The sequence below is a fragment of the Dendrobium catenatum genome, unplaced genomic scaffold (assembly GCF_001605985.2).
Source record: "Dendrobium catenatum unplaced genomic scaffold, ASM160598v2 fragScaff_scaffold_9, whole genome shotgun sequence".
NCBI lineage: Eukaryota > Viridiplantae > Streptophyta > Magnoliopsida > Asparagales > Orchidaceae > Dendrobium > Dendrobium catenatum.
This window is the reverse complement of record NW_021318471.1, coordinates 2841257-2913345: the sequence shown is the minus strand read 5'-3', so window position 1 is coordinate 2913345 and position 72089 is coordinate 2841257. Positions and strand designations below refer to the sequence as shown.

Genomic DNA, 72089 nt, shown 5'->3' with positions numbered 1-72089 from the left:
CTTTCTCCTCCTACCTATTCGTTCTCCCTCTAACATCCCCATCTCTCTTGACGACGTTCCTTCTTGTTAGATCGGAAGCACCGACTGGATTTCAATTGTTGCGAAGGTAGCTTTCTGCCTGCTGCGTGCCTCGTCAGCTTCTTCATTGTCGGTCGACTTTGCTCCTTTGACGGTGCCCCTTACTTGTGGGATCGAAAGTCATTACATTTTGATCGGAAGAAACGACGGGAGCCCGCACATTGTGAAGGTAACTTTCAGCCTTCCGCGAGCTTCTTCGGTTGAATCCCGTAAAGTCACTGAACCTCTTCACTACCCTAAGCCCTACAAGCTCCTTCAACGACGTTCCACTGCTGTTGGATCGAAAGTTACTACATTTTGATTTGAAGTAGGGGCGTGAGCTTACTGATTATGAAGGTAACTCTCTCCCTCACGCACTCTTCTTTAGCCAAATCCCTAAACCCGCCGAATCGAGGGATTAATAATTATTTTATTTTAATTATAATTAATCATTATTAATTAGTTATAATTAATTAAATTTAATTAATATTAATTAGTTATAATTAATCAAAAATCATAATTAATTATGTAAATTAAATATAAATTATTATAAATAATTATTTTAATTAATTTTAATTAATAATTAATAAACTATAACCAATTAGAGATGATTATAATTAATTAATTAACATTAATTATAATTAATAAAGAAAAAATGCTTGCCCTCCTTTGCCTCGATCAGTGTGCAGAGATTGCTGTCCTTGCTCCGACACAGTCGCTGATGACTACGCAAGGTATAAAGTTTCAAATCATGCCCTCGACGTTCTTGACGTGCCGGTGAACCCCCTATACGTGCTCTTGTAGCACGGTGGGGGGAAATCCGGTGCGATAGGTGCGACAAGATGGCTAAGCCCTATACACGCTCTTATAGCATGGTGGGGATAATCCTCGACCTCGATATCAGCACCGCCGACACTACTACGCAAGGTATGATGTTTTAAATCCCATTTTCAACGTTTGTGACGGACCGAAGAACCATCTATACGCGCTCTCGTAGCACGGTAGGAGGGAGCCCGGTGCGACTCATACGGCGAGGTAGGTAAGTCCTATGCACGCTCTTGTAGCGTGGTGGAGAGAGCCAATGATGTTCTTGTACGGGTACCGTTGAAGGCCCCATACACGCTCTTGTAGCGTGGTGGGATGAAAAGATGTACGGCCGCGGTGTCTAAGGACATATAACATACACGCTCAAGTAGCGTGGTGGGAAGGCCTAGCTCCCCTACATTTCCCCCAAACGGGGGATATGTCAGAATGCTACCCAAATTTTCACTGAAGTACACAAGATTTAAACAATATGAAGATATCATTTGAGCAGTAATACAAAGGATAACAGGGGATTTCTAGACTTGAACTGAATTCAGATAACTTGAACTTGGTTGAACCAAAATTAAAAGGGTTGCTTGGACTTGAACTCAATAAAATTGCAAGACCTTGAACTTAATCGAACAAGGCTATAGAGGACATGAACTCGAACCGAATTGAACACAAGGAACTTGCAAAATTCAAACTTGAACGTGCAGATCAACTGGACATAAACTCAACAAGACTTAATGAACTTAAACTTGAATCAAATGATGAAGACTTGCAAGCTTAAACATGACAAAAAACATTACATGGGATTCAAATTTGACCTGAATCTGAACTTGAACTTGAACTGAATTTTAAGCAAGTGTGACTTGAGCCTTTCGGACTCGAGCTCGAATGAATAAGGGACCCATACATGTGTTGGTTACAAACTTTGGCATGGATTAACTTGTAACGATCATCTCAATTGGGATACAGATGAATGAAGATGTTAAGCTTAGTATACACGAGGAATGATATGCGACATTTACGTTAATGCTTGCAAATGAATGTGACTAAGATGCGACAAATACAAACACCCACTAGCTCTTGTAGGAATGATATTGCAACATCTTCGTACCCAACATCGAGGTACAAGCAGGCACACTACAAGGCCTCAATGCATACAAACAAAGAATATAATGGACTCTTACAACAGTCTCTACGAGACCAGGTGCATCGTACCTACAAGAATAACAAATGGTTGCAGAATGCATATGTGTGTCCTATATGCGTTATTGAGATCTCCAACACAAGCAACAATGCCTATAGATTGAAATGGCAACACTGTTGATGGTAGAAGATCCGTCCATACAAACAAGTGCAATTATCAAAACCACCTGTGATTGGTGAAAGGTGGATATGATGCAGAAACAATAGCTCTTCTCCGTACACTTCCAGGAGGTCGTAGTGAATACAACGGGTCCCTGTAAATAAACACGAGCCACTTGTGGATAACAACAGTGGGTATATCGTAGGCACAACGAATCACTGTGGACACAAGTACAGATATCACCTACAACAATGGTGATTGAAATCTGTGAGTATGTTGGGTATGAAGATAACCCGATGTACGAAAAAGGACACCTCTAGGCAGAATGAAAGAGATGTTTAAGTAAATTTTAACTAAACTTCCGGGTATTCCAAAATTTATTCTTGGTCATATACTTGGGAAGAAAACAGTTCTAACAACCATGAACACTGAAGATGACAAGAGCACTCATATACATTCACTTATCTCAGAGATGGAATGAATCTCAGTTTAACCAGGTTTAGAACATTGAGTTGGATAAGATTATTGAGGCTTGCAAGTCCCTTGATGAACACTAGTCGTGTATCAAACATATGTTTTACATATAAATATGACAGTACTTCAACAAGTGCAAGCTCCTATGACCCAAAGCAGGAGATTAGTTAGTGCACTACAATCTACCTGAATAAATCATGCAAGTAGTGCTCGACAGTTTACCTGTATAAATCAACGAACAAGTCAATTCAAAGGCTGCTACGCCCCACCACCGGATCCGCAACATCTATGCAAGTGGACAGAAGGCGTTTACAAATATTTAAAAAATACCCCTACAAATGCGCCGTAGTTTGTATACATATAGATACACAAAAAGGGTAAGTGCAATCACAAAACCCGCATGGGCCCTGACGAGCGTGTTACTGGTACACACCTGATGTTTAGGGATGCTGCACGGGTCAATAAGTGAATTCAAGTTCGAACCCAAACCATATATATGTATCAATAGTAGTCGACAGGGTTCGAACCATCAAATAAATATACGATTATGACGTCCGATATATTTATTTTAATACATTCATATTAGACATTCAAAGCCTATAATCAAGATAATTCACGAATAAAGGCACCCAATCCTCTGTCAATAACTTGATGGAGTCGACAAGGTTCATCAATAAAATAAAAATATTTTGAAATAGAATGATTCCGGACACGCTGTTGATGACCGTGTTGAATGCTGATCTCAACCGAAGGGGTTCACAAATATTTTCAAATGTCACTCAAATACCCACAAATTTCAAATCCCAAAGATCCCAATATCCTAAAAATATTTAAAATTGAAATAATCCATCCAACCACTTAAAGACAAAACTCATCCACCCTTCGCAATAGTTTGCCGAGGTGAATAAATTTGAAAATAACTTTAGCTCATATGGATCTAATGCATAGTCGAACATATCACTAGGATCTACTCTAAAAAAATCTCCTGCTAGTTAGGGCGTGGTACGTGTCCTTTAACCGGCAGTTTTGTCGCCAAATGTCACCGCAATATAAACGGTTATGACCTGGGTCCCTCTAAACAGAGTGATTTTGCCGCCAAATATCGGTTATGGCCAGAGTCATTACATTCCTTAATGTCATCAAATTCTTGAGATATGAATCAATATGATATGATCGATAGGGCATAAAGCCCTATGTTAGCTAAGGTAGATTCAAATTTGTTTCCTTAGACAAACATTCATCTCAGGTCTACAAGATCCCCTTGGACGAAACAAACCATGACTGCCGACAAGGATCCTTCAATCAGGTTAGGTCGACTACCTCCTCTAACTAAGTAGAACAAGGACCAAGATGACCCTGGATGACAGAACCAGGGGATCTTGATCGGGTCCATCTTCCATTCCCCTACCTTCTGCTTTAAGTGCAAGATGGTGAAATTTGTTTCCTTAGACAAACATTCACCGAGCATGTACCACTCAGTACCGAGCATGTACCGCTCAGTACCAAGCGGTACTGGTTCGATACCGAGCATGTACCTAGCAGTACCGAGCATGTACAGTTCAGTACCGAGCATGTACTGAGCGGTACCGAGTATGTACTGAGCGGACGAATGAAAGAAAGTCGAATCAGGAGTTATTCAAGCTTTCGTTACTACACGTCAAAGTCAAGGCCACAACACCGCCTACCTGCTCTTCTGACCTAACCGATGCCTAAACATTTCCTTCACTCACAACTTTGGCTTCGTTTCTTTCCCTGCGTCATCTCCTTCCGACTTCGTCTCCTACACTCACGGCTTCGTCTCCTTCCCTCACAGCTTCGTCTCTTTCCCTCACGGCTTCGCCTCTAGTTCGCCTTTTAATTCTCACAGGAAGCCCTAATCCTATACGCGAATACACGAACACGAATCAGCTGCGTCGTATTTACAATGGTTGATTTTAAGTAGGTGGGACCATTTGGATGAGGCGTACGCCTCACCCATAATTGCGCAATTGCGCAATTGAGGCGCGCCTCACATAGGGTGAGGCGTACGCCTCAATCAGTGTCCAAATTGCGTGCGCCTCGAGGCGCTTTTGGACAGAATTGCGCAAAGGCGCGCCTCAAGACGCGCCTCTTATTGCCCAATTTTAAACAGAGGTATGAACTATTTGCACAAAAGTACCGAGCAAATCAAACGTTGGTGGAAGTAGTATCGATCTTAGTAGTGAGAATATAAGTCGTATGAATTGATAAGCATCGCTCGGTACTGATATGTATCGCTCGGTATAAACTCATTCTACATTTGTACCGAGCAAATACAAGATATTACTTCCTAGTACCGATCATTCAACCTGCTTGGTATCGCTCGGTACTGATATGTATCGCTCGGTATAAACTCATTATACAATTGTACAGAGCAAATACAACATAGTACTCCCTAGTACCGATCATTCAATCTGCTCGGTATAAGCTCGGTATCGATATGTAGCTATAATGCTAAACTGGATGTATGAATCTTTTTTTCACAGGGTGTTTACAACTCTGAAAAGGAAGCATATGAAAAATATTTCCATTACGCGCATTCACATAGATTTAGTGTTCGGAAAGAGCATCACCATTTCTGGCCAAATTCAAGGAAAATAAAATCAAAGGATTTTGTGTGTTCCAAACAGGATTCAAGAAGTAGACTGAGAAGAGTACAAATGTTAAATATCAAAAATCTTGCACAAAAACCGGATGTCCAGCCATGGTTAGATTTTCGGTGAGTGAAGATGGGATTTGGTTGGTGAATAAAGCTATATAGAGTCACAATCATGAAAGTTCGCCATTGGATAAAAAATGTTGGATAATAAGTAAAGGACGAATTCTTTCACTAGATCATCAATTGGAGTTGAATTATCCATCTTCTCAATGTCATGACGAATGTCATTAGATGTTTTGCCACTTGATCTAGCATTGCCAACGTCAAATATAATACCTCTATTCGGCATGCCTATGATTAAAGCAACTTCATCAGATGTGAAATATATCCTATGTCCATTAATAATAAAACTCTCAGAATTTAAATCCCACTTCGATAACAGCATATATATAAGTGGAACATTCTAGGGGATCGAAGGAATGTTCAGGAACTGATTAATTTGTAGCTGTCGCAGTCTTTCAACAAATTGATCACCAAATTTTCGAACAAGTTGATTACAAACTTCTCTAAAAGTCGAAGTTCGTCATCTAAAGTGAATCTTTGGAGTAAATCTCTGCACATACTCTAATTAAAAAATAAATTCCAAATCAGATACCGAGTATTAAAGACAATCGCTACCGAACATTAAATAATACATATAAAAGGCAATCGGTACCGATTATAAAAGAGGTAATAAGACAATCGGTACCGAGTATAAAATATGATTTGGACTATATAATTGAGCTTATACCGAGTAATTGTTCTGAATACCGAGCAGTACTGAGCTGTACCGATCAACATACCTGAACTTATACGGAGTAATGGTTCTAAATACCGAGTAGTTCCAAACAATATAACTGAGCTTATACCGATTCATATCAAACATTTTGAAATGATTTCACTCGGTACTTAATTAATAATATATTTTATAACCAACAAAATTTTTTTTTATTTTTTTTATCTAAGCTTATACCTTGTATTAACTGCCAATACCGAGCAGTACCGAGTGATTTTAACGGGCAAAACCGAGCAGTGCCGAGTGGAACCGATCGACATTGTGCAATACAAAAACATTTTTTTTTATCTAAGCTTATACCGAGTATTAATCGCCAATACCTAGCAGTACCGAGTGATTTTAACGGGCAAGACCGAGCAGTACCGAGCTGTACCGACTGGAACCGATTGGCATTGTGCAATACCATTATGTACCGAGTAGTACTGACTTCTACCGACCACGAATCTTAGATTGTTTTTTGACGAAAGATTGAAAGTTCATCAGCTACAGAAGCACTTTCTACGTAAACCCTAATCCTAAATATATAAAAAGGGAAAATTTATTTGTTTTAGAAAAAAATGAACAAACCTGAGGCATTGTTTCTCTCAAGTTATTCAAACACAAATGCTTGGAACTTGCTTTGAACTTGGAAGAAGATGAACAATTGCCGGAAATAAAGTTTCTTCTATGAAAATGATGACTGAAGTGAAAGCCGCTGCTCTTTATTTGAAAAATAACCATAATTTTCGGGTTCGCCGGGAATTTTTCGGGTCCGCTGGTTGGGCCGTCAACATTCAAATTTCGCTCGTGCTATAAACCCAAAATTTGCCGGGCCGGGTCCGCGGAAATGGTCAAGCGACGTGGCGCCTGTTTATGGCTCACCGAATGTAGAGCTACATCAGGTGTCCGGACCGAATAAAAAATTCGACAATGGGGGACACAACTATGGGCCACTCTGACAAAAGGAATACTAACTAGTAGTAGTCCAAGTACAACTAATATTTCACTTTTTATGAATGCCCAAGCTGACGTAGGGCAGACAAAAAAGATAATTATTTTACACAAGAAAGTGGAACATAATGCAACGAAATAATTTTAGATCCTTACCAATTAATAAAAAATGAATAAACGACTAGAATGATGCAGGTAACAGAGGGCATGACAAAGGATATATTCTTAATATTCTTAGTTTGGGATGCTAGGTCTTCAATTGATTCATTTTGTTTCAAAAGCAGGGTTTTATCATGTTTGTGTATAAATACAAAAGTTATTGAAGTTCAATTGTTGAAAAGGCTCATCCTTCAATGATATCAACCACTGAATCAGGAAGTTACATCAATTGAACACTCAATTCATTATAAGTAAAGCCAAACAGAAAACTAGAAATACATGAAAATAAAATCACCAAACAACAAAACTAAACTTTTGTCATCTCATTGTTTATTTTGGATGAACTCATAAAAATCTCAATTTTCATCAGAAAACCTGAAATAAAAGAAGAATATATTATAAGTATATCATCAATCATTTACTTTTATATTTCAACTAGGTTTAGTAATAATTATTTATACTATATTTAAATATAAATAAATTAAGTTAAATGTAATACCTATTACAAGTTTATAATTGCATTGCAATAGTCTCTCTAACTTTAGCCATATTGTTCACTCCTTCGACATCAAGCAACTCTACACAACAATTTGTACTTCCTAAGAGTTCAAATCCCTCTCCAACTCTAAACTCCCCTTCCTCTGCATGAACAAAATTTTCATCCGCATCACATTCCTCGAATTTTGAACCAATCTTGATTGATGTCTTCTTATGTAGTTATGTATTGCCATTGTAGCCACTACAATAAGTTGCTGTGTTTTGAAATAATAGTTTAGCATATCTCATAGAATTCTCCATTTCTTTTTCCATACACTGAATGCCTGTTCTTTTACACTTAACGACAAAATGCCTCCTATTAAATATCTCTCAGTGCCTTGCAGTAGGTCGACTTCCTCTTCAAAAATCTGATATATGATATCATGTCTCTGGATATGGCTTAAGAAAACCATATCGAAGTGGGTATCCAGCATAACTAAATAAAAGTTACATGTTAACAGATATTTAATATCTTCATAAAATATCCTTACCAAATTCAGTCTTACTTATTACGTAAGAATTACCTGATAGCGTTGTAGGAAAATTGTATATCGAACTCGTTAGAACTTGTTAAAAAGATATGAGCATCATGAGCTAAACCCTGTCATCTTGCAACCACAAATTTAAAGCACATATTAAATTCACAAAATGTCATCACATTTTTTTAGGTGAATGATGTCACTCTATATACGGAATTTGATCTTCAACGGGAATACGGGCTTCTATATGAGTTCCGTCAATAGTCCCAATGCAGTCCTTGAAATATTGCATGTACCTCGTATCATTTCTAATATGTATAGGGATGCCACGAAATTATTTATATTCTTTCACAAGATTATCCATTACTAAATTAACCAATGCTCGAACCCCTAAAGAAAAATATGTGCTTATTGTTTCTGTCGAATGCTGAAATCTTTCTGAGGTAGCTCTTACGGATTCATTGTGACTCAGAATGAACAATGTTATGTGACTCAGAATGGACAATGTTATTCCAAGAACTTCTCTACTACTTGTTCTATGTGAACCACATAAACCATAAAATGATTCTAGCTTGCAAAAAAAGTTAATAAATATAACTTGGGACATCCTAAATGTATTATGAAATCTAACGGGATGTCCACAAAGTAACTCTCGCACCTATCTCTCTCCACTTTGGCTGGATGCCATTGTTAGAGAATTTTTGTATCCTCAAACGGATTGCATATTTTATAATCGGGCACGGCATAAGAATATGATATATTACCCCGGAGGGTAAAAATATCATTTTCTTATGGGCTCAATAATAAAATTTACAATTATTTAACAGAGATTTCCCCACTCAATGTTTGGTTGAGTGGGGTTTATTTATTTCTGGGGTACAGACGTCCCATAGGGGCAAGCCCCTATGGTTAATTACATCCCAAATTTGATTTGAGAAAACTTTTGATTAAACTAGTGGTTTTCTTCATTTTGAAGTCATTTAAATGTTGGCTAAAGTTTACTTTTTTGTTTTAAAATCCATGAAAGTCTTGGTTAAAGATTTTGGCCCTTAGGAATTTCAAGGAGGAATTGATCAACTAAGGATTGGATTTTGGGAATGAAAGCCAAAGGAGGTGAAGTAGGGGCACTTGATTCTGAGATGAAATTCAGAGGTGTCCAAACTATCCTATGTTGGACTTTACATTTTTGAATCTAAATTTTGGTTTAAGTTGAACTTTTTTATTAGAATGTTGGGGCTTATATTCCTTCAATATATATTGTAGGAATTGCCCGAAGGATGAGGGCTTATAGGGTGATTTGGAATCAACCCATATCTCTGACCCTAAGACTAAGGTGAGGACTACCGATAGATAGTGCCTCGAACCTAGATTTAATGAGTGCAAAGAGGGACTTACAAGCTACACCTCACAAGAGGCATAACCCGCCCGACCTCTGGGTTTATTGTCCTGCCTGGAAGGGACTACCAGCTAAACTCCCCCTAATCGCTTTTAAAACCATGTTATTCAGTCTCAATGCAAATGTAGAGTGGTAGGGTTGTTTTTATTTAGAAGGTAGGTCTTACAACTTGACTTTGAGGCCAAGATGCCTAAGTATGTGTGGTATGCAAATGTTGACTAACAAAAAGAGAGATTTTGTTATCTAGTCCTTAAGTGGAGGCATTCTACATGTGACACATTTTGGGCTATGCATGTTTATTTTCAATTTTGAAAACTTGGCTCCTTGAAGGGAGCCATGCAATTTTTCTTACTTGAAAGACATGGAGCCTAATTTGATTTTATTTTTAGATTGCTTACATGTTAAGGGGTAGAAAACTTAGTTTTTATCCTAAGAGCCTAACGTAGTCAAGTCCAGGCCACACCCATAGAAACAAAAGAAGAAACCTAGGAAAAACATGCTTTTCTAATGCGCACCCAGTAAACACTTCAACACATGCTTATATATAAATTAAGACAGAAATGTAAATAATGTCCCAGTTATTACAAACATGTTTGGCAGCTGAGTTGCCTGCCATTATACAACCCAGTTAATATTTACAGACTCTATTTGTGGGGGTCTTCAAGCTTTAACCTTCAAGGAGGTCTTTGGGCTTCATCTCCAAAATTGTACTTTCTTCCTTGATCTTCCTTGCTTTCTGATCCAAACCCCACATGTTTTACACCCTAGATCTAATCAAATACATAGTGTAAAAAGAAAAAGACTCAAATCTATAAAACAGAGTCAGGCGGCAGTTTATATAACAGAAATATGATCATCCCAAAATTGGCCTAACACTTAGAGTGCTAAGTGTTAGGCCCCCTGCTTCTACCCTATTGGCCACTTCTTTGGGGGGTTTTAAGCAGTACCTGTCATGCAAACAGTTTATTATTATTTATGAGCGCCTCCTTTTAGATATGACCACCTGTATAGAAAAACATTTATATCTCTATACTAACCATTTAAGGGCAAGTGCCCATACGCAGACAATCCAAGGGTAATCAATCCACAATATCAATCACATGCGCACACAAAGAAAAATCCTAATCCTAGCATGCCTAAGGGGTTGTGCAACTAAGTGTGTGAGGCTCGTGTGGTATGTCTCACTAAAAGTTCTTTTAGAGTTTGGGTCTAAGAAAGGAGTGTCCAACATGTGGCTTTTGGGCCACTTGTTGAGGGAAATTCTCCTTAGCTTTTGGAGCTAAGAAGATGAGGTAAGAATCTAACATTTAGCTTTTAAGCTAAATGTTGGAGAGCTCTCTCTAGCTTTTGGAGCTAAAGAGAGGAGAAGTCTCCTACAACTTTGGAGTTGGAGGAAGATTGAGAGAAAATGCAACTTTTGGGTTGCAAATTCATGAAGGTCGTTGGACATTTTGATGTCCAAAGAGGGAATTGCCCCCTTCCAACTTGAGTTTGGAAGGGCAAAGAGAAATAGGACTTGAATCCTAAGCTTGGGGTGAATTTACTTGTTGTTTTTTTTTTGTTCAACAAGTAAGATAATTTGGGACAAAAATGGATCACTCAATATAGGTTGAGTGAAAGTGGGCTTCATACAACTTTTGAGTTGTAGGAAAAGTGAAAGAACCTATGGCTTTGAGCTAAGGTAAGGAATTCCTTAAGACTTTTGGAGTCTATAGGAGTGGAAGAGGATTTGTAACTTTAAGGTTACAAATCAAGAAGGTGGTTCCTTGAATTTTTGTATTCAAGGAGGTGGAGTTTCATTTCCTTAATTTGGGTTAAGAGAAATGAAGAGAATTTTGGTGGTTTCCTACAATCTAGATTTGTAGGAAAAGAAGTAGTCCAATGTGCAATCTAGAGATTGCAAATTGGAGGAATTCCTTTGGACATGTGGTGTCCAAAGAAAAGAAAGGTTTCATCCTCCAATTTTTGGGTTGGAGGAGAAAAGGAGATGGGATGTTCACTCACCCAATTTGAGTCAATGAAATAAGAAAAATTCCTACAATCTTTTTTTTTTAATTGTAGAAATAAGAGAAGGAAACATGCAACTTGTGAGTTGCAAATCCACAAATGTTCCTTAAACTTTTGATGTTCAAAGGAACAAATTCACTTGCCTAATTTGAGGCTAAGCAAATGAAGGGGAATTGGGAGATTTCCTACAATTTAGAATTGTAGGAAAAGAAGTAGACCGAAGTGCAACTTAGAGGTTGCGAACTAGAGTGGTTTCTTTGAACGCTTGGTGTCCAAAGATGGGATTCATCCTCCCAATTTGGGTTTGGGAGCATGAGCACGGATTTAGATTCTCTCCTACAATCTTGGCTTGTAGGAAAAGAGAGAGAAATGCAACTTAAAAATTGCAAATCATAGGGATCCTTTGAACATTTGGTGCTCAACGGAGATGAGTACATTCTCATAATTTTGAGTTTTAGGAGGATAAGATGGTTTTCCTACAACTTTTGAGTTGTAGAAAGGGGGAAATTATGTGAAACTTATAAGTTCCACATTCATAAATTCCCTTTGAACTTTTGGTGTTCAAAGAGGAAACGATCATTCTCCTAGATTTGGGCTTAGGAAAATGAGAGAACTTTCTACAACCCTTAAGTTCTAGAAAAGAGAAGCAACAAGCAAATTTTGAATTGCATGTTGAAAGGGATTCCTTGGACATTGAGTGTCTAAGGAGGAGCATTCATTTGCTAAATTAGTGGCTAAGCAAATGAGGGAGACTAGGATTTGAAACCTATGTCCAAAGGATTATTCATTGGTTTGTGTTCCAACAAATAAATTATATGAGAAGCTTCCTACAAGTTTGAGGTTGAAGGAAGAAGATGTAACTTAGAAAGTTATAAAATTCATGAATGCTCTTTGAGTACTTGATACTCAAGGGGAAGGTCATTCACTTGGTTGGAGCCAGGTGAATAGGGATAAATGCTCATTTATTAATTTCATGACTCAACAAATGAAGAGACGCCTTAGGATTTGGTCCTAAAGTCTAGATGATTCATACACTGATACATTTGGAGACTTGAGATGTCCCAAATAATCATGTATGAGAGAGGAGTATTCATTTGTCAATTTTATGATTTAACAAACGAAGGGAAAAAGAAGATTGGTTGGTTCTATGTTCCAACACAAGGATTGATAGTTTAGAGTTTGGTTCCAAACTACAAAGATTCATGTGTAGGAGCACTTAGAGCCTTGGATAGTCTCTAAATACAACACATGAGTGAATTGTTTGTTGATTAGGTGCTTCAACAAACTAGGTATGAGAACTTGAGAGTTTGGTCTCAAGTTCAAGTGGTCTATATGATGAACATTTGGAGCTTAGAGAGGCTCCAAAATACCACCTATGGAAATACAAGCATTTGTTGATTTCGTGAGTCAACAAACGAAGGAGGGAGCTTAGGATTTGGCCATAAGCTCTAAATGATTCATATAATGATATGTTTGGAGACTTGAGGGGTCCCAAGTAATCATGCATGAAAAGGATGAGTAACTTATTGTTTATTGACCTTGTCTCAACAAACAAATGAGGAAAAGAATTTAGGATTTGGTCCTAAAATCAAAGGACTCATACAACGACATATTTAAAGGCTTGAGGAGCCTTAGGACATCTTGCATGAGTAAATCTTTGTTGGTTTTGAGTCCCAACAAAGGATGTAAATGAACTTGGAATTTGGTTCCAAGTTTCAAAAGATTCATGCACTCTAATACTTAGAGCTTTGAGAATGCTCTAAGTGTCATGCATGAAGAATATGTAAGGGTGGATATTTGTTGATTTTTCTTCAACAAACAAAGCCAAGTAAACCTAGGACTTTGATCCTAGGATTACACAATTCATGAAATGATCTTATTTGGAACCTTTGAAGTTTTCAAATCATTATACATGAAGGGAAAGGACTATTCATTTGCTAGTTTTAGAGTTCCAACAAATGTGATGGAGAGTTTGGAATTTGGTCCCAAACTCAAGGGTGATATCATGTAAGAGGAGATCGTTCACTTGATAATTTTGTGTCTTAACAAATGAAAGAAGTAAACTTAGGATTTGGTCCTAAGTTTGGAGAAGTTCCTTTAAACATGTGGCGTTTAGAAGGAACAAAGAGAGGCGAACATTCTCCTAATTTTGAGTCTTAAGAGAATGGGTTGGTCTCCTACAACTTTTTGATTGGAGGACGACAACAAAGAGATGTGACCTAGAGATCGCAAGATTGGGAAATATCTCTTGAACATTTGGTGTTCAAATGGATTTCTTCACTCACTCAATTTAGTTTGAGTGAAGGGGCGTATGAACCTAGAGTTGGGTTCTAAGGTCCAAGATTTTCATGTTGCGATATTATGGAATTTTGGGAGGTTCCAACTCATTACATATGAAAAGAGTGTCCTCTATAGTTTGAATGAATGTTTGGATTCATTTGGAGGGGAAGATCGATTTCCTAGGAGGTTTGAAAGACAACCTATAACCTTATTAAACTCTACAAGAAAATGATTTTCCCTAAATCGTACCTAATATGATTTGGAAATTTGAGAGCTTGTATTTGGTCATATTATCTTGCAAATTAACGCACTCTACAAGCTCCACAAAATTCCTAAATCACACTTCTATTTCGTCATGACACTAATGTTGAATGAGTATACATTTACAAAATGAAGTTTGAATGGATATGCAATCTACACGTTCAATTTGGCTACGAAAAGTAACACAACCTAGGCTTGAATATGGGTGAAGACTATGTCATATGGTATGAGTGCAAAATCATTCAATTGAGGGGGGTTGGACACCGATCCGACACCTCTATGCGCATTAGAATCCTCTTGGGGTTCTCACATGAGAATCCATAAATGAAAATTACCAAATTTTCATCGATTTACGAAGAGGACAGCCGACGGAGGGTTTTTTGGGGACCAAAAATTAAAGTTTCTAAGGACCTAAAGCTTTGGATCGTCAACCACATTGCATTGGCTATGGAGCCTTAGGGTTTTGCCTAAGTTTTAAGGATTTTACCACACCCGGTTTGTCCAAGCGCTTCAATTTTTGTCCAAGTTGCTGTCCAAGGTCCGCTCCAAGCTCCAAAGTCGCTCCAAGCTCCGTTTCAAGCTCGAAAGTCGCTGTCCAAGCTGCTCCGGAACTCGCCGTTGCTGTCCAAAGCGATTTAAAGGCCCCAAATCGCTGTTTGGGAGATTTAGGAACCTTCGCTTGCTGTTAGGAAGTCTCCAACAGCTTTTTTTTGTCGCCTCAAAGTCGTCAGAGATGATGGCGAAGGAAGAGTAGACTTCTATGGTGACTGAGAAGCCTCCACAAGCCTTCACTATCTTCCTACTCCTCTTCCTTTGCTTGAGAGGTAGGAAAGAGCAAGTTCAAATTCCTTCCTTCAAGAAATCAGAGGGGGCCGAAGGCTTGGAGAATCGGCCGGCCTCCTCCTTGCGCTCGGGCTGGACGAACATGCAGAGCCAGTCGGCTCTGCTTCCTCTTCTCGGGACGGAAGGACGAACGCAAGCGGAGAAGAGCACCGGAACTGACCTGGATGGGGTCGGACGCACGCAAGGGGAGCGACTCCCGCCTCCCTTTCTCGTTCTCTTGCTCTCTCGCTCTGGGTCGGGACGAAAATGAAACACACAGGGGAGCCGAATGCTGCTCCCCACTCCCTCTCCCGCTCTTTTTTCGCTCTGGCTTTGGACGGACAGCCCAAGGGACCGCCCAACTGAGCCTATGAGGCTCTCTCGTTACTTGAAACGAGGAGAATGTACTTGAGTACATTGAACCCAAATTTGGGTGAGTTTTGAGAGAAAATCTCAGCCCTAGGTTCAAAATTCTGATTTGGGGAGTTGATTGAGCCCAAATCAATCAATTGGAGTTGAAATTGGCTCCGAATTGGGCTCGACCCGAATCGATTTGAGTCGATTTGGGTCCGATTTTGTTCGATTGAGTTAATTTTGCGAAATTGAACTCCGATCGATGCCGAATAGCGTCAAATTGGGTTCGACGACGCTCGACGAGGTTCGATTTAAATTTAATTAAATTGAGGCTTAATTCGGATTAATTTCACCTCGACGATGATCAATTGAGTTGATCGAGCGCGATCGAGCTTTGTCGTGCTCGATCGGGGTCGAGTTGATGCGAAAATATTCGTCAACAGTCATGCAAAGCCTTTTGTTCAAGTGAGAAGTAATCATTTTGCAAAAAAACTTGAGGCTAGCATTATCTTACTAAATTGAGTAATTGCCATTTTTTTCATTATTTTGCAATTTTCATCATTACAATCATCACTGGAGCCGCTCATTATCCTCCGACATTATGTATCTGCATTATAATATGTAATTACTTTAAATTGTTACCAAATTTTATAATGAAACATATAACAGAGTGCTGTCTCAATTAAAGGCAATAATATAACTTAAATTGTAAATACTAGGCTGTTCATGAGAGCTTTGATAAATAAATTTGTTAATGATTTGTCCAACAAATGTTTGCATTGATCAATAAAATTCGAACTAAAATAACTGAAAACATTTATTGTAATAACAAAGTGTCATATAATTTGTAAGGAAATATACTGAAATTAATTGAATGGCCTTTATCTAAATAAAAGAAGTCAGCCAGCCTTAGTATCATAGTGAATAAGACAACTCATTTTAGTCATGTAAATCTAAAGCTACACCATGGTTGTCAAGAGTGTCTTACAAACACCAAGTTTGTACTAATTAATAACAAATAAACGCAATCTAGATATTCAATATGACAATTGGAAATATCAAAATGAACAAGAAATTGGCGTTAAGGATTAAATCTTGATGTAGACCTATTCTCTGCAACATTTTTTGCTTATAAATTATAAAATTATTGTGAACTGACCCAGTTATTAAATCTTGATGCAGTCCTATTATTTGCAACATTGTTTTGTGATGAAGATCAGATAAGTTCATGCTATGAACATAGATTTACATTAAAGCAGGTACTTCTAATAACTAGCCAAACAGAGTCAGCTTGGTTTGAAATCTTCATTCATGCAGAAGTGCTAATGATGTAATGTAGAGGATTTGGTGATAAAATGTTTGATTAGATAAATTACTGAAAAAAAAATAAAGATATTCATAATTAAGGGATATTCTAGATCGTCAAATATCTCTATTCTAGATCGTCAAATATCTCTATTGCAAAAGAATTTCAGCAGATGAAGCAAGGGGGTCGGGGACGTACGGCTTGGGTTTGATCGGAGGCTACTGGTGTTGTGGGTTAAGACTTGCAAACTGAGAAAGGTAGGTCGGGTGCTCTGCAACAAGGAAGAGGGAGTTCGTTTGAGAGGAGGTATAGGACTTTGCGAGCTTGCGTGCGAAGGGAAGTCACAGGCAGAGGGAAGGTTTGTGTTCACAAAAAAGGATGGATAAAGGAAGAAAAAAGAGCATACCCAGTCATGAATAGGCGCCAGAAGGTGCAGTCGAGGAATCTCCAACTTTTTACTTAGGCGATTTCTGGGTGTGTGAATAAATGGGATGCAAAATTTACAAAAATAATTGTAGAAGTATTGCAAGATAAATTTAATTTTTTTGTGAAAAAATATTGTATGTACTACAAATTTTTTTCTATTTAAAAGGATTAGACAGCTTATATTTGCTAGAAGTTCCTCTAGTTTTGTAGTAGGTTAAATAGAAACTTCTAATCATGCAAGATTTAAGCATATATAGGAAATTTTTTGATAATAGTTTCATTTGGCATAGTGAAGGAGGGGCCCCAACAACATGGGAGATGTAGACTACATTAATCTATTATGACATTTACATTAAAGAGATAGAGTTGGAAAGTAGATAACTACTTTATTAAGGAAGGCTAGCAAAACTTAATAAATTTTTTTAACAAGTACACCGCTAGAACCCTTTGAAGGAGTGGAAGCTTTGGAAATATTTTATACGTGGTGAAACTGGAATTGGTTGCAACCCTTTGAATAAAACAATTGATGCTTTAAATGAGCAGTAAGACAAAAATTTATAGGTACATTACCATATATATATTAAGTTGCAAGATTCTATCAAACATAATGCGCTTACCAAACAACTGTTCTTCCCATATTGTAGGTTTTTCCTTATTCAAAGAAGTTTCAATATAATGGAATCATGTCTGAGCTTGAAGAAAAATTAAATATCATGTTTGGTCATGTTGTTGCTATTGGTGCTGATGTATGAGTTTCAAACTGTAATGTATTGCCTCATTAACTCTAAGATGTAAAAAAAGATATATCTTCTGAAGAAGAACATCAACAATTTGAGACAAATACATTACATACAGATGACCTTGACGATCATATTATCAGAGTTTCACAAAGATCACATAATATTCGACCAATTTCACATAAAAGAAAAAGATAAGAACAACTAAGCTAGGGGGAAGACAATTGTTCATCAAACATATTGAGGATCTTATAAGCACTGCTAAATCTATTAATTTTACAATATCAACATCAAATGTTTCACGAAAATGCTCCACAATTGCAAATACATTGGAAGAAATATCTCAAATAGCAGAGATATTTGATTATCCAAAGTTTTATGAATTAGTCGTTGAGTATATATTGGATAAGAATCATAGGGATGCATTCATGGGGCTCCCTATTGATAGGAAAGTTTTGTTTCTTAGAAGAAGATGCAATATGAGCCTCATTTATTGTAGATCACAATTTATAATTACTAAATTTCAACTTTTACAAGTGTATCTACTACTTTTGGTAGATTTTTCAAATAATTGTGTGTATTTTTATTATTGACGTAGTTGTGCCTAATCACAACTAGTAATGTTAATTAGTAAATTAATGTTTACAAAATTTTAGTTTGTTCAAGATAAAGTTGTTCCTGAGTATAACATTCAAATTATTTAAGTTGCTATTTTTTATCAGACAAAATGGTAGTATTTGACTGTACTTGTTTAGTTGCACTTTTGTTGTAAGGTATTTATATTCATACACATTGTTAACCCAGAAATAATTTTTACCATGTTTCGGCTCAACATTTTTGAATTGCTATTTTTGATAGTCCATTATCCAACTGGGGACTCTGTGGTTGTGTTTCAAATGAAGATAGATGTATTTACCTAGTAAATTATTCTTCAATATGGCTTTTTTCAATGTTTGACGTTCTTTTGTGCCATTATTTGATATTCAGTTGCCTTGTTTTCTAAACTTTTAATTAATATGATAGCAATAATTAGTTGCACAAAATAAGGGATGACAACAATGTGTTTTCCAAATTATTAGAGTTTGGTTGACATCAACTACCCCTGTAGGATTGAATGGTTCGAGTGATATGTTCTTCGATTGCCATTTCTGCTACATATTTTTGCTCTGTGTATTATTCTTAGAGCATATTAATTCATTTTTTTTGTAATAGAAGGATGAAACTTTGGATTCAGGGAAGGCAATCTTCATAAGTATATTTAATATGTAAATTGATAACATAACTTATTAAACTTTTATCCCTTCATAAGCATATACAAGAAGCTGTTGCCTGTGGACTTGGGGTTCATAGATTATATGCCATTCCTCACCTTCATTTTGTAAAAAATGCCAACTCATCTAATGTTATGTAAATTATTTTAAGCTTTAGTTTCAGATAGTTCCGACGCCCACTACTTGCATGGTTCTTAAAACTTCCTGCTCAAATATTTCTGACCCATCACAATGGTATGGATCAAATCGACTAGAGATGGGGAATGATTTTGCTTTACACTCCAGCATCTTCTTTGATAGTTACATACATTTGGTTTGCTTGTGAGAAATGCTGTGTTTTGATTAAATAAATGTAAGAATAACAAATTACCATATTTAGAAGGGTGTAAGATTATGTCAAGCATAGGTGTATACATATCAACTTAACCAATCCTTGACTTACTAATGCTTGTCTGCTACTCAAGCCAAGCACACATGCAAATCTACCATAGAACAGATGACATCCTATGCCAAAAAAAATTTGTTACTTAATGAATCAACAGGCTCAAGTAGGCTCAACAACCTCTTAATTAGGTGGGGCTCAGTGTTTTTGGAAAGAAAAAGTAATTTCTTTAATTCGGGTGATGGTTTGTTTTCTACAATTGGCTAGATTTAACCATTATTTCATCTCAAGTTTAAAAATGGCAGCAACAGCTCTCTTCCAAAAGATACTTGATAGGATTCAGCCTGAAAAGAAACCGCTCTTCTGCTCCACTTCCACCTGCAACAATGTAGCTTTCATACACATGAATTATATTCTCTGCAATTACCATATATTATTTCTTTATAAATATCCAAGATAGAGGTTCGTTCGATATACTTCTCATGATTCATCAACGTGATTGGAATGATTTTATGAAATCTGATTTCTCCTTCCGATTTTCTTCTTTAAAAACAAGAATGATGAAGCAATAAGTGAAGATATGGACGATTTATGTTGCTCTTGTTGATGTGAATGAAATTCCTGTCATTCATTTTCATATGTATGAGATCCAATGTGCAAATACAAAATCTGAGATACAAACCTTTTTAATGATTTACTTCATGCTTATTGCAATCTAAGTTATAAACCCAAAATATGAAATATAAATTTCTTTTGATGCAAATCTAATTCATAAGTTTGCTTCATGTTTCCTGTAATGAAAAAAAAGTTGCTATGCACAGTGGCATAACCAGAAATTTTTTTTAGGGAATGCCTAAATTTATTTTAACAAACTTCACCTTAAATTTTTTTCATCCGAGCTTGGACTAACATCGCTAATTTTAAAGAAAAAAAAGAACAAACAATAGCTATAATTAATTTGTCTAAATTTACAAATAATTTGTAAATAAGATAAATACTAATTATGCTATGTTATAATTAAAAAAACAAAATTATTATTCATGTTTTTATGAGATTTTGCATTTCCTTTCAACTTCTATAACATTCATTTATTTTATAAAATGTATTATACTAATAACTAGACTAATTTAATTTTGAAATTATCATAGACAGTGAAGGAAACAATTACCATCTAATAGGATATGCTACGCTTTTTTGTGTTTTTTTATAGATTGGCATGTGATGCCGTCGTTATGCTTGATGTTGTTTATTTGATTGTTGGATCTATAGGTAGGCTTCAATATAAGCATGTTTTATTGACCGGTGGCCATAATTATATAGTAGTTTTAATGCAAGCCATGAAGTCCCTACGATTGCATACCCCATATTTTCATATTATTTTTTTTTCTTCATATTAAATCACCCCCCCCCCCCCCCCAAAAAAAAAAAAAAAAAAAAAAAAAAAACCCCCCCCCCCCCAAAAAAAAAAAGAAAAAGAAAAAAAAGAAAATCCTATTTTATTTTCAAATGTTCAGCTCGCTAATATGATTGTTTTTGCTCCCTTCATTTTGACCCTGCTTCCACGTAACTAAGTAGTGAGGGACACCTAGAGTAGTTATTAATATATTAGGTAATGTGAAAAAATACCTCAAATTTTGACTGAATTAATCCTTTAATCGGATTCAATTCTTGACTTAATTATCCAGTTCAAAATTTGAGTTAGGCCATTTAGATTTAGATGGATTACTTATAAATCGACCCATTTTGATTATGAATCAACCCAATTCTCTTAATGAAGCTATTATTTTTTTGCATTATTTATTAGGATTTTGGATTTTGTCCGAAAACCCAACTCTAACTTTGATCTACCTAAGACTCAATCTCCCATCTAATCTTAACCATATTCCATCTCACTCATTTCATGTTGTGCATTATCTTTTCTTTTCTTTTCATGGATTTAGTAGGTAGAACTATACTTTGTTGATATTGATCTTGATTTTTGTACGAGTACCCTTGAGGGTCCTCGATCGATTTAATTAAATTTCATCGAGTCCAATTCGAGCTCGAATCATCTCGAATTGAGTCGAATTAGACTCGACCACATTTGATTAGGCTCGATTAGTTCGCTTATTCTCGGGTCCGATTTGATTTTAATTTATTTTGGGTTCGGATTTAACTTCATTAAGTTAGCATAGTCGAGTTACATTGAACCTGAGCCCGTTCGATTTGAGTCAAATTAAGTTCATTTTGGACTCAAATTTGACCCAAACTAGCTCAATTAGTGTTAGATTTAATCCAATTAACTTTCCAATGAAGTTTGAATTTTTTTCTAAATCCGGAAATTCGATCAAACCGACCTTTCTTCCCTAGTTCGCAAGCCGGTCCGCAGAAGCAGGGCGACCGAAGCCCACTTTCACTCCCTCCCTCTCTCTGTTCCCTCTCTGCTCTACTTCTCGAGTCGAATCCGAGCCTTAACCGAAGCCCCTTTGCCGGCTCTTCCTGCCGCAGGTGATTTCTTCCCCTATTCTCTTTCTTCTTTTCTTCTTCTTCTTCTTTCTCCTTCCGTTCCTCTCCTTATCCTCCTCCTTCCTCTCTTTCTTTCCTTCAATGCTACTTATTTTACTACTTCGTTGGAATAGATTTGAGTTGTTCAAAGCATGATTTATCTCTGTATAAATGAAGATGATATATGCATAAGGAAAATTCCATAGAACGTTTAAGGAGATTGTGAGTTTATGCACTAATAAATTCATGAAAATGTTTGTAAAGCATATGCATTGTTTTATTATGTGGAGGCCTTTTTCTTCTCTTGTTGCTAGGTGTGAGTGTAAGGCATGACTTTCACATGGATTTTCCTCTCTTTCGTGGTGTTGCACGTCAGTTGGTTGACGAAATGCCTCAATGTAATAAATGATTCTATTTGCATTCTATTTGCCCAAAAATGATATATAGTGATGTCATTCGTGTTAAGTAAAAAGATTTCTCAATCATGATTTGTTGCCGAACATACATGAAAAGTATGCATGGAGCATTATGCCAACTTTTGGTTCAACATGTTATATGGAAGGTGATACTAAATGCTTTCGCAATCGTTATATTGGTTTTGAGATGTATGTGTATTTAGTGCTTGCCAATAATTTCTGTGTGCCTATTGAGTGAGCATGTTGGCTTCTCGAGTCGAATCCCCTTTGCCGGCTCTTCCTGCCGCAGGTGATTTCTTCCCCTATTCTCTTTCTTCTTTTCTTCTTCTTCTTCTTCTTCTTCTTTTTTCTCCTTCCGTTCCTCTCCTTATCCTCCTCCTCCCTCTCTTTCTTTCCTTCAATGCTACTTATTTTACTACTTCGTTGGAATAGATTTGAGTTGTTCAAAGCATGGTTTATCTTTGCATAAATGAAGATGATATAGGCATAAGGAAAATTCCATAGAACGTTTAATGAGATTGTGAGTTTATGCACTAATAAATTCATGAAAATGTTTGTAAAGCATATGCATTTTTTTATTATGTGGAGGCCCTTTTCTTCTCTCGTTGCTAGGTGTGAGTGTAAGGCATGACTGTCACATGGATTTTCCTCTCTTTCGTGGTGTTGCATGTCACTTGGTTGAAGAAATGCCTCAATGTAATAAATGATTCTATTTGCATTCTATTTGCACAAAAATGATATATAGTGATGTCATTCGTGTTAAGTAAAAGATTTCTCAATCATGATTTGTTGCCGAACATACATGAAAAGTATGCATGGAGCATTATGCCAACTTTTGGTTCAACAAGTTATTTGGGTCTCGAATACATCTTTTGTCACTATTAGAGATGTGCGGAGTTTTGTAGTATTTTGGTTCTCATACAAGATTTCATGAGTATGTCTCTTTGAAGCCTATTGGAATGAATCGTATCTTATGATGCTAAATTGGTTGTTGGTATTTCGATAAAGTAATTTGAAGAGCCCTATGTTTAGATCTCAAAAGTAATTTTGCTATAGTTTGCTTGGTGCATGTGATGGATTGGAAAGCCTATTGCCCAAAGTGGCAGTGTGGCACCATGGGCTTATGGGTTAATTAGAAATATGCATCCATAGAGTTGTCTTTCTTCAATACTATGCTCATAAACACAGTGAGGGAAATGGATGAATATCTTCATCATGTAGAGTTGTTGGAAAGTTAATTTATGTGTATTTGAATGGTGGCATTATTGTGGTAAGTAATGCGTTGGCGGTTCTTGTTGCCTTATGTTTCATATAGAGATTTGTATGGATTTAGTGCAATGGTGATTTGAGAAATTGTTGGAAGGCTTTATGATTCACCCAATGTTGAAAAATTCTATGACTTGTTTTTTTATGTTGGAGGGTTTCACTTACTCTATATTCATATGATAAAGTATTACATGCACACTTTGCTTGGATTGAAGGATGTTTTGATTATGGAGAAGTTATGTTTTGTGTTGAAGGCTTCTTGATTCCTTTACAGGAGATTAAATTGGCATCGAGTTTCCCCTCTTGTAGTTATTATCTCTTTGGTGAAATGGGGAGTTTCAAACTTCTATTAGATGAGTTTGTGGTTTGGAAGGAAAAGTGTGATATCTTTCTTTAAATATGTGAGATTTCATTTGATGGCTATGTGGAGAATGGAGAGATGGATTTAGTTTCTTTCAAGTGCATCCTTTTCTTTATTTCTTTTGTTATTTGATGGTTATGATTCTTGGAGGTAATAATTTGAGTTATCTTATATTATATGTTTGTATTGGAAAGAAGAATGTTTTAAATTTTCTCTTTGCATGAATGAAATAGAATAGTGGCTTGAAATGCTTCTTGTTAGTTTTGGAGGAATGAGATGAGTTGGAAAGTAGGTTTGTTTGGATGACTATTGGAAAGTGTCTTAAAGCAAATGCGTATGATACCTTTCTTCTTCTCTCTACCCCTCTTTCTCTTTCTACTACTTTTACTACTTGTGTTTTTGAAATGAAATATGGTGAAATGCTTGTAAAATGAAAAGTTTCAAAAGGCACGTGGCTCATTCGGTATACATGCCAAAAAAAAAAGGTACGTCCTTCTTTAATTACATTTCATTTTAATTATTTGTTTTTTAAATATTAAATGTGCTCTAATACAACCTTTCTTCTTTTTTCTGTGTTTTGCGAGGTACTTTCGGGAGAGGAAAAAGAAGGGATCTTTTGGAATTGTTGTGAGGAAGGAGTCTACATAAATAAATCAGTCGCCTCCATTCATTCTAGTGGGGGTGCTACGGGTCGAGCCATTAGGTCGTAGCTCCTATGTAGTAAGTTCTCTTAAAACTTAGAAGCCCTTAGGAGCCTATTGTGTGCGTGCTTCCCCACCTTTTAGGACGTTGTAGTAACTTTAATTATTTGATTATTTTCTTGTTTTATTTTTATTATAGATCCCTAAATCCATTTTACACATGCGTACGTCTAGAGGGTTAGAAATAAACATAGTTTAATTCTATACAACATTAGTGACACCTAAGGACAAAAAGTAAGGACAGAGTCTTAGAAAACATAGACTTAGGATGCATGCTCTCTTTAGGATAGAGACATTAAACATAGAAAACTTAGTGACACATTTTTCTAGGATTAGTGTGCCTTAATTCATTAATAATGAATCAACAAATCAGTAATATTCAAAGTCAAAATGTACTAAAAACTTAACTTTTAATCAGATCATAATTAACATATGTAACCACAAAGAATGTAAAACTTGAACATAAAGTTGATCCAACAAACATACGCTAAAAAATAAAATGATTATATCTAGTATTTCTTTAATCTCCCTTAGATTTGACTCTACGAAGATTCCAGAGTACTAAGAAAAGTACTAAAATTAAATAAGTGAATATTGGACTCTCTTACAAATATAACATAATAACTATTTATAGAAAAATAGAAAATAGGCAACTAGTGCTGCGACACTCCAATGATCAACGCTACGGTACCCATAAATTGAACTAACGCCCCAGCACTGATGTTTTTGCCTACCACAGTATTGGCTGGTGTGGAACAGTTATTCAATGAACAGTCATGTGCATGCCGCTTCACTGGCAGAAAGTGTCATATGGAAATTATAACTGTAACGCTGCAACATTACCATCGTTTGAGTGTTACGGTACCCGATGCCCAAGTGACAAATTTGGCTTTACGACATGAGAATTGTGGTGCTACGACACTTACAAATAAAGAATTCGATGCCGCTAAGTTGATATTTTGACATCATCGCGGTGCTTCCAAACAGAGAAGTCTATGCTACCATCTCTTGTTTGTAGGGCTTTGGCAGTGTTCATGATGGAGCTGCGACATTTCATTAGACACTGTTACCTGTATGATACATAAAATTTTGTGTCCTTTTTGAGATTTTCCTGCACAAGAAAAACTATAATAATATTTTTGCACTGAAAATACAATACTCAAAATAGTACATTATTTACACTCATCAAATTATCGCTAACTTAAACTCTTGCTTGTTGTAAAGAAAATAAAAAAAATTCTATAATTCTGATTAAATGATTAACCAAAGTAAAAACTAAGAATTTAAGATTACTAAAATATAAGATAATACATCACTATTTAGAAGTAGTACAAATGAATAAGGTTATAATTTTAGTTTAAAAAATACTAATAATTAACTTCATAAGCCATTCTTGTTATTGCTTAGGTTGAATTTACAAGTTATAAGTATAAACATTGATTTTTGAATTATAAATTGAATAATAAACCTTGAAGATTAAATATGTTAGTATTTAAGATTTAAAATTTATTAGTTCACCCTTTTTTGTATTAATTTTTCTAACTTATCCTATGTAAATTTATGTATAAGATTGTACCAATTTTTGAATGTAATCTATTTTTTTACTGTTAATAATTTTGAATATCAATTTTACATAATAATTTCTTACGACCTTAATCGTTAAGGGTTTTTATTATTATCCTAATTTTACATAATTTTTAAGTATTATTTTTACTAAGGTTAATTAAATAATAAGAATGCAAGAGATTAATATAAGGCAGTGTAAATAATTGTTAGAATAAGTGAAGTTTTAAACAAAATGAAAATAAAAACACAAATAAATATTTAACTAACACATTCTTTCATATAAAATTATAACACAAATGTACAAGATAAACGGTGGCCTAGGCACCAAGATACAAAACGGCTCTCATAGCCATAACATCAAAAACATGCAAACACTCTAAAATATGGCAATTCTTCATATAATTGAATTCTACTCCAGAGCAAAAACATGAAGTGAAAAAAGGATAACAATCGTGTACTCTCTCTATAAAACAAAGTATATTAAAAAAAAAAGATTCCCTTATTCTTTGTTGACCTCGTTTTTTTTATTTTGATTTGCCCTTGAGCGCATTTGATTGAGTTGATCGGGGCAATTCTTCATATAATTGAATTCTACTCCAGAGCAAAAACATGAAGTGAAAAAAGGATAACAATCGCGTACTCTCTCTATAAAACAAAGTATATTAAAAAAAAAAAGTTTCCCTTATTCTTTGTTGACCTCGTTTTTTTTATTTTGATTTGCCCTTGAGCGCATTTGATTGAGTTGATCGGGCCTTTGTCGGGCTCGATTTAATTCGATTCGGTGTCGATTTGTGTTTGATTTTTATTAAATTAATTTGATCGAATTGAGCCTGAATTAACCCGAGTCGAGTCGAGTTATGGCTGATTTGAACCTGATCTCAGCCCCATAAGTTCGATTTAATTCTCATTAAAGCTTAATCGACTTTATGAGCAATTTGAATCCCATGCCTAAATCAAGAAACCAGATCCGACGGTCTCAATTCCGTCAGAGATTTGATCCTTCTACTGCCAGACTCTCCAGCCCCGTTCCCGTGCTTCTCTTCACGTGGAATCGAGCCGAAGCTCTCTAGACTCGGGCAAGAGGAGGTTTTGACTATGCCGATTGGCATCCCCTGTCTTTCACACTACGACATTGGCAAGCCTTCCGCCCTAGCTCCCTCCGGATCGCTCCCTCTCTCGTTTTCTCGCTGGATTCGCACAATCCAGAGTCTCGGAACTCTCTGTTCGCACGCCTCCTCTAGGTCCGAAGCCTCTCCCTCTTCTTCATTCTTTCTTTCCATTTTCCTCTCTATTTTCTTTGTTTACTTGTGTTTGGATTGCTGTATTGGTTTTGAGATATATTCTTTCAATGAATCTCTTTAGTGTTCATGTATAAAAAACTTATTTGATTATTTCACCTCTAGTTTTCATTATGTGTTTTTGGTGATAAGTTAGAGAAATATTTTTGTGGATATGACAAAAGGAGCATGCATTGATGTTGGCATTGGAAGATACTTGCCTTATCTTCTTATTGTAGTTTTTGTTTTATCATCATAGGTTGAGTTTTGTTATGAGATATAAGATATGTGTTGAAACCAAGGAGGAAGATCTTGAGAGATCTTCTTCCAAGAGATAGAGAGGGAGAGGGAGGGAAGAGAGCCAAAAATCTGTAAACCGTAAATCTTATTTCTCTCTTGGCCGTCTATTACAAGCCTAAACACCCTTATTTAAAGACTCCTAAAGGTTATACAAATAGCCCCACAAATGACTACATATGCCATACACAAAACCAAACCTAAAACTAGGAACAAAACACAACAATCTCCACCTTGGTCATATATTTACAAAAACAAAAGATAACCACTGTTCTTTAAAGAACAACCAAAGAATGATCCTGTCGGTCTCCTCCGTCAAAAGCGTCCACCGACATTCTAGCTCCACCTCCCGACAGATCTCCTGTCGCACTGCGTCCAACGCAGCCAATCCCCGAGCACCCCTAGCTCGGCTTCCGTGCCCTGTGCATCCACCTGCACCCTGCGCCTCCAGCCAGCGTCCAACGCTCTCAGCCCGCGCCTGCTCCTTGCACCCATGTTGTCTGTCACTGACCACATCTTGCACTTATCCACCCGTGCAGCGAGCCCTGCGCCCTCACCAGCGCTCAGCTCGTCACAAGACCACGCTCCGCACTGCCGCATCCGGCCAGAACCCTGCGTGTCTTTCACCAGTGCCCCGCGCTCCTATGCGGCCTCCTCGTGCATCGCACGACCTCGCATCTCCAAGCGACCCGCGCTTTCAACCATGTTCCCCAAAAACAGCCGACACTACCTCAGTGTCTCCCGCACTCCACCTGACGTCCAAAAAAAAATGAAAGTTCCTAACTTTTATTTGAAAATAATATGGTCAATTGAACAATTTAATATGTGAGTGCAAATTTATGGATTTTGTTAAATGCCACAATTTCACAACTCTGGATATACTCATTTGTAGGTTCAACAATTAGGTGATCCTCAATGAGGTCATCAACAAACACCAAGTCGTCTTCAATGGTCAACTTAATATGCAATTTATTTATTTCTTATCCAGTTGGAATAAATTTTGATACAACATATGAAACAAATACTAACAAAATGTCTAAAAATTATTGTAACTTCAGCGTGTTAAGCATGTTCATCATGTTACCCAATGTGGTTTTGGTTGCTAATATAACTCAATTGGGAATGTACCTAATGGATTCTTGCCTTCTTGGCTCTTCTACTAAGCTCCATTTTGAGATGCATGCTTTATCTTAGTTGGCTTATGTTGAGCATTTTGTTATTGATCATATGTGCTTTTCTTTTTGTAATTGTATAGGTATTTATTATTGCCAGTGTTTTTTGTCTATTTTGTTTGTCTAATCTAATTTTTGTAAATGTTGTCAACAATAAAATATAGGCGTGGCACTGTATTTAGTCAAAGGAATTATTATTTGATTTGTAACCAATTTGATGTAGAAATTAAAATGTTAGATTGATTGTGCTTGCATGAATTTAGACTTCCACTAAATTTATCTGAACATTCTAGATGTACCAAAGCGAACAAGTTTAAATAGTTATCAAAATATGACTTTAATGGAGAAAAGATAACAATCACATCATAATTTAAACTTCATTTCCATTTAACGAGTAACCATGCACCAAAACAAACAATCACATATAACATGAAGAGTAGGACAATTTGGTCACTTACAAGCTACCCAAAACAAGCCATTAAATTTTACACTCCTGAATGCTTCTTCAAGCTTCTTTATATCAGTCTCATCATCCCAAGGCTTCACGTCTTCAAGCTTCTTTCCATTTATTTTAATGAAAAAATTTGTTGAAGTGAAAATCTCAAGGTTCAATAAATAGATAAATCTTGAATATTATTTACAGCCCCCACTTATTTAATATAAAGACTGAAGATAGTTCTAGCTATATATATGATTTAACCATTAGTAAATCAGCTTCATTTTGGTTATCAGTTACATCTACCTTAATTGAAACCTCTTGATACTAAACACATCTTGTTATTATGGTTTCTTTACCCTAACTATATTTCTCTTGAAATGGTAAATGTTGAGCTTGGGCGTGCAGCTCATTTGGTGGATGCAAATCAGTTCCTCCTGGGCGGCTCACGTTCGAAGCCCCTAACTTTCCAAAAAAAAAAAAGTTAAAATATTTTTTTAGTAGTTACAATAAATGAATAATACATTTTCTCCATCCTTACGACATTAGTTAATTAGCTTAATGATCACTTTTGTGGTAATGCTATTCATAAATCTGAAACAAATATTAACAAAAATATGTCATTTTCATCTTGAGAAAAATGAATGATTTTTGCTCCTCAAGGCTTGCCATCAACAAATTAAAACGCAACTAACGAAAGCATTATACGAATATTAAGAGTCAATTTATATCTTTTATCTACAACAGCAACATCAAGCCTTTATCCTACTGCATGGGGTCGGTTAGATAAATCCTTTTTCTCTATTGTGTCCTATTAAAAGTCAAATTTTCGTTTAAATCTAATAAAGAAAGATCATTCCTAATATTTTATAACCAAGTGTTTTTAGGTCTACCTCTACCTTTCTTAACATAAGTCAAATCTAATACATCTTCTTTCCTAACCAGGTCAGCAGAAGGTCGTCGTTTTATGTGACCAAACCATCTAAGGCGACTCTTTCTAATCTTATCTTTTACTGGAGCTACTCCAACATTTTCACGTATAATGCTCATTTCGTATCCTATCTCTAAGGGTAAAGCCACTCATCCACGTGAGCATCCTCATCTCTGCCACAGTTAACTTAGTATTATGCTTCTCTTTTAATGGCCAACATTCGACACCATAATGCATTGCTGGCCTCACCAATTTATATCTTTTATCTAAAAATTAATATTTGATAAGATGTTTTTTTTGATAATTTATTAGTTTAATTAAGCATAATAGATTTTATTATATATATTTTTAATCAATGAATATTTATTATTAACATTGATATTTTAAATCATAAATTAATCAGATAGAAAAAAATTAATATTAATATAAGTTTAAGTTAAATTCGTTGAATATCCAATTTACTAAATTCATGATTTAAGTTAAAACACGAGAAAAATAGGAAAAAATATTTATTTATTTTTAATTTTAATTGTCATCAATAAAGTTAATTATAAATAATATAATAAAAAATTAGCTTAATTACCTAATAATTTAACTATTAATTACAATATTAATTAACTATAATTAATTAATAAATTACAAATATAATTCTTTAATTAGTAAGTACATTCTTAATTATTATTTAGTATTTTACTAATTACTAATTCTTTCTCCATTTGTCTTAAGTGGTGTGCTTTTATTCTTCTCCATTTCCTAAGCCTTGTTTGGTTTGACTTCACCGTTTTCTGGCTCGAAACAGCAAAAGTGTTTGAAAATAGGCTTTTATTGTTTCTTTGCCATCCTTAAATGATTTATTTATTTGGTCATCCCTTAAAAATGAATTATGGAAAAAGCTGAACTTACCACCGTACGATTCGACACGTCTGTGAGCTTCCTATTTTTCAGCGCCTCATCCGATGGCTCCGACTTGCTTCCAGCTTCAAGTATTTGTCGTTGCAATGCTTCTAGCCGTCAATTCTTGGCAGCACAGAGGTAACATCTCAGTATTTCTGGGTTGGATTATCCCCTTTCTCTTTTATCATCCGATGAGTTTATCCCTCCGAAGTTGGTATGAAAAAAATGGTTTAGCTTAATGCTCTTCCCTATCAAAAGAGTGAAAATTCAAAATTATATGTTAAATAGACATATAATTGAAAATCATATCTATCACAAAGAATAGATACAAGTATTTATCAAAATAAAAAGCAACACAAATATCTGATGCTTAAGAAATTTCAGATTAGGAAGAAAAAATAAAAAAAATTAATCTAAAAAATGAACTAAGCAACATTCCACTGCTTTATTAAAATTCTTCATTCTAGAGATATTTAAACTTCATTTCCATCAATTAGTTCGAAAGAATAATAATTATCCCACAAATCTATGAATAAAAATGATTTTATACAATAATAACAACAAAACTTTATACAATTATATTGATAATTCAATATGAATCTATCTTGTACATTGGGAATAGACTCTAACATGTAATCAAATTGATTTTATAATACAAATATGAGTATTGCATACCTCAGTTATATTGCTATCAGTTAATATTACAAAATGTGAAATAACAGATAATTATATATTATTTTAAAAATTAAGATTAAAGAATTTCAACACATTCAAAATATAGATGTAAGAAGAGCTGAAGGTGAATTAAATTGGTTGTGAAGATGCAATATAAAAAAATGCCTTAGAGGAAAAAAGAATAAATTTGAGTATAAATCGATATAGGTAATGAGTTCCTAAACGGAACAATATTAAATCATTCAATCAGTAATACATTAAAAAATACTATACTAACGAATACTCGAAATTATGAAATACAAATTAATGCATAATCATCTCGCTCACGTATTTTCGAAAGGCAACATTAATGAACCTGTCGTCTGACGGCTTCGACTTTGCTTCCAGTTTCACGTATTTGCCGTTGCAACGCTTCTAGTCGTCGATTCTCGGCAACACGGAGGTTATGTCTCACTTTCTATGGGTTGGATCATCCCCTTCTTCCTTTCCTATCCGCAATCAATAATGTATTCCACATTACGTTTTTTTTAAATTTCAGTGGCATACCAATTTCATTATTGTTGCCTTTCGAGAATGATTGAGCTGAATGATTATGCATTATTTTTAATCTCATAGTTTCCAATGGTTCGTGAGTGTATGATTTTTTTTAATGTATTGATTGAATGAATTAATGTTGTTCCGTTTAGGCTCACATTACCTAGAGTGTTTTATACTTAAATTTACTCTTTCTTACTCTTAGGCTATTTTTTTTATTGCATCTTCACAACTAATTTGATCCAACTTCAGCTCTTATTACATCTCAATTTTTAATATGTGCTGGAATTCTTTAATCTTAATTTTTAAAATTAATATATAATTAGTTATCATTTCATATTTTGTAACATTAATTGATGACCATAGAATCAAGGTATATAATACTCATATTTGCATTACTAAATCAATTTGATTACATGTTAAAATATTTTCACATTTTAGAAAATGAATTCATATTGCATTATCAATATAGTTGAATAAGTCTTTTTGTTATTGTATAAAATAATTTTTTTTTAACAAATATTAGTGATACTTGTTATTCTTTCGAACTAAGTGGTGTATATAATATCTTTGAAATGAATAATTTAATAAAGCAGTGGTATGCTGCTTAGTTCATTCTTTGGATTAATTTTCTATTTTTTTATCTAAAATTTTCTTAGGTATCAAAAATTTGTGTTGCTTTTGATTTTGATAAACACTTGTATCTATTTTTTATGATAGATATGATTTTTAATTATATGTCTGTTTAAGATATAATTTTGAATTTTTACTCTTTTGATAGAGAAGAGCACTACGCTAATCCATCTTTTCCATACCAACTTCAGAGGGATGGACTCATCGAATGATAAAGGAGGAAGGGGATGATTCAACCCAGAGAAAGTAAGACGTAATCTCTATGCTGCCGAGAATCGACGGCTGTAAACATTGCAACGACAAATACTTAAAGCTGGAAGTAAGTCGAAGCCGTCGGATGAGGCGCTGGAAAATAGGTAGCTCGCAGACGTGTCAGATCGTGCGGTGGTAAGTTCAGCTTTTTTCATAATTCATTTTTAAGGGATGAGTAAATAAATAAATCTTTTAAGGATAGCAAAGAAACAATAAAAGCGTGTTTCTAAACGCTTTTGCTGTTTCGAACTAGAGAACGGTGAAGTCAAACCAAACAAGGAGAGGTAGTTTTAAGATTTGAATCTTTTGAGAATAATTTATCTTTAATTGGACTTGAAAAGCATTGATTTCAGTATCATTTTTAAGATTTAACTTTTGAATGCTCAATGAGCTAATTACCTATATTTAGATCTTTCTTAACGAGTTATGTCATTTAGATTTAGATGGATTCTTTATAAATTGACCCATTTTGGTTATGAACCAACCCAATTCACTAATGAAGCTATTATTATTATTATTATTATTATTATTTTTACATTATTTATTAGGATTTTGAATTTTGTCCAAAAACCCAAGTCTAGCTTTGATCTACCTAAGACTCAATCTCCCATCTAGTCTTAACCAGATTCCATCTCACTCATTTCATGTTGTGCATCCCCTTTTCTTTTCCTGTATTTAGTATCTAGAACTATACTTCATTGTTGTTGACCTTGATTTTCGTACGAGTACCCGCGAGTGTCTTCGAATGATTAAATTAAGCCTCGTCGAGTCCAATTCGAGCTCTAATCAGCTCGAATTGAGTTGAGTTAGACTCGACCATGTTTGATTAGGCCCGATTAGTTCGCTTAATTTGTGTTGGGTCCGATTTGATTTTAATTTATGTTGGGTTCGAGTTTAACTTCATTAAGTTAGCATAGTCGAGTTACCTTGGACCTGAGCCTATTCGATTTGAGTCAAATTAAGTTCATTTTGGACTCAAATTTGACCCAAACTAGCTCAATTAGTGTTAGATTTAATCCAATTAACTTTCCAATGAAGTTTGAATTTGTTTTTAAATCCAGAAATTTGATTAGATGTTTTTTGTCTATTTTTTTTGTCTAATCTAATATTTGTAAATGTTGTCAACAATGAAATATAGGCGTGGTTCTGTATTTATTCAAAGGAATTATTGTTTGATTTGTAACCAATTTGATGTAGAAATTAAAATTTAGATTGATTGTGCTTGCATGAATTTAGACTTCCACTATATTTATCTGAACATTCTAGATGTACCAAAGCGAACAAGTTTAAACAGCGATCAAAATATGACTTTAATGGAGAAAATGATAACAATCACATCATAATTTAAACTTCATTTCCATTTAACGAGTAACCATGCACCGAAACAAACAATCACATATAACATGAAGAGTAGGACAATTTGGTCACTTACAGGCTACCCAAAACAAGCCATTAAATTTTACACTCATGAATGCTTCTTCAAGCTTCTTTATGTCAGTCTCATCATCATAAGGCTTCACGTCTTTAAGCTTCTTTCCATTTATTTTAATGAAAGAATTTGTTGAAGTGAAAATCTCAAGGGTCAATAGATAGATAAATCTTGAATATTATTTACAGCCCCCATTTATTTAATATAAAGACTGAAGATAGTTCTAGCTATATATATGATTTAACCATCAGCTTCATTTTGGTTATCAGTTACATCTACCTTAATTGAACCCTCTTCATACTAAACACATCTTGTTATTATGTTTTCCTTGCCCTAACTATATTTCTCTTGAAATGGTAAATGTTGAGCATGGGCGTGCAGCTCATTCGGTGGATGCAAATCACTTTCTCCTGGGCGGCTCACGTTCGGAGCCCCTAACTTTCAAAAAGAAAAAAGTTAAATGTTTTTTTGGTAGTTACAATAAATGAATAATACATTTTCTCCATCCTTACGACATTAGTCAATCAGCTTAATGATCACTTTTGTGGTAATGCTATCCATAAATCTAAAACAAACATTAACGGAAATGTCATTTTCATCTTGAGAAAAATGAATGATTTTTGCTCCTTAAGGCTTGCCATCAACAAATTAAAACACAACTAACGAAAACATTATACAGATATTAAGAGTCAATATATATCTTTTATCTACAACAAGAACATCTAGTCTTTATCCCACTACGTGTGGTCGGCTACATGAATCCTTTTTCTTCATTGTGTCATATTAAAAGTCAAATTCTCATTTAAATTTAATAAAGAAAGATCATTCCTAATATTTTCTAACCAAGTTTTTTTAGGTCTGACTCTACCTTTCTTAACATAAGTCAAATCTAATACATCTACTTTCCTAACTGGGTTATCGGAAGGCTACCGTTTTATGTGACCAAATCATTTAAGGCGATTCTCTCTAATCGTATCTTCTACTAGAGCTACTCTAACCTTTTCACGTATATGCTCATTTCGTATCCTATCTCTAAGGGTAAAGCCACTCATCCACCTGAGCATCCTCATCTCTGCCACACTTAACTTAGTATTATGCTTCTCTTTTAAAGGCCAACATTCGGCACCATAAAGCATTGCAGGCCTCACTACCATCTTATAGAATTTTCCCTTAAGTTTGAGGGGTACATTTCTATCACATAACAAGCCCAATGCATTCCAGTAGGTTTGTGAGGTTGCGGCAAGAGCAATTGGCTCTGACAAGGTTTGAAAGTTTGGGTTGGGTTCAAATGGTTGGTTTTGACAAAAGTTGAGGCTAGGTTGAGTGGCTTCAACAGATGGCAGGCTGGAGGTTGATTGAGTTATAGGAGTTCAGTTGAGAGGGAGATCAGGAGAGGCATACGACGAGGGTGGCATTCAATTAAGGCAAGCTATGGGATTTACGGGAATATACCTGAGCAGACATCTGGGGATTTAACGGGATATTGGGGATTGATCGGAGCCAACGTTGAGGCGGATACAAGGTAAGATTTTTTTGGGTTGATTTTCTTTTAATTAATTTATATAATTAAAATAATAATATCATTATAATATTAATGATATTATTACTATTAAAATTATAGAAATGAAACAATTTGTGCGCCTCAAAATTCGCGTGCTGATTTCTCGAGTAATGCGCAAAAGTCTTCAAATTTCATGTCGATTTGTGCGCGCAAATTGGATAAAGTTATAATGCATTTTAAATACTATTGGTGTTCCGATCGCAACAACAACATTCGTTTTGCGATCAGAGGTGATTTGGGTGATATCACTCGTTGATTTCCTTAATTTGTGGGTTGCCTCGGGATCCATGCCAATGAACAAATTGACAGTCATCTTTGGATATTGACGATGTTCTGAACGCAACGTCGAATTCCATTTTGTGATCGGACATTGTTTGGGCGATGTCGTGCATCAATTTCGGGTTTTAATTATCCCTTTGAACCGATGTCGTTCGATATGATTGTTAGGGATTCCTATTTAGGTGAACTCGACGTCCTGATTGCAACGACGCAATTCGTTTGACAATCAGAGGTGGTTTAGCCCTTTAAGTGATGCTTCACACCAATCCGTGTTGCTTAAATCGTCGTCTTTGCCTCTTTTCATGTGTTTTGGTGTGTAGGGGTCAATATAACATAAACAGATGATATGTTTTGGTATTGGACATTAATATTCAAGAATGATTTCTTAGTCTTGCTTATAACTATTATTTTTTGTTTTTTGACTGAGAAGTTTGACAACAAACTTATGCTTGAGTAGTTGTTTAGCTTGCTCGCATATTATGATTTCCATCCTAATAATTCCATAATGACACTTAAAACTTGATTTATATTGCAATTATGACACAAAAGCTGAATACTTTGATGAGAGTGTAAGAACCTTGAGATGACAATTGGAATCAAAACTTCTTCATATACTATCACAAAAAAATGTTTTCTAAGTGAATATATACTAATATTTTAGTTTTCATTTAAAACTCATGTATGAAAGAAAATTGGGAATCAAATAGTCGGGTGAATATACTAAGATTTTCTTAGAGGGTCAAGTTTCTATTGTTTCCTTAGTATAATGGATCTACATTCGTTCTTTCATTATTATAATGGTTGAATATATTTAAGAAATTGGTGCATGTATTAATTTTATTGTTAAAATAGAAATATATTGTATGTTCATCAAATAATTTCTTAATTCTGGGATGAAGGCCACAATTTAGTTTGAAATTTTATTTGAAAAATTGTACGGAGCTTACATTTTGTTCCCCTCATTTCTTGAAAATTCTATATTTGGTCAGTCATCATCTTTTAAACCACTTAAGTTCAATTGGACATTTTCACCTATTTCTTAATCATGGTTTTGCATTTGGAATGCAATTATTTTTTTCCCATAAAATTTCCTCATTTGCTTCTTTGATGTGCGGGAGGAGGTATCTCAATTTATTGCTCTAATTTCAAGATGTTCAAGACTATTTTCAATATAAAAATTGAAGATTATTGGAGAAGATAAACTATTTGATTTTTTTGCACTAAGATATTCTTAAATACGTTGATGTTTTTCATGGGCCTTAAAAAATTTGTCCATGTGAGGACTATGTATCATTCGTCAAGTCCCTTCAAATAAAAATTTTCTAACATCATTGAGTTTTAATCATCTATAACCCACTTATTTGCATGAAATTGTCATGGGAATCATTCTTAAATGCTATTTTTTAGATGCAAATCGCTTTTCAATCTGCTTACATTTATGAGGCAATAAAGCTTAAATGCATACTCAAACTCAATAAGTAAGATAGGATTATCACCCAAAAATAGAAAAAGAAAATAAATTTTTGATGAAAAAATGAACATTGTCGAAAATAATTATCAAATAATATTTTTAAGATCGGTTTCTTTGTGTGAACTTTTTGGAAGATTTTTTTTTTAAAAAAAAAGTCCTATCAAGAAATTTACCTTCGGCGGATCATGAAATTAAAGCAGCTCAAGATAAGCAAGTTAATAATGACCCAATGAAGAGGCATTCAACCGTTCCAGTTAGTTTTTTGAAATACGAACTTTGGTGGTTATAATCTTAATTTTCAGAATTATATCAATAGAAATTAAAAGTAAATAAAAGTTAAGATTCAAAACATGCATAATTACTAATACCCTATTTCTTCTTTGAATTGCCCCCACAATGACTTGCATTGATTTGGAATAATTATTGTTTTTTTTTTTAATAAACTTAAAAAACTAATCTATGCAAATCATTATGAGAGTGAATACAATAAAAAATAGCTTAAACTAGCAGAGCAGTAAAACTAAATAATCACGGTAATTATATTATAAGAAAGTCCTATTAAGTCTTACATTTTCTTTAGCATTAGAAGTCAATTAGTTCACTGATTGAATGCTTCAAATTGATTATTAGGAACGTCCAACAAAATTAGTTGCAGGGTGTTCTCAACATTATCGTTTTCTTCATCGAAAGGAATTATCGCAATAACAGATTTTAATTGTAACGACTACAAAAATAAAATAAGAACAATTTGTTATACGAATAAAAATTAACCGTAAACATTAACATTTGAAATCAAAAGAAGAAAATGCAAATTCAGAACATACCGCTAAGCGAGCCATTTTAATATTTACTTTTTTATATTTTATCTCTTGTCTAAAATCTTATTTTTAAATAAAAAAATTGTTAAACACAAACGAAAATCTACAAAATATGATACATTATATTAAACAAATTTAATAAATAAGATTTTTAGTAGGACATATTCAATGAAAATAATTAGCACATATTTTTCATAAGTATTAGGACCCTATTAGCTTCTTTCCTTGCAGTAGGTTCAACAATGCTGCTGTTATATTTTTCTAATTTTAAAATCAATTTTTCAATAAATGTGTGATCAAATAAAGGAAATGCTAAAACAAAATTAGATAAATCAGTAATTATTTTTTATTGAATAAGATTTCTAATTGTTGGCCATGTACTATCATTAGTAGCATTTTAAAGATTATTTATAGGCTTAAAAAGTGCTTTGTTTGATTTTTATGTATAAGAAATTTAAGTCACAAATAAGCACATTTTCTTCTATGTAAACATTCATCAAGTTGATCATAATTTCATTGATAAAATTGTAATAAGAATTTTTTTTTAATCTTTTACAATTAAAAAATTTATTAAAGTTACATTACATCTCATGCAAGTATGTGAGCATAAAGAATTTTGCATTGCGAAATGAAATGACATATGCAAAATGAAATAAAATAATAATTAGCACTGATGGTTTGATTTTTTAATCTTAATTATAAAATTAGAGCTTGTTTTTCTTATCTTAATAATAAAATTAGAGTTTGTTTTTCTTATCTTAATTATATGATGGCTTCAGGTTGATATTGTTGCACATGTCACTTTAATTCGCAGTGTAAAATTATCTGAGTTTACATCCTTGTATGAGATATGATTTAGCTGTAATAAATTTTTTAGTTGTAAAAAAAAAATTATTTTTTGCAATATTATCAATGTGATTAGGATCATCTTCATGAGCATTTGGATAAAAGAAGATGTGTTTATTATTACCTTATAATTCTCAAATAGGAAGTAGTGAACAAACCACTTTTTGATCCTGTGAAAACTCTTTTAGATGTTGTTTTTGATAGTATGTGACCAGTAATTAGAAGTCTTATTTAGCGGGAGACAGACTGTTTTATCTGATCTTGTTTTAGTATTTTTTTCATTTGATTTTAATCAGACAACAGTTGAAAATTTACTCGCAAAATTAGAAGAATATGATTGCAGTATTGTTAAATTTAGGGCAAGAGAATAAGCTAGTTTGATCCTAATATGTATGAAGGACTTGTAATGATTGTTTTCATTGAGTTTGTATTGTTAAATGTCATATTTATTAAAAAAATTTAATAGTATGTATCATGTTTTATTGGTTTTCAACTGTGTTTAGCCATTTTTCTAATTCAATGTCAAGATTTTGGACAAGAGAAAAAATAAATAAAAGTAAATACAAAAAGGGCTTGTTTAGCCGTACCTATTGAATTTGTATTCTTTTTTTATTTCACAAGTTGATGCTTATGTTTAATTTTAATTTGTATAGTAAATTATTATTATTTTATTCTTGCAATCGTTAAAGTTGTCTGTTATTGCGGTAATTCGATTCGATGAGAAGAATGATAATATTGAGAATACTCTGCAATATATTTTAATGGACATTACTAATAATTCAATTAAGAGCATTCAATCATTAGACCGATTGACTTTCAGCACTTGAGAAAATATAAAATTTGTAGCGTTTTTTTTAAATATAATCATTATGGTTTTTTAGTTTTGTTCATGTGCTAGTGCAAACTATTTTTTGTTGTATTCACTTTTAAAATGATTTGTATATATTTTCTTTTTAAATTTCATTGACAAGAATAATAATTACTCAAATCTAGTGCAAGTGATTATTGTGAAACCCGTTAAGCAAAGAAGCTAAACTCTTAAATATCGAGGAGCCTTTTGGTGTAATTGTTGAAATTTCATTAAGAAACTCCGCAAAAATGCATGCTTATCCCAGAGCAATTATAAGATAGTTGATTTATTGAGAAGTTACACAAACAGGGCAAAATCGTGAGACCCTTAGGCCAACACAAATAATATACCGATAGTTAAAAGTTTGGGCTGTTACAAATGGTATTAAAGCAATACAATAACAAAAAGATGAGAACTAAGTGCCATATAAGACAAAGTGCTATGCTATGGGAATCACCTCTTGAACCCTGTATGGGACAAAGTGTTACATGATGTGAGCAACCACTTGAACTTGTAGGGGCCATCTCTAGATTCCTATATGCCTGGTGGATGATTCTGGGATAAAGATTAGGGGTGTCAATTTTTGAAACGACTCGGACCGACTCGGAAAAATCCGGGTTCGGGTTGACCCGATTAGCAAGTGGGTCGGGTTCAAGTTTAGATTTTTGACACATTTAAAAACATGTCAGGTTCGGGTTAACCCGGAAACCCAAAATCAGCCCGACACTAACCTGAAAGTTGAGTAAATCCCGATTTTCGCCCACACTCGCGACGTCGCGTAGTCCCGCATTTTTCGTCTGCACTCGCGCTGTAGCGAGTTCGGGACTCCGCCCTCTACCGAGCGGGTCGGGTCGGGTCAACTTGGCAACCCATGCGGGTCGGAGTCGGGTTGAAATGTTCGACCCGTTTGCAAAAGTTTGTGGTGTTCGGGTTGACTAGTTTAGATTCGGGTCAACTCGGGTTCGACCTGAACCTGGCCCGTCGACCCGAAATGACACCCCTAATAAAGATGCTTATGAAGATGTCAATTATTAAGTGGGGGAGATTCTGTTATGCAAAAGAAGTTAAACTCTTAAACCTCGAGATACTTTTTGGTGTAATGGTTGGAATTTAATTAAGAAACTTCGTGATTAAGCATGCTCATCCCGAACAATTCTGGGATGGGTAACATACTTGGAAGTTACATCAACAGAGCAATATCATGAGGCCATTTGGCCAAAGTAGACAATATCTCGATAGTTAAGAGTTTGGGCTGTTACAATTATGGAGGCAAGAAACAGAGTATTGTGAAATAGAGTATTAGTAATCATACATGTTTTGAATCTCAATCATTTTTTGATTTTATTTTCTTTATATATTTCTGAAAATTAAGAATATAACTAATATAGTAGTATTTTAGGAAGCTAACTGGAACGATTGTATGTCTCCTTTTCGGGTTATTGTTTCCTTGCTTATTTTGGGGTTGCTTTAATTTCATGACACGCCGAAGGTAAATTTCTTGATAGGAATCTTTAATTTGGGGATAGATGATCTATTGAAAAGTTACACAAACAGGGCAAAACCGTGAAACCCTTTGGCCAATGCAGATAATATCCCGATAGTTAATAATTTGGGCTATTATAAATGGTATTAGAGCAACACAACAACAGGAAGATGGGAAACTAAGTGTCATATAAGACAAAGTGCTTATCTTAGGGTTGCTTTAATTTCATGACACGTTGAAGGTAAATTTCTTGATAGAAATCTTTAATTTTTTTTTTGTAAGAAATCTTCCAAAAAGTTCACTCAAAGGAAGAAATCCTAATAAAAATATTATTCGAGATTCATTTTCAGCTATGTTCATTCATTTTATCAAAAGTTTATTCTATTATTTTTTTTAAAATTTTGAGTGGTAACCCTATTATAATTTTTGAGTATGAGTAGGCATTTAAGCTTTGTGGCCTCGAAAATACAAGCAGATTAGAGTGAGATTTGATTCGGCAAAATCTTAAAACGTTTTTATAAAAATTATATACATATGTTGAATGTTGGTCTTCACATGCACCAACAAAGTTTATTTGAGACCAACTCCCAATATATCTGAATATTAACTTATTGTGTTGCAGCTTGTATATTTGCGGTAATTATTCTGAGCTAATTTTTTTAATCCTCAAAATTTTATGTACTCTATTAATATTAAGGTTTTATTTGAGATGACTTTCTTATTGCTTTTTTTAAAAAATAATTTAGAAAGCGGTCCCAAACATGTGGAATGGAGGTTGGGTAGATGTAGGGAATAAAGGCTCGTTTAAGGCCTAAAGAAGACCTTGGAGACTCGAAGACAAACCTGTGGCTGGAAAGAATTGGTTGGAGGGGTCTCAGATGAGACTTGGAAGAGGAGAAAAGGATTCTTGGAGACTCCAAGAGAAAGCCCAATGGGCAGCTGCACTTAAGAAAAAAACAATTCACTAATTTTATCAACCAAAAACTCTCCCTTCTTTCTTATTCCCAAGGTCTTAAATAGACAAATAGTCCAATTTTTGCATAAAAGCTCCTTAGCTTTTCAAATTCATATAAATATACAAAAAAAGCTAAAATTAATTCTATTGAAGCAATTATTCAATCACTTGGAGGGGATTAACATTTAATGATTTGATGAGGATAGTGTAATCGGGCCCAAATTTGCTCAGGGAATTCTTGAATCATAATGCTTGAAGTGCAATACTTGGAATACATCATATGCCTTTGAAGTTTAAAGCAGTTGTTTTAATTATCTTAAACTTCATCTCCAGACTCGTAACATCTTGCTCAAATATGGTATTTAATCAGGCTATGAATCAAAGTGATTAAACCAAATGAATTTAGTTGTTTCAACATTTAGAATGTTGTAGTTCAATGAACTAAGTTTTATTTTTCATTTGTTTCAAAAAGCTTGAGAAATAAACTTATAAAAAGGTTTACTATAATCCAATTTTATGGATTAATTATGAGGGTCAATATAGATTCAAAACATGTAAAATCTTTTACTCGCTAAAAATAATTCTATTCAACCCTCAAGTCATGGACATCCATTATAATTTTTATACAGTTTTTGCTTGATTTTAAATCCATTATTTTTTAATCTCCCATCATATATATATATTACCAATGACTCTATTGATCCTTTTAGAAGATTTTTTTGTTTCTTCAACATGAATAGTAAACAAAATAGGGTACCATCATGGTTCCTCAGAGGAGCATTTTTTTCCCATAATTTTGCTGCACCTTTCTACATAACAGCAACTAACATTGTGAAAGTGATCCAAACAATGATAGATTTCTTTGAGCTGTTCATCTTTAACACAAAATGCTCAGTTAGTAAGCTATTGTGCACTATTTAAAAGGTTCATGCTTTTAAGCAAATGTCTTGATAGCGTTTGCACGCTACCTCTATCATTGTATTGTCATTTAGGGGTCTCCAATGGTGATCTAGGCTATTTCCCTTAAGATGATTAAGTTTTCCTCTTATTGGTTGTACTCCAAAATTTTAAAGACCCCCTTTACAAAGCCATGCCATGCCATGCCAACTGATTTAAAAAGTTTTTAGGAAATAGAAGTTTGAATTAGCACAGAACTAACTAAAATGTCTCACTATGCTTTATCATGGTAGCAATCATTTTGTTCAAATTCTTTTGTTTACATCATTTCTTATACATTTGAAATTGACTGATTTAAATCTAAATGTCCTTATTTGTTGTAAATGTTGGATGTAAGCATTGAGACAATCATAATGATATTTTGAATTTTGATGTTGTTTTAAATATTTTATTTCCAATTTTGTGGTTTATTTTTGTTGTAATAGGCTTATGATGTGGTGCTTATGAGAGCTAGAAATCTCCTTTGGTTTTTAATTCACAATGTTGGTATTTTTCATTAATTTCACAATGCTAGTATTTTTTATGAGAGCTAGATATCTCCTTGATCAGTTTGGTTTATTGCTTAGATCGCAAGCTCATTTATTTAGCTTCATTGGATTCCCTAGTTCAGTTGCTTCAAATCTCTATTCAGCATATGTGACGTGTTCTTTCTGTCCATCTATTGATTTTGAAGTTTATTAATTGCTATTCAGTGGTATTGTTGTTAATAATTTTTTTTCCATTGTCATTATTTACTTGTGTTCAAGAGGGTTGCCTTGTTAGCTTCTCTAATTTAAATTGTGGAAGAGATTTGATACCTACCTTTGTCATTGTTTGTTTGTTTTACTCATACACTAAGTAGAGTCCAAACCCTCTGCTTTCTTCTCTTTACGATTATGCTATTGTAGCTAGATGCATGATATCATGTTTGTGGATATTTTATTATTTGTTTGTTTGTTTAGAATTATTACCCTTGTTAAAGATCATTACCTTCCTTTATAAGTCTATTCAATATACGCTGAGAAAAGAATCGTACTTAGTTAAACATGGTCCATTTGAAGAAATTATAGTTTATAATCATCTTTTGAGGGTATTTTATACATAGAAGACGATTTGTTGTTATACTATGAGGTTATATTCGATGTTTAAATCTATATTCCGACCCATATTAGAACGGGAACACAAACTTTTTATACTTGAAAAAGAGTAAACAATTGGGTTTTAAATCATATTGGAGCTTAAACCTCTGACCCATATTAGAACATATTCATGAACACAAACTTTATACTTGAAAAAGCGTAAACAATTTAGTTTGAAATTATATTGGAGCTTAAACCTTTTAAGTGAAATTGAATTCAGTCATGAAAATGAACTTAAAAACTTAAAATTGTGAGAGTATTATAATTTGAATTTGAAATTGTATATGAGTATGAGATTCATTTTAAATTTAAGCCTTCATCAGAAATTGAAAATGAACTTTATAGTTATATTTGATCTTGATTATGAGTGTGAGCTTATAGTGAAAATTGAATCTACTTTTGAATATGACATGAACTTTTAAAATATATTGAATTTTGTTCTGAACGTGTGCGTGAACAAATTATGCCTGTTAAAGTTCATAAACCAATTGGAGAGTATGATTTAATTTTTATTGAAATTTTAATTAAAATATTTTTACAAATCAAACTAAATTATTCTATTTTGGTTATTAGTTCCTTGATGTCCAAACTCATGAAAAGAATGTAATGTAGAATATTAGGTTACATTAATATTTCAAATAGTTAAATAATTTCTAGCAGTATTTGTGCAAAAAGGCATGAAAGTCAAATCTCATCTATTTGGCTAAGGGTTGGTTTGGGGTGGGTGCAATTGTGTGCAAAGATAACTCTGGAATTGTTGTAAGAAAAGCAATTTTTTATCTGAGGCTGCATATATTCATTTTGAAAAAGTTGGATAACTTTCTTATAGCGACTACATTTTAGCAGACAATTGTTAGATTTTGCTCTCCCTAATTTTTTTTGAAAAACACCTAGAAAGTAATCGCCAAATAGAGTTGCATCAGTAGTCTAAAAGCGAAGTAGTGAAGAGCAGACCAAAATTGAGCCTTAGCTTCATTCATCACTACTGATCTTTAATTAGTTTTGACTATTCTTCCTCAAAGAGATTATATGTTTATATATACATAACATATTGGTGTTTATTTTTTATTTTTAAAATTTATATCATTTTGTCTCGTCAAATTAATTATGGATCTTTATTATTATTTCATAAGATGCATATTTTTGTATTACTATATTGTTTAATTGTCTCATTTTGATGATTTGCATGACTATATTTTGATTCAAAAACACGAACAATTTATTAGAATAGGATTCAAATAACACTGTCTAACAGTATCAAAGCTACACAATGTTGCTCATTTGACACATCTTGCTTTGAGATATCCTTTAATTGTTTACTTGCACAGTTATATATAAATAATTCACATATGCAATTGATTATGTATGAAAAATAATGCACATTAATCTACCTAATATTTTCTTGACGCACAAACAATTGCTACAACTCTGGTAACAATTCAATTCTTTCAGCAATTATTGTTCTAATACTAAGTCACACCCTAGAATTTAAATTCGAAGAATTCTTTTCTTTTATCTTTTAATCATACTATCAAAGTAATCTAATTTTTTTTTAGTAATAAAAAGATCAACAAAAGCTAATTCTATTAATCAAACGTGAATATACATATCTATTTTTTATTTTTCCAAAATTCTACATAATAATTAGGAGTCATATAATTACAACATACTGAGCACCCACTCATGACCATAGAAGAATATCTAAAAGACACGAAGACAATATAACAATAAGCCTTGGATTCTTGAAATATGTTAGTTTCACAATTTTTATCCTCTGCCTTGACTTGAAATTATTTAATCTACATAGTATTAATGCTTCTACCGGCGGGACCGCCGGTAAAAAATCACTTATCAACGGCAGTCCAAGCCGCCGGTAAACCGCCGGTTCATATTGATGCCCGGCGGTTTACCGTTGGTTTAGGGACCGCCGCTATTACCGGCGGCTTAACGTAGCAAAATCATCGGTTCGGCCGCCATTAAAAGCCGGCGGTGTGACCGCCGGCTAGGCTGCCGGTAAAACCGGCGGTCCATGAACCTCCGGTTAGAACCGCCGATAATGGGCATTTTGCCTGTAGTGATCTAGGTTTCTTTTCTGTTACATATATGTTTGTTCAATTGGAGTTTAAGGTCGATGGAACAAAAAAGAAGAAAAGCACATACAGTAGCAGCAATTTGGAGATGTATGCATTGTGTCACTGGCACCAGTAAGATAATTGTAAGTAACTTGTACAAATCTATATGGTCTAATTAGATAACTAGCATTCGAATAAACCATGCATGTGGAGGCCGAAAGGCCTGTAGGGATGATTTTCGTCCTAATTAATTAATAGATCATATATGTAAAGGTAGTTTTTATTATTGTTATTATTGAGCAATAGATCGATGGAAGCTAATTTTTTTTTAATAATGTATATGTGCATTTTTTGGCAGGATAAACTGGTTGCATCAGCTCCTCATTAATCGATATATTCCCTATCTGATGCTCGCACTGGATTCATCTAAAACTTCTTCATCTACTAGATTTGGAAAAGAGTGATGTTACTAAAAATCTTTGTAAAAGCAATGTTGGCGATGACCATGAATAGGAATATAAGATTGGTATAAAATTATTATAATAGATTTGTTATGTATAATTGTATATATAAGCTTCAAGTAGCAATTTATTTTTGGAAGTTGAAAAAATCGTGTAATTTTAGATTTATGATTTTTTTTTGAATAAAAATATATTTTGTAAGTTCTCATATTTGATTTTAGAGTTCATTAATTTTTTGCATTTTTAATTGATGAATGTATATTTAAAAGTTTATGAATGAACATCATTTTCATTTTGTTCTAGCTTATCCTTATTTATTGTATTTATGAATGAATAGTTTTTGTTTTTGTTACTTCAATGTAAAAAAATTAGTGTTTTTTCTTTATGATGTATTTTATCTGTGTAATTATTGAGAAGTAATTAGATGCGATAATATAAAGGAGTGTTTGTTTGATATTAAATGTTTTAACTAAGGTATAATTATTGGATAAGTAATAAATTTTATTAAATATGACCAAAATTGATACTCATAAATAATCACATTTCATGAAATTAAAAGGGAATTTAAATTACTTGGTTGATCTTGTTGAGACAAATTTTTATTTTGGTTGCTATTAAAAAATTTGATAAATAAAATTAATAATTAAAATAACTAAGTAGCATCTAAATGAATAATCATTAGCGTCAAAAAAGTGGTTGCTAAATTGTATAATTTTAGCGACCAACATTAATTAGTGGTCTCTAATTTAGCAACCAAAAAATTATTTTGGATGCTAAAACCCTCAGCGATGAGGCTACTGCGACAAACCAGCGGCCCAAAATTTTTTGGTCTCTATTAGCTTTAGCGACCAAATTATGAGTATTAGCGACCAATTTTGATGGTCGCTAATACCCTTTTTCTTGTAGATATAGTAAAAATAAATACATACAATTATTTGAACAGTTTACCAAAAATAGTAAATACATTTGAAAAAATATAAATTTAATAACAATTTTTTATCTACAATGAAGATGTGAAACTCTTGTTATATCATCTTCTTATAAAACAAACTTTTCTATTACTAGGGAGTCCCATGAAAGTCTCTCAATGATTCTTATCTTGATATACTCAACGACAAAGTCATAAAATTCTAGATCGTCAAATATCTCGAATATTTGAGATATTTCTTTCAATGTATATGCAATTGTGAGACATTTCCATGAAGCATTTGGTGATTATATTGTAGAACTAATAGATTGAAGAACACTAACAAGCTTCTCAATATGCTCGAAGAACAATTGCTTTCCCCCGGGCTTAGTTGTTCTAATTTTTTTTCTTTTATGTGTTATTAGTTGAGTATTCTGTGATCTTTGTGAATCATCTATAATATGATCGTCAAGGCTGTTCGTATGTAGTTAATGTATTCATCCCATCATATTGGTGTTGTTCTTCAGAAAATGCAACTTCTTTTACATCTCTAAGTTCAAGAGGCAATATACCAGAGTTTGGAATCCATATGTCAGCACTAGTAGCAACAACGCGATCAAACATAATATTTAGTTTTTCCTCAAGCTCATGCATAATTCTATTATACTGAAACTTTTTTACTACAGAAAAAACCTACAATATATAAAGACAAGTTGATTGGTAAGTGCATGATGTTTTATGAAATCATGCAACTTAATATATATATATATATATATATATATATACACATGTAAATTTTTGGCCCACCGGCCACCACTCATTCGAAGCATCAATTATTTTTTTCAAATGGTTCAATCATATTCCAGTTTCACCGCACATTAAATTTTTTCAAAGCTTCCACTCCTTGAATTGATCCCATTTATTTTTTAGTTGGGTACAATCATATGTTCTACCTTTACGCTCATTAAAATTTTTGGTTAAGTTTTGTCACCCTTCCTTACTAAAGTGAACAATTGGTCTGCTTCCCAATTATATTTCCTGAATGCAGATGTCATAGTAGATAAATGTAGTTTCTATCTCCCATTTTGTTGGAGCACCTCCTTTATTCTTTCCCATTTTATTTGTTAGGTGACATATATATTAGTAAGTTAGTAATTTGTGTTATAATATACTTACAATTATTAGTAACATGATGTGCATGCATCAGTCATATATCCCAAAATTGTCACATATATGATGCTTACAATACTTGCATTGATACTGTAAGAAAATATAATTATGAGAGAAAAAAATTTATGTGAGTGCAATATGAATTCAAAGCAAATCAATGACTATAATCAAAAGTGCCTTCTCTTTGAGATATTTATACTGTACCATCATAAATACCAGAATCACTTAAATGCATACAATTTAGAAATAGTAACATTATAGCACAATAATCCATTTAGAGATAGTAATAGCATAACACACTAATCCATACAAAATAATTACATAGTTTATTTATTAATAAGTAATAAATAAAGTTCATGATTTTCCAAGTGCTCCGCAATCATTTTATTTGTTTCATAGTAATGCTTGGGGACCTTTGCAATGCACACAAAAAAAAAAAATATCTGTTACCATGAATCACAACTGACTTTCTATTAAAAGTTTTTGAACATGTAGAAATCAAAATTAGAGAATAAGAAAACAGACAAATGTAAACCTCTTAATTTCAATTCTAAAGAGAAGGTTGAGTTATGGGAGCGCCAAGATCTTATTGAACAACCTAAAGAGATGGAAGTTAATCGTTGTACATACGTTACAAATCGAGGAGGGGTGGAGGCGACGATACATTGAAGAACTTTTGGAGATGTGCAACTTGAAAGGAACAAATATTTGTATTAAGCACCCATGAGTGTTGAAGATTTTTTATTGAAAGATTTGATGGTTACTAAAGTAAATGGTGAGGATAAATTAGATAGAGGTGTATCATTTATAAGTAAAAATCACGGGACTTGGCCCAGTTTGAATGAATTCACTAGTATTTACAGTCGATTACAAATGAGGCCCGTCCTTGAGAGAAGGCCTTGATTTGATGTCACGAATGTACATCATATAGAGCGCATTACATGGTGGTTGTTACAATAATCAGCATAGACATGTTTGTTTGGTCGGCAAGACCATAGTCGATATGACAGAGGTTAGAAAGACCTTAGTAGGCTACAGAGGTCGGAAAGACCGTAGTAGGCAACGAAGGTTATAAGGACCATAGTCGGCATGTGACAGGGGTCTGAAAGACCATAGTAGTAGAGCAGTACTTTAGTAGAACTCTAGGAGTCATGTGGTGGTCCGATAGAAGTCCGAGCCTCAGGTGGTGGTCTGAAATAACTCTGGGCCTCTGGTGGTGTTCTTTAGAAGTTTGGGCCTCAGGTGGTGGTTCGACAGAAGTTCGGGCATCAGGTGGTCTGGTAGAAGTCCGATCCTCAGGTGATGGTCTGTTGGAAGTTCGGGTCTCAGGTAGTGGTTCGATAGAAGTTCGGGTCTCAGGTGGTGGTCCAGCAGAAGTCCAGGCCTTAGGTTGTGGTGGTCCGGAAGAACTCCGGGCCTCAGGTGGTGGTCCGATAGAAGTTCATGTGTCGGGTGGTGGTATGGTTGAACTCCAGGCGTCAGGTGGTGGTCCGGGAGAAGTCCGGGCCTCAGGTGGTGGCCTGGTGGAGCACAGGGCCTTAAGTGGTGGTCTGACGGAAGTCCGAGCCTCAGGTGGTGGTCCGGCAAAACTCTAGCGGTGGTCGAGGAGGAGCGAGGAGGCAAGATGATGCGGACATCCAACCGTCCATGCCTATCCGAGGAGGAGCTGAAGATCGACAGCCGTGATCGTCCTACGCTATCTTAAATTTTATTTGTAGTTTTTATTTTTAATTATCCAATTTTTGTTTTTACTCTTATTTAAGGGTCTTATCTTATGTAAGCCCAAGGGGCAAAATTGTGTTTTCATTTTCTTTTAAGGCCTATATATAGAGGCTCTTGCTCTTGTATGAGGGCAATGATGAATTGTTAATGAAAGTTTATTCTACTTGTTTGATCTCTTAGTGAGTTCACGAGAGGAGAAGGATCTCTTTGTGATTTCTGAGATTCCCAAGATCTCTTTGTGAGTTCTTGAGGAGGAAATACTTGATGTTTGTAGCTCTCTAGATTTTTTTCTCTCTTATTTCTCCTAGCAATTGCTTTCCCCTTCCCCATCTCCCTACACCCGCTGGCTCCACCTCCCCAAATTCCCCACCCGTCGTCTCCTTGGCACCACCACAATCACCGGCCCCCTTTCCCCTCATAGCTCCCAAAATCTGAATTCAATTCCATCATAAAATATTTCCTAATTTAGCCCACCAATTTAGGAGGAGGTTTAAAATTCAAAGATTTGAATTTAAATCCTCTCTTAAATGATTCCCCTCTAAATTAGGAGAGATTCTCAATCAACATAAATCTGAAATTAATTTTCAGATTTATGTCCCCAATCACCTTAATTGCTTGGGTAGTACTTTCCTTATTAGGTTTAACCTCAATAAGAAAGTTCTAGAAATCTGAATTCTTTATGTTTGAACTGAAATATTTTGAAACATAAAGAAATCAGATTTCCATAACTTTTTTTATGTTTGAAATTGAAATATTTTGTTCCTATTTCTAAGGACCTTCCGCTCTCTTTTCTTCTCCTGGAGCCTGAAATTATTCCTTTTGCTGGGGATCGTCTGGTAAAAGGGGAGGAAAACTAGGAACTTTGCTTGGTGGGTTATTTAATCGGTAGACGCCCTTACTATGAAGCTCTTTTAGGAGCCATTCACAAAACCTGGACCTTGAAGGGGTCAATCAACTTCTATCCCTCTCCGATGGCTTTTTCCTTCTCCGTTTCTCTACTACGGAAGACTTTCAAATGGCCTGGTCTAAGAGAGTGTGGTTTTTCTTGGGTAGACCTTTCCTCCTCCAGAAATGGTCGCCTAAATTCCGTCCTAAGCGCGATAACTTTTCCTCCATCCCTATCTGGGTTAAGATACATGACTTGCCTCTGGTTTGCTGGAAATCTGAAGGTATTTCACGTATAGCCAGCAAAATAGGCATCCTGTTAGCTGTCGATGCTCTCACTGCTCAGAGAACCCGTCTCACTTTTGCCCGTGTATGTATCCAAGTTGATGCCAATGCTACTTACCCTGAAGAAATACCGAACTCTATTGAGGAGGACGTTTTCAGTCTGAAGATACAATATGAGTGGAAGCCTACTCTCTGTGAGCACTACAAATCGATGGTGCATTCATCTTCTTTCTATCCCTCAAAACCGGAAGCTACGCCTTCTACTGCTCTTCCTCCCCCTTCTACCTCTCTTTGTGGAAGAAGTAAGAGCAGAAGACCCCCAAGGTAGGAATCTACACTCTTCTTCTACCCCCCCCCCCATTATCCCCTCTTATATCACCCTCTTTGGTCACCACTCCAATGTCCAACCACCCTCTACAGCTAAAGTGGATCTTCCCTTGGTCCAATCCAATCTGCAAGCTTCTGTATCACAGCTCCCCCCTCTCCCCAATTCCAGCATTCCTCCACCTCCATATAATCCTCCTACTACCATCATACCCCTGGTGGATCCTCCAATCACTAATATACCAAACCTAAATTCCCCTCAAGATGTCACTTCATCTTTAACCTCCACCTCCCTTCCTTCCTTCAAGTCCTCATCCCCTAAAGTTCATTCTCCCAACAAATTTGATGCTCCATCTATTAGAGGAAGACCAAGACAATTCAGCTGATGGTGTTTCTTTAGATACTGATACCTTAGCTCGGGTTAAAGAAAAGGAAAAAGTTCATACACAATCGGGTAAGCAAAGTAAGAATGTTAAGGGGAAGCAAGCCAAAAAGGCCCCTGCTATCAAACGCTAACCATGTCTGTGCCGTCTTTAGCCTGCTGGAACATTAGAGGCTTTAACAGTCCAGACAAGGTTTTTTACTGTAAGCATTTGATCTCTTCTTTCAAATTGAATTTGTTGTGTATTTTGGAGAACAGAATTCTCCCCTCTACCCTTCTCAACCCCTTCTTCTCTGACTCTCATGTTATTTTCCCTGCTAAGCAATCCTGCCACAATTTTAACTCGGCTAGTCCTGGCCGGATTTGGATTAAGTGGAATTCTTCCAAACTTAATTTTATTCCCTCTATCATCACTCCTCAGCTCATTTCGGGTATTGTGGATGGTGCTGCCTATTCCCCTTTTACTTTATCGGTTATTTATGCTAAGAATGATAGAGACGGCCGCATTCCTCTCTGGGATTTGATCAGAAGTTGTGCTGCTTCTATGTCCACTCCTTAGATTATTATGGGTGATCTGAATTGCTATAGATTTGCCACTGATAAATTGGGTGGTAATGCCTTATCCCACAACAACTTAGGCGAATTAAACTTTGTTATTTTTATGCTAATCTTGAGGAATTAAATTCGGTGGGAAATACTTACACCTGGTTTAATCAATGCCCCAACAACCCTATTCATATTAAACTTGACAGAGTTTTGGTCAATGAGAAGTGGTCCACTTCTTTCCCTAACACTTATTACTCGGTGCAAGCTCCATCTTGTTCTGACCATTGCCCCCTTATTCTTCACTCTTCTGATGATATCTCCTCCCACCACCGTTTTCTCTTCAAAAACTTTTGGACTTCTCTTGACAGTTTCTGGTACATTCTGCTTGATGTTTTCTCTGCTACTCAAGTTGGTAATCCTCTGGCTGATCTCTTTTCTAAACTTCGGGTTCTCAAGAGAATGCTCAAGCTAGAGCCCTGGATTAATGCTAAGCCTATTCAAGATCACCTGGATTCCCTTCATCGTTATCAACTTCTTTGCTTAGAGCAGATCTCTGCTGATCCTCTTAATGTGGCTCTCAATAGCAAGCTGAAAGATACCAACAATAAAATTTCTAAATTTACCTCCCTTCACATCTCTTGGATTATTCAGAGAGCCAAGGCTTCTTGGCTCTCTCAGGGGGAGGATGATATTAAGTTTGTCTATGCTAAGATTCATTGTAGGAGGGAAAACAATAATGTTGTGGTTAACTTTGGCTCCTCCTCTAATCTTTTAAGAGCTGATGCTATCTCTGGAATTATTAATCACTTTCAGGATCTTTACAACCCTCCTCCTATTGAGGAATTAAATATGGAGCTCTTCCCTGCCGGTAATACTCTCCATTCTTCTATTGCTGACACTCTCACCATTTCTGTCTCTGATGATGAAATTAGGAAAGCGGTTTTTTAGGGAAAGGCTTCGTCTACTCCCGGTCCTGACGGATTTAACTTTCATTTCTACAAAAAGAGTTGGCACATCATTGGGCCCCTGGTCTGTAAGGCTGTTAAATCCTTTTTTATTTTGGGTAAAATACCTGCGGGTATTAAGGCTATGACTCTTGCATTGATTCCCAAAACTAAGCATGCAGCCTCTTTTGCTGACTTTAGGCCCATAGCTTTATGCAATGTGATTTATAAAGTTATATCTAAAATTATTGCTGATAGGCTAAAGTCCATCATGCCTTATATTGTTAAAGATACTTAGTCTAGTTTTATTAAAACTATAATTTACATAGACAATATTTTTCTTGCCCAAGAGATTATCTCTTTTGTTGTTAAAGGGAAGAAAAATTTATTGTGCCAAATTTGACATCCGTATAGCATTTGATACTATCTCCAGGGAGTTTATTTTAGTGATGCTTCATTAAAAGGGCTTTCCACCTTTGTTTATTACTTGGGTTAAATGTTACATTTTTTATGTCAATTTCTCTATTGTGATTAAAGGAGCTCTTGAAGGGTACTTTCCGTCATCGACTGGGATAAGGGAGGAATGTCCCCTAAGTCCTTATCTTTTTGTATTGCTATGGATGCATTTTCCTCGATTCTAGATGATAATCTTTTTGTTGGTGCCCACTTCAAGAATTTTAGGCTTAGTCATCTCCTCTATGCTGATGACTTACTTGTATTTGGTGAAGCTTCTTCCTCCAATTGTAGACATTTAATGCAAATTATTAACTGTTTCACCAAGGCTACGGGGCTATATATAAATCTGGATAAAAGCACTCTCTTGCTGCCTAAGCATCTTCCTAATGCTGATGTTATTTGCAGCTCTCTTTGCTTGTCTACTAAGGATATTGTCACCTATCTTGGTGTCCCTATATCCTTTAGGAGGTTAAAAATTTTGAATTTCTCATCTCTGATGGATGATGTTATTAGGAAACTCTCTGGTTGGAATGCTAAGCTGTTATCATTTGTGGGAAGGCTTCAATATTTGAAATTTACTATGCTTAATTCTATAACATACTGGATTAGGGGAGCTATTTTACCCAAAGCTGTTTTTATATTTTTTAGGAGAGCTGCTTCTAAATTTCTGTTTTTTTGGTGATTTGTCTATTGGAAAAAAATTGCACCTTGTAGCTTGGGATACTGTGTGTAAGCCTAAAGATAAGGGGGGGGGGATGCTTGGTCTTCCTAGCATTTATGCCATCCAACATGGATTTAATTGCTCCCTCATTCATAGAATTTATAATAGATTCTCCCCCCTTGCTGATTGGTTTCTTAAGATTTATTCTTCTCCCTGGAAACCGGCTCATTCTAAGGCAACCAAAATCTGGAAATCTATTTGTTGTACAGCTGAAGCTACTAAGGAGAAATGGATTCTCAATGTCACCCCTACTGCCCCCCTTTCTCCTTACTCTGGGACTATTTGTGCAATAACAGACGTTTGGTGGATATTTGCCCGGTTTATGTTAATTATGTTGATTACTCTGTGAGTAATTTTATTACTTCTGATGGGCTCTGGCATTTTCCCCTACCCCTCCCTGCTGAAATTTCTAATGCTATTTTTAGTGTTAGCATACTTGATACCAATTCTGAAAGATTAACTTGGCCTACCGGTGGCAATGTCAAATTCAAAGATTTCATTTCTGATTTTTACAAAAAAATTCCTGCTTGTAATTGGGAAGGTTTCATCTGGCATAAGAAACACTCGTTGAGATTCTCGGTTTATACCTGGTTAACGTTGGTGGGAGGTCTTAAAACTGCTATGGAACTTCACTGCAGAAATATTGCAGTGTATTTGGTTTGCTCCCTTTGCCACTGTTTCCCTGAGAGCTCATCCCACTTGTTTTTTTATTGCACCTTCTCACATTCCATTATTACTGCTCTTATGCCTGAACGTGCCTCTATTCTGCTTAGACCCAATCTGTTGCAGCTTTTTGACTCGGTGAATGATAACCATAACTTCTCTTCTCAAACTAAAAAGCTATATTTCATTACCATTTCCTGTACGGTTTACTATGTTTGGAGAGAAAGGAATTATAGGAGATTTGCCATGTCTGCCTCTAGCTCCTCCACGACTAGGCTTAAGATAAAAAAAGCTATTATTTCTAAGGTTTCCAAATGGTGTGATGGTGATCAGCTGCGAAATTTTTATTGATATGGCTTGTTGGACAGCTTTTTTTTTATTACTCCTACGTTCTATGTATTCCTCTGTTTATGTTAGCTTTATGGGAGAATTCTCTGGAAATATTGGAATTATTATAAGCTGGCAGGTTTCTTACTACCTGGTTTTCTCACTGGCCCGTCGCTGCATTCGATTGCATTCGATATCACAAAGCCTTCCTGGACGATGATGAAGCTCCCGTTTTTGGGTTCCCTTGGATGGTCTATGGGCAACCAGGGAACAGTGTATGCGCAGCGATTTCTTTCTGTAAAATATGAGTCTAGGTTTATATAGGCTTGGGAGCTCATTTTGGCGGTACCTGATCTATTTGTCATTTTGCCAGTTTTGTCTCTGTAGTTCTGTATCTTGGATTAGTATGTTTAGTATGTTGAGTGGCTCTGTTTCTATTAATGTTTTTTTCTATTTTTTCTGCAGCTATGGCTGATAGTATGTAATAGGTTTTCCTTTGTTATGTAGCCTTTTTATGCTGATAGTTTTGTTGACTATTACTAGTTGGTTGTGGTAGTAGTCAATATTCTTACTGTATTCTTTTTGTTGGAATGAAATGGGCTTAGGCCCCAAATAATAATAATAATAATAAAGAAATATTTTTTCCTAATCTGCCATGGTCTATTTTAGGAAGGTTATTTGAATCAAAGCTATTTGAAATTCACTTGGACTATGATTAAATATTCTTCCCTCATTTAAGTATCTTGATCAGGCAAGCTTTGAATTCTCCCTCCCTTTCCCTTAGCCCCCATTCAAGCCACCGTCCCCTCTATAGTTTCCCAAGCCCTAAACACCAACATCTCTCGATCCAGAACTCTTCTCTCCACTACTTGCTAATCTACGAGGTGTAGTCCATATTTTCTGGGCAAAGAGAACTGCTGTCCGGAGCTCCCAGTCCAAGGAATCCAACTCCCCCTGCCCTAAGCCCCTCCAGGAGCTGTCCAGAATTTTTCTTTACAACAAATAACCTTGTTGTCCAGAACTTTGTCACCAATTACACTGCTATCCAGCCCGCCGGAACAGTCCAATTTGCTTTACAGAAAATTTCAAAGGTTCAAACTGCTGTCTTGGGTTTCTAGTGACTGTCCTAGAGGACGTCAGCCACAAGAAGTGACTAACCGACCTCTGGAAGGTCTTCAAATCGCTGCCCCTGAAGCTTCAGGCCCATACTCGTTCTACATCACAAGAGAGAGATCCGATTTATAGATTCCTAGAGTTGCATGACCCGTAAATAAGTGGGAGATCAAGGGTATAAGGGGAGTGGCTTGGATGGACGGCTGATATTGAATCCCTTGATCGTGGACTGTTTGTCAGACATTTCAAGGTCTTAATGATGTTGGAATTCGGCGATCTTGGGCTCGTTGGATTCGTCTTGTCGAGCCACTCGATTGGAATATAAGCACATAATGTTTGGAAACTGTTTGATAATCAAATTGTGGTTCGAGCCTTCCAACAACGCTTTGGGTCCTTGATTTGGACTCATTTGGGCTCGGATTGAGTCGAATTTGGTGTTATTGGATTCGTATTCTCGAGACGTTAAGTTTGACTGTAAGTTTTTTGAAATCGGAGTTTAGATGGTCCCAATTTTAATTTCGGAAGTTTCCAACTTGATTTTGCATTGAGATTCGTGCTCGATCAAGATAATTTTTCGATGGTATATCAATACCCATTGTTGAACCAGAAATAATTTTTACCATGTTTCGGCTCAATGTTTTCTGAATGATAGTCCATTATCCAACTGGGGACTCTGTGGTTGTGCTTTAAATGAAGATAAATGTATTTACCTTGTAAATTATTCTTCAATAGGGCCTTCTTCAATGTTTGACGTTCTTTTACGTGCCATTATTTTGATATTCAGTTTTCTTGTTTTCTAAACTTTTAATTAATATAATAACAATAATTAGTTACTGAAAACAAGGGATGATAACAATAATGTGTTTGCCAAATTATTTGAGTTTGGTTGACATCAACTACCCCTATAGCATTGAATGGTTTGAGTGATATGTTCTTCGATTGTCATTTCTACTACACATTTTTGCTCTTTGTATTATTCTTAGAGAAGATTATATAGGGTTATCACCCAAAATAAAAAAGAATATACTTTTGATGAAAACAATAAATACAGCGGGAAATGTCACCAACTAAGAGAAGATAGGAAAAAAAAATTAAACGAATAATTCTATAGAAGATCTCACGAGGAAAACGGTTTAAGAAAAAAACAAACTTTTCATAAATGCCAGATGAGAATATACTCATAAGTTACTCATATGCAGCTGCATTGTCCAAAGAAGTTTCATTTGATGCTCCACCTAATGACGGTGAAGTACTATATATATATATGAATAAAGTGACTATTTAACTGAGGATTCCTTCGGATATCTAGAGCTGCAGGTCTTTGTTCTTTATTTGCTCGTTTCTTTAGGAAATTCATTAATGTTGAATGAAAGTTCATGAATGATGAAATGATCCCAAAAAGTTGTATAGTTAATATATGATAAAATCATTAATAAAAAAATAATAGGGTGCACTCAAATCAAGAAGAAATATTTAGCATTTAAATTATTTAAATAATACAGCTCCATTTTGAAATATGCCTGAGATGTTAAGCTGGACTCAGAGGGCTTCACCTAGAAGAAAAACAACAAAAATAACCTAAAAACAAAGGATTTCTAACAAGAGAGAACATACACATGTTGGCCTCAATTTTGACTTGCAAAATCATCTCGTTGTTCGTCGATAAAATTCAAATCGAGCTGAATTTGAGTTAATTGAAGTCGTTTCGATAGCATAAATTTAATTCGATGACATTGAGTCTGAATCGATTGGATTCGAGTCTGATTTGACCATGACGTCATCATCAATTGTTAAATTTGAGTCAATCGAGCCCGATTTTATTAAAATAATTTTGATTAATAATCAAATGAATTTATATGAGGCTTATTGAGTCATTTTTGACTCGGCTCACGATCAAAATCATTAAAAATAATTTTGCTATTAATTAAATGAATTCAAATGAGGAAAACTGAACCGATTTGGCTTGAATCGAACTCGATTTAAAGTTAATCGGCTTCAATCGACTCAATTAAATGCGATTTACCCTAACCTGAATCAAATTGGCGTCATTCAGCTCAAATAAACTTAGCTGAATCAGCCTTCAGATTGATTCCAAACTCATCTTAGATCTCAGCCTTTCGTTTTAAAATTAAGGAGGGCAGGATGGTCATTTGATCCCTCATGAGAAGCTTCTAGGGATTAAAAAGAGGGTTTGGGTGAGATCCCTTCATTCGGCCCTTGCCCTTGGTGAGAGCGTGAGCAGGAGGCGGATGGTGCGTGAGAGGTGGAAGCTTGCGATTCAGTGAGAGAGACGAGTACGATCTGGTAATCTCTTCTACATCCCCTTCTTCTTCCTCATCTTCTTCAACCTTCTTCTCCATCTTCTTGATCTCCTCATCTTCTTCCCTCATATCTTCTTCTGCTCTTTATCCATTTCTTCATCATCTTCTTCTTCTTCTTCTTGTCCATAAACTCTTTCGTCACCTCCATTGTAAGCGGAACGAACTCATCAGCAACCAAATAGTCAATGTAAGTTAAACTAGTCGTTCCAAGAAATTAATGTATGAAATCTGATAGGCGTTAATTGCATGGTAAGAATTTCATTCCTAGCACCCTTGGTATAGCCTTTAAAGTTAATTAAAATCTGAAGCTTATCCTCATTGATTATTTTAGCTATCACGTCAGAAGTCATAGAAGAAACATCCATGAAATATTCAACTTCAGTCATGTTTCATCCTTCTTTCTATATTAAGGCTTTCCCTTTTCAATGACTTCCTCCTCTGTAGGTGCCTAGTTCTTCTACTAACAAAACATTAATTTCTTGCTTCAAAAACATGAACTTAAATTAATACCTCCCATCCATTCCCACTTGCTTACAGTGTTAGTTGAATCATATTCTAATATATTATTTGTGTTTTTTGATCAAAATATAGTCACACAAATCATGTGAATGAGACAATTAATCAATATAGTAATATGATAATATGCATCCTATGAAATAATAATGAAGATCAATAATTAATTTGTTGGAGACAAGATGATATAAAATTTTAAAATAAAAAATTAACCCCAATATGTTATGTCTATATAAATAGATAACCTCTTAAAGGAAGAATAGCCAAAAAAAAAAAAAAAGTATCTAAGTGTATATGATGGTAACAAATAAAGCAAAGACAAGAGTATAATGTGCAAGAGGAGTACACCATAAAACTTAATGAGCAAACTATCGCTTTAGAAATTTCATTAGAGGACAAATCAATTTTCTTTTAGTATATCACAAGTCTTCATGAAGACCTATAGAAGTAACTAAAGTTATTTCTAACAAAAAAAACATCTTGGAGAAAACTAAAAATACATAGACAAGTATGTGAAGAATTGCACCAATAACAATAGAGAAGGATGGATACTTCCTCACCAAGATGGTAAGGCAACTATTTAAAGTCAAAATGTCAAATAAATAAGAATGGAGGCAAAGACTTTTACACTCACTTCTAGCTCAACAGACAAATGAAGGGCAACTACTAGAAACTACACTAGAGAAGAGGTCAAAAGCATACGACCAAAGAAAATTATTATTTTATAGAGCACAAAAGTTCAAATGGATTAAATATATAATTTCACAAATCCTCAATTGAATCTTAAACTATTTCAACCTACAAGAGTTGACTAAATTGAGTATTGAACAAAAAATGAAGCTAATACCACACTTAAAAAGAACGACAAAATCAAGTTAAATATCAAAACACCTATCCTTCAAACAGATAGGCCACTTAATACTCTAAAATGATAGTCAAACATCAATATAACAAGTTCATCATAAACATAAACAAAATATTGTAATGATAGTTGAAATAAAAATATAGCTACACAAAGAAAAACATGATAACAATCAGTGTAGTTCAAAAACCAAAGGTAATACTATAAATGGCTCTTTCTTCTATAAAATCATGTTTCAGTTGAGTTATTTTTCCCTCCCCACAAATAATATGGAAGTTAAGAGAAGTTAATTATCAAATAATTTACATTAAAATTAGAATTTTAATTGTTTACATGCTATTTTTGAACTTCCTACCGGTGGGTGATGTAGCTGGAATTGTTGCATGAATTGTTTCATCTTCCCTCATAATGAACTGACCACCTCTCTGAAACTTGTCATATGACCAAAATTATTTTCAATGTCCTAGTCGGTTTCAATGGCGCTATGAGGGAAGTATTGGGTTGGAATTACACCAAATCCTTCCGTTCTAGCTCTGTCAGGGTGTTTAGGTCTCATAACCATACTAAACATCCTCTCATTCACCTCCACATTGCCATCCTCAAGGGTAAGCCCTTCATCAACAAGAAGGTCACAAACTTGTATCTATATTTGAGTAAATTTAGTGAAGTATAGAGATAAACAATGAGCTATGAATATAATATTACTAATAACTAAAGTCAACTACACATATTTGCTTAACATCTTTAGATGATCAGTTGTCATATTTATGCATTTTATTAATTCTCCACCGTTGCAATATATCTTTGATATGCTATAATAAAAAATTTCATTGTACAATAATTAGTTCCTAAAGTAAAAAAATAGAAGTATCATACAATTTTAAATTCATATCGGCTCTCTCTGCCGGCGAACATAACTCACACGCCCCATTGTATAAGGACATGTTAGTTTCTTTGTATTAGCACCATTTTTTTGCAGCACTCTCATGTGATAATTGATTAAGTTAACTCAATTAAACTTGATTTTAAAATTACCAACAAGGTAAATTTAATTTTAGTACTAACCTGATCATCTAGTTTTAACCATAGTTACAAGTTGAGCCCACTATATTGCATCTACACTAGCTAGCATAAATTTCAAAATCTGCTCAATATGTTTGCAATTTCAATGCTCGACCTTTAAAGTAGTATTGTGATTATGCAACTTTACACAAAGTGATTAAAGAGTCCAATGACGTATTTGTGTAGGAAACTCTAAATTGGGCTTCAATTGCTGATCTCTTTTTTTTTTTTAAGCAAAATTCATAGTCATCGTAGTCAACCCTTTAAACTAACTCAAGTTGAACTCGTATTAATAAAAATTAACCTGATTATAATCAAATTAGCTCAATCAAGCGATGTCGAGTAGATTTAACTCGACTTGAGCCCAATTTAATATCAACGACATCGACCAATTCAAATCAAACTCATCTTTAACTAAGTCGACATCATAAAATTAAAAAAAATAAAATTATTAGTCATGCTTTTGTGAGATTTTGCATGTCCTTTCAACTTCTATAACATTCATTTGTTTATAAAATGTATTATACTAATAAGTGGCCTAATTTAATTTTGAAATTATCATAGACAAAGTGAAAGAAATTCACAGTTACCATCTAATAGGATCTACTACACTTTTTTTATATTTTTTATAGCTTGGTATGCGATGCCGTGGTTATTGCCTAGTTCACTGTCATGTTGTTTATTGGATTGTTGGATACTTGGATCTATAGGTAGGCTTCAATATAAGCGTGTTTTATTGATTTGTGGCCATAACGGTATGGTAGGTTTAATGCAAGCGATGATGCCCCTACGATTGCATACCCCATATTTCCATATTATTTTTTTTCTTCATCTTAAATCCTTAATTAGACTTCCCCTCCCCTGAAAAAAAAAATCTTGTCTTATTTTCAAATTTCCTGCTAGCTAAAACAATCTTATTTTCAAATTTGCTGCTAGCTAATATGATTGCTTTTGATCCTTTCATTTTGACCCTGCTTCCATGTAGCTAAGAAGTGAGGGACATATGGAGTAGCTATTAATATATTAGTTAATGTGAAAAAATTCCTCAAAATTGACTCAATTAATCCTTTAATTGGATTCAATTCTTGACTTAATTATCCAGTTCAAAATTTGAGCTGTGTCATTTAGATTTAGATGGATTATTTATAAATCGACCCATTTTGGTTATGGACCAACCCAATTCACTAATGAAGTTATTATTTTTTTGCATTATTTATCAGGATATTGAATTTTGTCCAAAAACCCAAGTCTAACTTTATCTACCTAAGACTCAATCTCCCATCTAATCTTAACCATATTCCATCTAACTCATTTCATGTTGTGCATCCCTTTTCTTTTCTTTTCCTGTATTTAGTAGCTAGAACTATACTTTGTTGCTGTTAACCTTGATTTTCGTACGAGTACCCTCAAGGGTCTTCAATCGATTTAATTAAGCCTTGTCGAGTCCAATTCGAGCTCAAATCAGCTCGAATTGAGTCAAATTACTCGACCATGTTTGATTAGGCCCGATTAATTCACTTCAGCCTCGTCGGGTCCGATTTGATTTTAATTTATGTTGGGTTTGGGTTTAACTTCATTAAGTTAGCATAGTCGAGTTACATTGAACTTGAGCCTATTCGATTTGAGTCAAATTAAGTTCATCTTTGAATCAAATTTGACCCAAACTAGCTCAATTAGTGTTAGATTTCATCCAATTAACTTTCCAATGAAGTTTGAATTTGTTTCTAAATCCGAAATTTCGATCAGCTGGCTCTAATTGAATTAGAAGTTGGTTCATCACTTTTCCTTAATCTCTGCGATATCTTGTAGCGTGGTAGAGATACGAAGTAGTCTCCATTGGAGTGTTTGAGCTATTGCAACGATGGATGGGAAATGGCGGGCTATTGTTTTTTGCTTCGTCGAGCATTTCTTTTGGGATGGGCCGCGATTCAGAGGGGGTCCTGGATTTCCTTTTGTTCGTAGAAACCCAGAGCAAGCGGAGCCCCTTCACCTCCTCTACCTCCCAGGACCGACCTTTCTTCCCTAGTTCGCAAGCCGCCCCATATCCACCTCTCTCTCTCGCTCTCGGTTTTGCAGAAGCAAGGCGGCCGAAGCCCCCTTTCACTCCCTCCCTCCCTCCCTCTCTCTATTCGATGGAGTCAAAAGCCGATGCCTCCCTCTCCCACGCGACTGCAGCCGACCCCTGCTCGACTTCTCGAGTCAAATTCGAGCCCAGGTCGTGACCTCCTCTTTCCTTAACCAAAGCCCCTTTGCCGGCTCTTCCTCCCGCAGGTGATTTCATCCCCTATTCTTCTTCTTCTTCTTCTTTTTTCTCCTTCCCTTCCTCTCCTTATCCTCCTTCCTCTCTTTCTTTCCTTCAATGCTACTTATTTCACTACTTCATTGGAATAGATTTGAGTTGTTCAAAGCTTGATTTATCTTTGTATAAATGAAGATGATATACGTATAAGGAAAATTCCATAGAACGTTTAACGAGATTGTTAGTTTATGCACTAATAAATTCATGAAAATGTTTGTGAAGCATATGCATTTTTTTTATATGGAGGCCCTTTTCTTCTCTCATTGCTAGGTGTGAGTGTAAGGCATGACTTTCACATGGATTTACCACACCACGAGGTGTTGCACGTCAGTTGGTTGACAAAATGTCTCAATGTAATAAATGATTCTATTTGCATTCTATTTGCCAAAAAATGTTATATAGTGATGTCATTCGTGTTAAGTAAATGATTTCTCAATCATGATTTGTTGCTGAACATACATGAAAAGTATGCATGGAGCATTATGCCAACTTTTGGTTCAACACCATAAATGATTCTATTTGCATTCTATCTTACTATGCTAAATTGGTTGTTGGTATTTCGATAAAGTAATTTGAAGAGCCCTATGTTTAGATCTCAAAGTAATTTTGCTATAGTTTGCTTGGGCATGTGATGGATTGGAAAGCCTATTTCCCAAAGTGGCACCATGGGCTTATGGGTTAATTGGAAATATGCATCCATAGAGTTTTCTTTCTTCAATACTATGCTCATAAACACAATGAGGAAAATGGATGAATATCTTCTTGATGTAGAGTTGTTTGAAAGTTAATTTATGTGTATTTGAATGGTGGCATTATTGTGGTAAGTATTGTGTTGGCGGTTCTTGTTGCCTTATGTTTCATATAGAGATTTGTATGGATTTAGTGCAATGGTGATTTGAGAAATTGTTGGAAGGCTTTATGGTTCACCCAATGTTGAAAAATTCTATGACTTGTTTTTTTTTTTTGATGGAGGATTTTACTTAATCTATATTCTTATGACGAAGTATTAGATGTGCACTTTGCTTGGATTGAAGCATGTTTTGATTATGGAGAAGTTATGTTTTGTGTTTAAGGCTTCTTTTTTTTTTTTGATGTGTTGAAGGCTTCTTGATTCCTTTATGGGAGATTAAATTGGCATCGAGTTTCCCCTCTTGTAGTTATTATCTCTTTGGTGAAATGTGGAGTTTCAAACTTCTATTAGATGAGTTTGCTGTTTGGAACGAAAAGTGTGATATATTTCTTCAAATATGTGAGATTTCATTTGATGGCTATGTGGAGAATGAAGAGATGGATTTAGTTTCTTTCAAGTGCATCCTTTTCTTTAATTCTTTTGTTATTTGATGGTTATGAATCTTGGAGGTAATAATTTTGGGTTATCTTATATTATGTGTTTGTATTAGAAAGAGGAATGTTCTAAATTTTCTCTTTGCATGAATGAAAAAGAATAGTGGCTTGAAATGGTTCTTATTAGTTTTGGAGGAATGAGATGAGTTAGAAAGTAGGTTTGTTTGGATGGCTATTGGAAGTGTCTTAAAGCAAATGCGTACGATGCCTTTCTTCTTCTCTCTACCCTCTTTCTCTTTCTACTACTTCTTTTACTGCTTGTGTTTTTGAAATGAAATATGGTAAAGTGCTTGTAAAATAAAAAGTTTTAAAAGGCAAGTGGCTCAACCGATTTACAAGCCCGAAAAAAAGTGCGTCCTTATTTAATTACATTTCATTTTTAATTATTTGCTTTTTAATTTTAAATGTGCTCTAATACAACATTTCTTCTATTTTCTGTGTTTTGCGAGGTACTTTCGGTAGAGCAAAAAGAAGGGATCCTTTGGAGTTGTGACAAAGGAGCCTACATAAATAAATCAGTCGCCCCCATTCATTCCGGTGGGGGTGCTACAGGCAGAGCCACCGGGTCGTAGCCCCCGATGTAATAAGTTCTCTTAAAACTTAGAAGCTCTTAGGAGCCTATCGTGTGTGCGCTTCCCCACCTTTTAGGACTTTGTTGAAACTTCCATTAATAGATTATTTTCTTGTCTTATTTTTATTATAGATCTCTAAACCCATTTTACACATGCGTACGTCCAGAGGTTTAGAAATAAACATATTTTAATCATATACAACATTAGTGACACCTAAGGACAAAAAGTAAGGATAGAGTCTTAGAAAACATAGAGTTAGGATGCATGTTCCCTTTAGGATAGAGACAATAAACATAGAAAACTTAGTGATACATTTTTCTAAGATTAGTATGCCTTAATTCATTATTAATTAATCAACAAATCGGTAATAATCCAAGTCAAAATGCATTAAAACACTTAACTTTTAATCAAATCATAATTAATATATATAATCACAAAGAATGTAAAACTTGAACATAAACTTGAACTAAACCTAATCAACCCATTACTCATCCTCCAACATACTTAAATTTGAAAGATGTGGACTAAATCAAGAGAGCAAACCTAAACTAAAACTTGTTAAAATAAAAGACTATCTAAAACTCAATCTCTAATTTATTAAATCATCTCTTAATCAATTACACTTATAATCTAAAACACCTTTAACATTGAATACTAATAAATCAAATCCTAAATAATTGAACATAGTTCAATTAAGATTTCTGTTTTAATTTTTCTTATCAATAGATATGTTTTAATGTTGTGTTATATATCATTTCCTGAGTAGTAGTTAGTTTCTCCTCTCAGGCGAAGAAGGCTATGCTGATTATTCAAAGAAGAGTAATCTCCCTGATACGAAAATGGTATATATATATATATATATATATATATGGATAGTAAAATTGCAAGTGCACAAATTGCATGTAAATAAAAATTTAAAAACTAAAAATAAATATTATAAAAAAAATAAAATTATAGTTTTTTTACTTATATGAATTAATAATTATATTAGTAAAAATAATTATAATAATGATCGTTTATGTCAAATAGATTCCATTACATTGATTAGAATAGAATTATTATAATAAAATGGTATAGCTTTTGACAAATTGCACACTATACTTAATGTTATAATTATCTATTGGATTGAATTTAAAGAAATTGTTATTTGTGCATTGAACTAAGTTGGGTGCTTTTAGTATAATAGTTTTTGCGGAAAATAATTTGATTAAATCAACATTACATGGAATATAAAAAACAATTTGAATTAAATCAAAATGGCATTGGTTGAAGGAGAATTTATCAATCACATCAGTCCAAATATAAATAAAATTTATATGAATAATTATCATTCACCGATTGATCAAATTTACTAATAGCACCAATTATATCTGCCCAACCGCTCTGCCCAACCGCTAAATCAAATTAGTCAGAAAAATGAGCAAAGTCTATCAATGAACTCCAAAAAGTAGGTTACATTGCAAAAAAACAACTTCCGCACGAAGTTTAATTGACCATCTGCAATTCAACTATACAAATTGGTGGATAAATGCACCAAAAATATATCTAGTAGCTCATTCAATACATAATTCTCAAGGAGGATCAAAATGCTCATACAAGGTGAAAAACATGGAGCAATATTTAGTATATTAATCATATGCCACTGTATCTCTTAATTTCTATGCTGCTATAGTTATCTCTTCAAGGAACTTCAAAATTACAACGTAATTAATGTGTAGTAATAAAATAAATAGGAAAAAAAAATGAAAGTTCCTAACTTTTATTTGAAAATAATATGGTCAATTGAACAATTTAATATGTGAGTGCAAATTTATGGATTTTGTTAAATGCCACAATTTCACAACTCTGGATATACTCATTTGTAGGTTCAACAATTAGGTGATCCTCAATGAGGTCATCAACAAACACCAAGTCGTCTTCAATGGTCAACTTAATATGCAATTTATTTATTTCTTATCCAGTTGGAATAAATTTTGATACAACATATGAAACAAATACTAACAAAATGTCTAAAAATTATTGTAACTTCAGCGTGTTAAGCATGTTCATCATGTTACCCAATGTGGTTTTGGTTGCTAATATAACTCAATTGGGAATGTACCTAATGGATTCTTGCCTTCTTGGCTCTTCTACTAAGCTCCATTTTGAGATGCATGCTTTATCTTAGTTGGCTTATGTTGAGCATTTTGTTATTGATCATATGTGCTTTTCTTTTTGTAATTGTATAGGTATTTATTATTGCCAGTGTTTTTTGTCTATTTTGTTTGTCTAATCTAATTTTTGTAAATGTTGTCAACAATAAAATATAGGCGTGGTACTGTATTTAGTCAAAGGAATTATTATTTGATTTGTAACCAATTTGATGTAGAAATTAAAATGTTAGATTGATTGTGCTTGCATGAATTTAGACTTCCACTAAATTTATCTGAACATTCTAGATGTACTAAAGCGAACAAGTTTAAAGACTGAAGATAGTTCTACCTATATATATGTTTTAACCATCAGCTTCATTTCGGTTATCAGTTACATCTACCTTAATTGAACCCTCTTCATACTAAACACATCTTGTTATTATGGTTTCCTTACCCTAACTATATTTCTCTTGAAATGGTAAATGTTGAGCATGGGCGTGCAGCTCATTCGGTGGATGCAAATCACTTTCTCCTGGGCGGCTCACGTTCGGAGCCCCTAACTTTCAAAAAGAAAAAAGTTAAATGTTTTTTTAGTAGTTACAATAAATGAATAATACATTTTCTCCATCCTTACGACATTAGTTAATTAGCTTAATGATCACTTTTGTGGTAATGCTATTCATAAATTTGAAACAAACATTAACGAAAATATGTCATTTTCATCTTGAGAAAAATGAATGATTTTTGCTCCTCAAAGCTTGCCATCAACAAATTAAAACGCAACTAACGAAAGCATTATACGAATATTAAGAGTCAATTTATATATTTTGTCTACAACAGCAACATCCAGCCTTTATCCTAGTACATGGGGTCGGTTAGATAAATCCTTTTTCTCTATTGTGTCCTATTAAAAGTCAAATTTTCGTTTAAATCTAATAAAGAAAGATCATTCATAATATTTTATAACCAAGTGTTTTTAGGTCTACCTCTACCTTTTTTAACATAAGTCAAATCTAAAACATCTTCTTTCCTAACCGGGTCAGCGGAAGGTCGTCGTTTTATGTGACCAAACCATCTAAGGCGACTCTTTCTAATTTTATCTTCTACTGGAGCTACTACAACCTTTTCACGTATAATGCTCATTTCGTATCCTATCTCTAAGGGTAAAGCCACTCATCCACCTGAGCATCCTCATCTCTGCCACAGTTAACTTAGTATTATGCTTCTCTTTTAATGGCCAACATTTGACAGCATAATGCATTGCTGGCCTCACCAATTTATATCTTTTATCTAAAAATTAATATTTGATAAGATGTTTTTTTTTAATAATTTATTAGTTTAATTAAGCATAATAGATTTTATTTTGTATATTTTTAATCAATGAATATTTATTATTAACATTGATATTTTTAATCATAAATTAATCAGATAGAGAAAAAAATTAATATTAATATAAGTTTAAGTTAAATTCGTTGAATATCCAATTTACTAAATTTATGATTTAAGTTAAAACACGAGAAAAATAGGAAAAAATAATATTATGTAGGATATAAGTTTGCAATTTTTAACATTTGGCATTAAATCCTGCAACCCTTTAAAGCTAGGTTGTCGCCATCATTCTTTTTCTTTTCATGTCCACTTTTTATCTCTTCTTTTAAGAGAGTTTTCTCATTTTTAATTTATGTTTCAAATTTAATTTGCATTTTAAATAATATTTATTTATTTTTAATTTTAATTGTCATCAATAAAGTTAATTATAAATAATATAATAAAAAATTAGCTTAATTACCTAATAATTTAACTATTAATTACAATTTTAATTAACTATAATTAATTAATAAATTACAAATATAAATAATATAATTACAAGATTTATTGATAATTGAATAATTAATAACTTAATTATTATTTAAATAAAAAAATATTTTATTGTTATTTATAATACTAATTATTTAAGTGTTTTCTAATAATTCTTTAATTAGTAAGTATATTCTTAATTATTATTTAGTATTTTACTAATTACTAATTCTTTCTCCATTTGTCTTAAGCGGTGTGCTTTTATTCTTCTCCATTTCCTAGGCCTTGTTTGGTTTGACTTCACCGTTTTCTGGCTCGAAACAGCAAAAGTATTTGAAAATAGGCTTTTATTATTTTTTTGCCATCCTTAAATGATTTATTTATTTTGTCATCTCTTAAAAATGAATTATGGAAAAAGCTGAACTTACCACCGTACAATTCGACGCGTCTGCGAGCTTCCTATTTTTCAGCGACTCATCCGACGGCTTCAACTTGCTTCCAACTTCAAGTATTTGTCGTTGCAATGCTTCTAGCCGTCAATTCTTGGCAGCACAGAGGTTACATCTCAGTTTTTCTCTGTTGGATCATCCCCTTTCTCTTTTATTATCCGATGAGTTTATCCCTCCGAAGTTGGTATGAAAAAAATGGTTTAGCTTAATGCTCTTTCCTATCAAAAAAATTATAGCAGACATATAATTGAAAATCATATCTATCACAAAGAATAGATATAAGTATTTATCAAAATAAAAAGCAACACAAATATCTGATGCCTAAGAAAATTTCAGTTTAGGAAGAAAAAATAAAAAAAAGTAATCCAAAGAATGAACTAAGCAACATACCACTGCTTTAATAAAATTCTTCATTCTAGAGATATTATATATATCATTTCCATCAATTAGTTCGAAAGAATAATAACTATCCCTCAAATCTATGAATAAAAATGATTTTATACAATAATAACAACAAAACTTTATACAATTATATTGATAATGCAATATGAATCTATCTTGTACATTGGGAATAGACTCTAACATGTAATCGAATTAATTTTATAATGCAAATATGAGTATTGCATGCCTCAGTTATATTGTCATCAATTAA

At 34.2% G+C, this 72089-nt stretch overlaps 1 long non-coding RNA gene across 2 annotated transcripts; it reads left to right on the top strand.

Annotated features, from left to right (window-relative positions):
- Positions 1-20889: 20889 nt before the first annotated feature.
- LOC114581194 lies at positions 20890-47842 on the top strand. Of its 2 annotated transcripts, XR_003703071.1 has the most exons (3): positions 20890-21933; positions 33281-33476; positions 47539-47842. It is a non-coding gene; the product is annotated as an uncharacterized LOC114581194 (long non-coding RNA). The 2 variants fall into 2 exon arrangements; XR_003703074.1 differs by lacking the exons at positions 20890-21933; positions 33281-33476 and adding an exon at positions 46938-47323.
- The last annotated feature ends 24247 nt before the right edge of the window (positions 47843-72089 follow it).